The 72,089-nt window shown below is 41.4% G+C and overlaps 2 protein-coding genes across 2 annotated transcripts in view; one reads left to right on the forward strand and one right to left on the reverse strand.

Annotated features, from left to right (window-relative positions):
- The first annotated feature begins 19,343 nt into the window (after positions 1-19,343).
- Positions 19,344-54,463, forward strand: kifc3 (kinesin family member C3). Its single transcript, XM_034133860.1, is given in 23 exon segments — positions 19,344-19,763; positions 30,705-30,822; positions 34,207-34,343; positions 36,623-36,785; positions 37,660-37,748; positions 39,549-39,614; positions 39,893-39,997; positions 40,693-40,974; positions 41,826-41,999; positions 43,709-43,856; positions 44,162-44,292; positions 44,578-44,689; positions 45,042-45,223; positions 45,775-45,879; positions 45,968-46,095; positions 47,986-48,109; positions 48,505-48,634; positions 49,019-49,248; positions 49,712-49,864; positions 50,005-50,013; positions 50,015-50,138; positions 50,842-50,888; positions 53,555-54,463. Coding segments are annotated over 23 exon segments (2,949 nt in total). The 5' UTR covers positions 19,344-19,580; the 3' UTR covers positions 53,564-54,463.
- A 14,551-nt stretch (positions 54,464-69,014) lies between these two features.
- katnb1 (katanin p80 (WD repeat containing) subunit B 1) overlaps positions 69,015-72,089 on the reverse strand; it is a gene marked incomplete in the record, with an annotated part of 16,117 nt that continues 13,042 nt past the window's right edge. The window contains 2 exon segments of the mRNA XM_034133888.1: positions 69,015-69,600; positions 71,901-72,017. Of these exon segments, the coding sequence (XP_033989779.1) occupies positions 69,459-69,600; positions 71,901-72,017 (259 nt within the window).

Below are 72,089 nucleotides of genomic sequence, written 5' to 3' on the forward strand. Positions count from 1 at the left end.
TAGTGGATACCAAAAGCTTTTACTTTTATGTAATTTATTGCTGACCCTAAAACTAATTTGCGCTTTGTGTTTGTAAGCCCCGCTAAAACAATCAAGGCATTTATTAATCAAATGTTCAATTGTTAATAAACTCAAAATAATACCACGAGATGTCTGTATGAATAATAACAGGAGTGGATAAGAAACAAGACTTCGTTCACATTATTTTCTAAAGATCTTCTGTAAATTCAGTTAAAATCTACACTTATTCTTTGGAAAGTTGACTTGTTACAGATTGGGAAAAACAGTAAGTGTATAAAAAAACAAAAAAACTGAATGTCTACGACAACAAAACATTAAAATATGAATAGAATATCTCTCACCTTAGCCATAGAGACGTGCCTCTAGATGTCATGTTTGTTTTGTTTACATATGTATGTTTGTATGTCTTTGGGTTCATCAAAAATGAATTATTATTTGTATAAACCTGCAGGTATGTTGCAGTGCCTGCCGCTAGGGGGCGCTGTCTCTCTGAGCTGCAGGTCTGCAGACACAGGGCCTCACGTGTTTAGAAATGCAGGAAAAGCTTCAGGAAACTCTCATTGTGGAGTCTGAGCCGAAGAGGAAGACAACATGAGAAAAGAAAATAAGAAAAGGAGGGAAAATCAAAACAATGTATAGCTTCCTCATCACCGCAGAATAGAAACAGAAGAAGAAGAAAGACACGAGGTGCTGGTAACAAAGGGAAACATTTTACAATATTCTGCTAATGAAACCAACACACAACTTTAAATGATGCTACACTGATTAACAGGCATACATTAATATATTAATAATACTATAATTCAACAGCACTAACCTGCACTGGCGGATGGATACGCTGTTAATCCTCATAAAAATAGATCCAGCAGATAACTGCCTCGTTAACAACAAACTGCTGCTTTTACACTTTTATTAAAAGTTAAACAAACAAGATATTATGTGTATTGTAAAAGAACAACATGTACACATTATGGAAATATTGATAATGTTAGAAAAATATGTAGAACAAGATGTACCCAATTCATTCTTAAATATGAGAAGGTTATTAGTTAATAAAATCAAGCTGTATACATAATATGGTTTATTAATTCTGACAACATTTGTGCAAAATAGAGCTTTACACAGATGATTGTAAGTTGATGAATAAGCTGTAAACATTTTCATAACAATCACACAGTGTTGGGAAAATATGTTCCTAGGCCCATAACTGTGAGCCAGTGTATCAGTTTGTACTGACCTCACTGAGCACAGGCACCTGTAGCTTGGCTGCTGTGCTCTCAGTGTGTTGTCTCCCTGTTCCTGCCTGTTGGCGTCAGCTGATAGAGGTGTTATGGTTTTATCTTGTTATGCACAATGTTGATTATTCTCTCAGAACCAGCTAAACACATGGGTCTGGGGTAGAGATCATCAGAATTGGTTGTGGCATCTCAACCGTGTGGTCAGATCGTGGCTCAGAACATGCCGGGTGAATTCTCCGGCCGAAGCTCCAAATAAACCGTCAGTGTTTGCCATCAAAGCTCCAGCTCTCCTCGTGTCTCTCTGAGTCCTGTTTCCAATTGCTTCAGAAGTTTCCATCACACTACTGATATGTCGGAGTAATATTTGTACCAAAAAAAAGACACTTATGCACATGACACATGACAATTATGAAATACTAGAATAATACTAGCGCAAAATAATATGTCCTTTAATACTATAGATAGTATAACAGCCTAATATTTCAAACATAAGTATAATTTTTGATATCATAAATGAGACTTTGATATGATAAATGAGAATACAATTATTGCAAAAATAAGCTGTACACATTTGAATAATAATATAATAATAATAATACATGGTATTTATATAGCGCTTTTCCTGGTGCTCAAAGCACTTAATATTAATTTGATTATGGACATTCCAATAAAGCATCTTTTAATCTGAATTTAATAATGACAATATGACAATATGTTTCCAAAAAATAACATGTAAACATGATCATTGAGCATGATATAAGTGTAATAAAGGACACACACAGTTTACATCTAGTCAATATAGCTTAATATGTGTGTACAGAATGTGTAGTTTAATGACATACAGGTGTTTGCAGGAACACATATCACTCTCATGTGTTGGTCACATGTTTCCCTTCCTTTGAATCCCGGAACATTTTGCTCATGTGGTCCGAGACCGCAGATCCAACCCGGTCTATAAATGTTCTGATCCTCCCCGCCCATGCGCAGATGAATCCCCAAACGTCCGACAGTCCGTGAAGGCAGCATCAGCTCAGACAGGCAGAAGTGACTCCGCGGCGGAGACTCAGAAACATCCGGAGAAAACCCCAGAAACCGGCTGATAACGGGCAGGATTTAACTCTAAACTCACTCTGGAACATCTGAAGTCTTCCCCCGAGTGACACTAGAAGGATTTGGTGCCAGGAATAAGCGTGTAGAGGCGGGGGAAGAGGAGGGAGAGGAGTCGCTGCTTCGGACCGGAGGTGAGGAACACTTTGGCGTCTTGAAACTTTGTATCTCTTTTAAACACACATTAATGAGTTTATGTGGTTTACAGGGACACTTTCACCCGACTTTAGAGGGACTGTCCCCGTGTTGTGACAGTGTGTGTGAGTTATGTGTGTGTTTGTCCTCTAATGAACCAGCTGGGGAAAGTGTCACACAGTGCAGATCTGATTCACCTCTCGCTCTTTTCATGCGGCCGTCCAGCAGCTTCCATCGCTGCAAAGCCTTTCTGTGTGTGACAAAAGAGCCTCACCTGGTCCACACACACGCACACACACACACACACACGCACACACACTCACACGCACACACACACTCACAGTGCCAGTGCTGGCTGAACATATTCAATATGTATTGTTAATTGACGATGACTTCCAGTTGTCCTTGTAGGACTTGGCAATATTTTGATAACGTGATAAGACTATAAATCGTGTAGGATTTGTGATATTGTGATATCGTATGTGTATTTTCCTGGTTTTTAAGTCGTATTGCAATGTTTGTGGACAATATGTCCTTTTTGTAATGTCAAGTTTTATAAGGCGTTGTCTTTTTCTGGTTTTAAAGGCTGCAAACGGTACATTTATATAATTTAATTAATTTAACAGACTGTTTTATTATTTTTACCTACTTGGTAAATCCACATTGCTGATTATTATTTATCAGAAATTCTTATGTATATATTTTGTGAAATCATAATTGGTCAACCTAACATGCTCTTTGAATACTTTTGTAGTTTTCCTGTTATCACGTCTACTTTCTAACCATACTTCACATACTATTGAGCATTTTTTACACATTTATGTCTGTTTTTATGTATCATTTTCAGAAATTTTTCACATACTTTTCGAACAATCTTTACGAATATTTCGGACTGTTATCACGACTACTTACGATAATTTTCACATATTTTTTTAGCATTTTTTACGTAAATGTTTGTCTGTTTTCATGTAGAATTTTCGCAGCTGAGTCCACACACACTTTGTAGAAATGTTTTACCTATATATTGCAATGTTTTCACGTTTGCTTTTTGGACATTTTTCACGTAATATCTGGACATTTACGTGAATTTCCGCCTGTATCATTTTCGCACATAATATTCACAAACAACTTTTATTATTTCTCCTTACCTACTTGGTCAATAAATCCAATTCACTGATAATATTGATCTAAACCTCTTATTGTAGAAATGTTTAGTGAAAGCATCAATGGTCAACCCTAAAATATCGTCTTAATCTCGAAGTATGTAATCAAAAATAATGTAGCCATGTGTCCATAATAATACAAATAACGTCACATAAGTTTGTGAAAGTCCTCAATCTACCAACAGCTTAAAGCCAAATAAATCACATTTACAAAACGTGAAAAAGCAATAAAACCTCACATATTGTCATCTATCTATTAATCAAATAATCACTGAGAAATCAAAGAACTATTGCTGCAAAATATTCAAATATGTGAATCTGTTGCCACAATATTTGACCTTTATTGCTTCATTAAGAACTAAATAATTAAACAAGTATGATGATTGTTGATACATTGGCTAATTATCTCATCATTAAAGCAGAGCCACGAACTGTTTAACATGCATTAAAGCTGCATGAACACATCTGCATTATTATAGGAGATTCTGTGTAAATGCGTTGCTTGCCGAGTCAAACCCACAAAGCGTATTTACAGCTCTGTATTGTCTTTTAGCTGCTAGTTTTGGTTTTGAATGAATGCTGCCCAAATATAAAAATGTTACCGAAATTGCAAAATGGACTAGTGCGATATCTAATTCGCAGTAAGAGCACAATTTGTGAACATATCTGAATGAAGTATGTTTCCTCGTTTGTTTTGATATATTTTTCAGTGAATTATGTTTTAAAAACGATCATTTCCTCTTATAATGGAAACCCTATCACAATCACAGACTCAATAATCACATTTTGTTGTTTTGTTCCAAATCCCAAAGCCCCGTTTGTCTCCGCTGCTCACTTCCTGTCTGTTTCCAGCCGCAGCTGTTTTTCTGTAGAAACGGAGTTGTCCCAAAGTGAAACGCTGTTAGCTGAGAGCCTGCTGAGTTACAAACACGTCTGTAAAAAGCAGATGTTGAGAGGACTCTCCAGCAGCTGATTAAAAACACAGACCCTGAACCCAACATTAGACTGAAGACTGTCCTCTCTAGAGGATGTATTTATTTTTGGAGAGTGAGTTTATAAAGTCTCAGAAAACTATGAGTAATGTCCTCAGAGTTTCCAAGAAGCTTACGTGACGTCTTTAAATAACTTCCAACCGAAGATCCAAAACACAACGTTTATTCCATCTTGGATTAGTTTACCCTGCATCCCTTTCATTCCTGATTTTAAACTCGAGATTAAACTGACAGCAAGTTACAGAACGTCCTCTCTCTGCAGGATTGATCTCTTTTTCCTTGTGAGGACATTTGGGACACAGACTCTCTCTCTGTTTCCTCTTCATGCTGAGTGGGTCCCTTCTAGTTCATTCTAATAACATCTCAGAGAACTATCAAATATCCATCATAGTCTCCAAAAAACTAAAGTAACGTCTTTAAATGTCTTTGTTTTTCCGTCCAAAACACAAATTATATTCAACCTATGAAGGAGAAGCAGCATGTTGTCACTTTTAAGAAGCTAAAATCATCTGATAGTTAGCTTTTCTTGCTTTAAAAGAAACCTGAACGACTAGGAAAAGTGTTGAGATGGATATCCTGTTGAGTGAAAGCATGTTTATACCTTAGGTAATTATTTTGTCATTCCAAGCTTTAACTGAAGACAGCCCGTTACAGAAGCTGTCCTCTCTCTGCAGGATTTCTTTCTTTATCCTTGTGAGGAGGACTTTTGGGACACTGTGTGTGTGTGTGTGTGTGTGTGTGTGTGTGTGTGTGTGTGTGTGTGTGTGTGTGTGTGTGTGTGTGTGTGTGTGTGTGTGTGTGTGTGTGTGTGTGTGTGTGTGTGTGTGTGTGTGTGTGTGTGTGTGTGTGTGTGTGTGTGTGTGTGTGTGTGTGTGTGTGTGTGTGTGTGTGTGTGTGTGTGTGTGTGTGTGTGTGTGTGTGTGTGTGTGTGTGTGTGTGTGTGTGTGTGTGTGTGTGTGTGTGTGTGTGTGTGTGTGTGTGTGTGTGTGTGTGTGTGTGCAGTGTGAGTGCAGGGTGTGTGTGTGAGTGCAGGGTGTGTCTGCAGAGGGACTTCTCTATAAATAATCCTGGTTTTCTGGTTTTGTCCTTAGTTTCTTGCAGCAGTGGCCACATCACCCGTCAGATGTTAGTGACGTGGAGCTCAGGGTGTCTCCCTGAACCAAAGCTTCATATTAACTTTATAAAACTAGATCAACAACTTGACAGAAATGTTCTCGTTTTTCTCAAACGCAGCCTGAATCTGCTTCTGATGGACAGTTATCCTACACAAGAAGTCAACGTTTTGTCATAACAATCTATTTTTGTCGGACTTGTTTTTGTCATTAACAATTGAGAAATACAAAACACATTTCAGTAAAACATTTTATTTGTGCCGGTTTAGCGTGAATAAATGATGTCTGAAATGTTCCTTTTTTTTATCAAATTGTGATATACACAGTCTTAGATATACGGTACTGTATATGTTCAATTCTATTGTGAAGAGCCTAATTCCTATTTGATAGATTTTAAAAGCTTAATTTCATTCTTTCGGACATTTTACACAAATGATTTCAAAAATGTTCACGTAGATTTCCGTCTATTTTCAAGTTTGCTTATTTGACATCTTTCACATACTTTCCGGACAATTTCTACAAATACTTCCCACTTTTAGAAACCATTTTCAAATACTTAAAATGTTTTCAATTTTTTACATATATTTCCGTGTGTCTTCATGTTACGTTGTTTTTTTACGTTGATCACAACCATTGTCCTCTACCTACTCCCTTTTTATGGACTGATACGAGGAGTCGACTAAGTAGTAAATCAATGAACAGAAACATAATCTCTAGCTGTAAACAAAAACGTTGTTAAGATAAGGCATTCTTTATTGATCCCAAATTGTGAAATGTTTTCGTTGCGGCGGCATGTAAATCAAAGTATTGCACATAATTAGAAATTAAATAGAAAAGAACAATTATAGAATTAGAAATTAGCTTCAATTTGAAAAGATAGGTGTTTTTACAGAAACTGCAGGCATGTGATGAGTTCACTGGTAATTGATAAAAGTGCGTGCCTTTCTGTGTTTGTGTCCTTATGAAGGATCAAATGGAAAATAATTATATTGTTACATAATATTTTATGTCCAATGAATGTTAGACCAATTTTTTGTAGGATTCATGTTAATTAATTACTTAAAGTTAGTTAGATAGATAAATACTTTATTTATCCCAATTTGGGAAATGATTTAGTTACAGAAGAAGCTTCAGTGTGTTCAGACATCAAATACAAATACTTAAAAAGTGGAACAGAGAATTAACAACTAAAAATGAAAAGTACAAATAAAATAAAAATATGATATCAAATATAAACAGTATAAAAAGATGGATATAAAGTGAATGTAATTACTCGCTGAATTTGATCAAAAAGAGTTAAAATAACTAAATGAGATGATTGTTGTATGGATGCACTTTGTTAGAGTTGCAGCTCCATATATCTATGAATGAAACCCGCCCTCAGTTCAACAGACTTCCTCCAATGAGGTTTTCTCACCGCTTTACAAACACATTCCTGCAGCGGTTTATTAAAGATTAACCCTGCGTGCTGCGTTCAGGGTCACCGCTGCTGAGAGCTAATATTTGTGCTGATATCTCTGCAGAAAACAGGCCGGAGTTTATCACTAACTCTCTTTGAGTGTGATCAGAGCAGGAATGCAGCAGCACGAGGTTTCCCTCCGCTGTGAAATGTGATTACCCGCTTCATGATCCACTCAGTTTGGAGTTTCTGAGGAAGAGGCTGTGACGTCTGACTGCAGAGCGGAGAGAGAATTACAAAGGGTAGAGCTGCAAATATGAGCTATCGTTGAAGTACATGTCTGTGTGAGGGACTGGATTGGATATATTTCTTATTGTTTTCAGTAACAGCGATTGGTCTAATCAATAGTGGCATGAGAGGAAAATAACCTCAAACACATTTTCTGATCGCGTTATCATTAAAGTCATAATTAATGTCAAAATGCTCTCTTTAGCATCTCAAATGTACCGTTTTATTTCATATTAAAGTGAATATCGTTGGGTTGGACTGAAGAAACAGGACATTTAAACACATCAGCTTGGACTCAGACTGTGATCGACTTTCTTTGGACATTTTTCAAATACTCTTCAGATTTTATTTTCAACATTTTGTTGAACTGGTGCAATGACTAGACTCATCAATGTTCTCACGACAGAAAAGTTATCGCCAACTTTTTGTCATAAAATGCTTTTTTTTTATTCTAAATTATTCTCTATTTTGTATTAAATTGAAAAATGTTCTCACATTATATTGCTCAAATAGTTAATCGAGAAAACATTAAATAATCTGATGAAAATAAGTGTTCGTTGCAGCCCTAGAAAATGAACAAAATTGTAGTTTTTTTTATTCAAATTTATTTTTATTTTCTAATATTAGAAACAAAACATTATCTAACCCAGTGGTTCTCAAACTCTTTCTGTCAGGCGGGGATACTTTGGAGAAGAAAAAAAAAGTCGGGGCCCCCCAACACAAATAGTCACGTAATGTGCCAAGTTAACATTTATTAAAATACATCAATATGAACGTGAGCATTCCTTTGCTAACAGTGATAATAAAACAATGCTCCATAAGTCTGTGTGCTCAAACAAATAAATACATAATACAATTGTGCAATCCCTTTGCTAGAACAATAAGTTATAATACTTTGCCACTTTGCAATCTGTGCAAAAAAATTGAAAAGAAAGAAAATGCTGATATTGGGCAGAAAAGTGTGTGTTATCATTAGTGGCTGCAATGAGCCTGTTTGGCACATTTCTTCAGAACGGGGTTGCAGGCTCAGTGGCGGCGCCAGAGATTTATTTTGGGGGTGCTGTGGGGTAGCTTGACCTTTCATAGAGGGTGCTCAAACATTTAGGGTTTCCCATTAATGTACCGGGCGCTACAGTGGAATGTTCTACTGCAACAATCCCCACGCATATACACAATGTACCCACGACTGTTACAATGAAGGCTCGATAATCAGCTCACGGCATATAGGTGTAAGCAGGGGTAAAGTGCTATTTAAGTGGGGGGTGGACCTCACATCCTCTAGGAGGGTCCTCACATCCTCTAGGAGGGTCCTCATCTCCTCTAGGGGGGTCCGGGGGCAAGCTCCCCTGGGAAGACCTTTTTTTAAATATTGAAGTTAAAAGCATCAATCTGGTGCACTTTGAGAGCAACATGGAGAGATCTATGGATACCTCTCTCAACACCCATATGAAACTGAACTGTAAACAGATTTACTTTTTATTTATGGATATTTTACAAATCACTCTTTTAAACTGTATTCTTGTTTTACTGTCATATAGTATCTCATACCTGTTTTTCATTTATGCTCTTATTTTTTTATAACTATAATGATCATATAAACGTGTGCCTCGGAAATACTTGTTTACATTAATGGTGACCAAAACCTTTGAGACCCACTGAGATAACTTAGACTAAAGTGAACTATCTAAACACTCAGAGAGTCCTTTAGCTCACTGAGTCTCTCAGTCTGAGAGGAGAGGACTCTCAGTCTGTCAGGAGAGGACTCTCAGTCTGTCAGGAGAGGACTCTCAGTCTGTCAGGAGAGGACTCTCAGTCTGACAGGAGAGGACTCTCAGTCTGTCAGGAGAGGACTCTCAGTCTGAGAGGAGAGGACTCTCAGTCTGTCAGGAGAGGACTCTCAGTCTGAGAGGAGAGGACTCTCAGTCTGTCAGGAGAGGACTCTCAGTCTGACAGGAGAGGACTCTCAGTCTGAGAGGAGAGGACTCTCAGTCTGAGAGGAGAGGACTCTCAGTCTGTCAGGAGAGGACTCTCAGTCTGACAGGAGAGGACTCTCAGTCTGACAGGAGAGGACTCTCAGTCTGAGAGGAGAGGACTCTCAGTCTGAGAGGAGAGGACTCTCAGTCTGAGAGGAGAGGACTCTCCTCCAGCTTGTTGTGGAAAAAGCTCCTTATACCCGTTAGCGTAGCTCGCTAGCACCAGAAGCTAACAACAACGATCTCCGGTACCGGTGCGCTCTCTCTCTCTCTCTCTCTCTCTCTCGCTCGTGCACGCACACAAAACGGCTCGTTCCACACACACACAGAGCCAAGGTGCGGGACATCTCTAAGCGGTTGACCAATCACAACAGAGCCGGCCAGCTAACCAATCAGAGCAGACTGGGCTCTGGTTTCAGACAGAGGGTGAAAAGAGGTGCTACAGCACAGTATGAGAGACATAAAGAGCTTTTTGAACATTAGAGCATGGAGACGTGTCCCAGGAGAGACGTGTCCCAGGAGAGACGTGTCCCAGGGGAGACGTGTCCCAGTGGAGACGTGTCCCAGTGGAGACGTGTCCCAGGGGAGACGTGTCCCAGGGGAGACGTGTCCCAGTGGAGACGAGTCCCAGGGGAGACGTGTCCCAGGGGAGACGTGTCCCAGTGGAGACGAGTCCCAGGGGAGACGTGTCCCAGGGGAGACGTGTCCCAGTGGAGACGAGTCCCAGGGGAGACGTGTCCCAGGGGAGACGTGTCCCAGTGGAGACGAGTCCCAGGGGAGACGAGTCCCAGGGGAGACGAGTCCCAGGGGAGACGTGTCCCAGTGGAGACGTGTCCCAGGGGAGACGTGTCCCAGGGGAGACGTGTCCCAGGGGAGACGAGTCCCAGGGGAGACGAGTCCCAGTGGAGACGTGTCCCAGGGGAGACGTGTCCCAGGGGAGACGTGTCCCAGGGGAGACGTGTCCCAGGGGAGACGTGTCCCAGTGGAGACGAGTCCCAGGGGAGACGTGTCCCAGTGGAGACGAGTCCCAGGAGAGACGCGTCCCAGGGGAGACGTGTCCCAGTGGAGACGTGTCCCAGGAGAGACCACCAGCTGGAGAGGACCCTTTAACACAGGAAGTTGTTTCATATACACTTTTTAATGAAATCACCACAACGTTCAAACTCTTCTGATAAAAGCCGACAGAGTCCTCCCTCTGAAGTGCGTTTGATTACATCTGTCACTGAGTCCCTGGTTTATAGGGAGGTGGACGTGTGTGTATGTTGTGTGTGTATGTTGTGGTGTGTGTTTAGGTGTGGTTCTTTAAACTTAACGTCTTTTTAATCTCCATCATCCTGACGTCAGATCGTCTTCATTCAGAGGAAAATCCCTGTAACTGTCGGAAACCAGTTCCACCAGAACACACTGAGCAGTGTGTGTGAGTCACTGTGGTGCAGGGTGTGTGTGTGTTATAGCCTGTGTGTGTGTGTGTGTGTTATAGCCTGTGTGGGTGTGTGTGTGTTATGTAGCCTGGGTGTGTGTGATTAAAACCAGACGCTGCACACTGATCAGGTCTCCAGCAGGGGGAGCTGTTGCTATAAAAGAACCTGTGTGTGTGTGTGTGTGTGTGTGTGTGTGTGTGTGTGTGTGTGTGTGTGTGTGTGTGTGTGTGTGTGTGTGTGTGTGTGTGTGTGTGTGTGTGTGTGTGTGTGTGTGTGTGTGTGTGTGTGTGTGTGTGTGTGTGTGTGTGTGTGTGTGTGTGTGTGTGTGTGTGTGTGTGTGTGTGTGTGTGTGTGTGTGTGTGTGTGTGTGTGTGTGTGTGTGTGTGTGTGTGTGTGTGTGTGTGTGTGTGTGTGTGTGTGTGTGTGTGTGTTAACAGACCCCATATTTAATCAGAGCTGTAATAATGATCATTTTTAGTAGCATGAATCTGTAAAGTAGACCATAAATCATCATTAATGGTGTTCCTTTCAGAGCTTCACTTGAAGAAGATTTTGTTACGAGGATAATGAAAATACCAGAATAAGGTCTGGACAATATTTAGACAATAGAATATGACGGTATCTGTGATTTAAGTACCTCAATATCGATATTGCAATGTTTCAAGGTTAACAATCAATGCTTTGAGTGGATCTAATGACTCCTCACCAGAACACTCACATTTATTATAATGATTGACAAAGTTCCTGTTTTCACACAGATCACTTGTGTCACATGGCAGCTCAGACCGGTTCATACGACTACGATCACATTCAATATAAAGCATAGATCTGACTGTTTGAAGAACCATTCATATAAAAGCATTAATAAGGTTCTCAGTGTTTCCAAATGCTCCCGTCAGGAGAAACCTGCGAGCTGTGGAAACATGCGAGCTGTGGAAACATGCGGCGTCTTTAAGTCTTCAAGTGAGTTTTAATGAGAGGAAGTTAAAACGCAGTCGGGATGATTTTGATCTTCTAGAAGTTTCCGCTCTCAGGTTGAGCTTTATATCAGTTTTATATCTTTTAAACACAAGCTTTCATGCGTTTGCTGCTAATTCAAAATACTTTATATCCCATTTAAAGGCTGGAGTGTTTATTTAGTGGATTTCAGACCGAACATTAAACAGGAAGAGGCGAAGGGTTCTCTTTCCTCCTCCGTCAGCTTTCCTCTCTGCACCTCCTCCATCCTCCCTTTATAGAGTGTGTGTGTGTGTGTGTGTGTGTGTGTGTGTGTGTGTGTGTGTGTGTGTGTGTGTGTGTGTGTGTGTGTGTGTGTGTGTGTGTGTGTGTGTGTGTGTGTGTGTGTGTGTGTGTGTGTGTGTGTGTGTGTGTGTGTGTGTGTGTGTGTGTGTGTGTGTGTGTGTGTGTGTGTGTGTGTGTGTGTGTGTGTGTGTGTGTGTGTGTGTGTGTGTGTGTGTGTGTGTGTGTGTGTGTGTGTGTGTGTGTGTGTGTGTGTGTGTGTGTGTGTGTGTGTGTGTGTGTGTGTGTGTGTGTGTGTGTGTGTCCTAACACTGTAATTTCCTCCTAAAATAGCTCTGCTGTTGACCTGTAATGAGTGTGTGTGATGCATTGTGGGACCTTTTTAAAACCACTGAATCCAAACATCTTTTTCCACACAGCTGCAGAGAGTTCAGGTGGAGGGTCTTAAAACATAAATACAGACCTTAGTAAATACTTTGTGTGCGTCACTCTTTAGTGTCCCCTGGTCTCCCAGCTGTGTGCGTCACTCTTTAGCGTCCCCTGGTCTCCCGGCTGTGTGCGTCACTCTTTAGCGTCCCCTGGTCTCCCGGCTGTGTGCGTCACTCTTTAGCGTCCCATGGTCTCCCAGCTGTGTGCGTCACTCTTTAGCGTCCCCTGGTCCCCCAGCTGTGTGCGTCACTCTTTAGCGTCCCCTGGTCTCCCGGCTGTGTGCGTCACTCTTTAGCGTCCCCTGGTCTCCCGGCTGTGTGCGTCACTCTTTAGCGTCCCATGGTCTCCCGGCTGTGTGCGTCACTCTTTAGCGTCCCTTGGTCTCCCGGCTGTCTGCGTCACTCTTTAGCGTCCCATGGGCTGAGTTTCACTTCTCTTATTTTTCATTTCCTCGCTCCTCGGTCTCGGTCTCACCGGAAGTTGATTTGTCTGCGCCATTTTGAGTAACGTCCCAATGGCCTTATTTTTGCCGGAGGACCGAGGATCGAGGAGCGAGGAGCGACAATGGAGGAGCTATAATCGAGGAACCACCAGACCATCCTTCGATGAAATCCTCAGAGACTCGCCCCGCCCCCTTACTGTGTATCGCTCACTGATTGGACGGTGCAGCGCATGCACTGATCTGATGCTTCTTGACATGAGAGCAGTTTCCCAGCAGAGTGAAGAAAACACATGAAACTCACGGGACTCACTCCTCAGTTTATACTGTGTTTTGTTTCAATGAATGCATCATTCAGTTACAAACATGTGATATATCTGAACAACAAAGTGGTCAAAAATTATTTTATTCATTTATTGGAAACATTTTCGTGATCGCTTTTTTCGTTTTACATTTTCATTTATTGTCATTTCCATTCAGTCAGTCATTAAGTGCTATTCAACATGTTAATTTGCTACATATCCACAAAGTGTGCAATCCAGTTAATGTTAATCTAACTGGGTTTTGATAGATAACATATCTCTTTTTCTTCTCACAATTATTTTATTTATATTGTGCACTCTAATCAATATTAACCAAACTAATAGTTCGTTTATACATTTTAAGAATGGCGTTTATGTTTTTTGTGAATTAGTTCTTATTTTATTTTATTTATTTGGGTCTACAACAGATGATACACATGTTTGTGTCAGTAAATGTGTACTAACAGAGGCGGGGGTGTGTGTGAAAATAACGGGGACAGAGCTGGCTGCTGTCAGACGATCAGCTGTGCAGCGTCATCACAAACGGACGTCGCTTCACGTGACGCTCCGGAGGAAAGGACGTCCCATTGCTCTTAAAACTCATTTCCCTGCTTCTCGTGGTTTCCTTGCGTCTCTCCATGCTTCCCTGGTGGGAGGGACTAGTCGCAGGGAAACGACGCAAGTGAGGGACGCAAGGAATCCATTTAACCGAAGTGAAACGCAGCCATGGTCTCCCGGCTGTGTGCGTCACTCTTTAGTGTCCCCTGGTCTCCCGGCTGTGTGCGTCACTCTTTAGTGTCCCCTGGTCTCCCGGCTGTGTGCGTCACTCTTTAGTGTCCCCTGGTCTCCGTTGTGTTTTGTGCTTCTTCAGCTTTTTGTATTTTAATTGAATTGATTTATTTAAAACAAGGGACAGTGTACATTAATCAACATATTCAAAATATGTAAATGTACTCAAATTAGCCAGTCATGATAATAAAGAAATACGCACACACACACACACACACACACACACACACATCAGTGCTGACACTGTTGGTTATCAGTGAGCCACTTCTTCACACTGTGCTTGAATGAGTAATAGGATGAGGACTCTCTTATCAATGGGATGCGCTGAATGAAGAGACAGCCCGGCTGGATGCACTGTTCCTGAATGGGATGCAGCGTCTGGTTTCTGCAGCTTTTAGTAAACGCTGCCATGTCTCCTCAAGTTGCTGAATGTTCTCTAAAAGCTGCACGTGTTGTTGCTGAAGATGTTTCTTCATGTGGAACCTTTGTGTTCTTGTAGCTGCATCCTTTCTGAAGCTGCAGTGAGTTTCTCCTGATGGAAGAGGTTTGGGACGTTGTTGCGTGTTTGCACCTGTGGGCCACCGTAGATTAGCTCCTTTTATAAATAGACCTTTTACACATCATGCTAACTATGCAAACAAACATTCAACATTTTTTTGCTAAAGCCCGCACATTTAGAGTTGTTTACTTTCACAACAACAGCTTTAACATGTTATAAAACACAATCATTCTGTCAAGTTGATAACCATTAACCTGTTAAGCCCAGAGCCTGTTTTTCAGGTTTCAGGCTCGAAAATGACATGCCAAAAACAAATGACGACAACTTCACTTCTAAAAGGGTTATATGAATAATTTATTTTATCAAAGCAAGGTTACATCTGTGAGTTGGATGTAGAAGTGTCAGAATCAATATAGATGTTTCTCAGTCAGAGTAAATTCAGATGGAACATAGTAAAAAAAGGTAAATTCTTACCTCCGCCTACAAAAAACCCATTACTTATAGTGAAAACCACCCTTGAATGATGGGATGGTAGACTAAAAGCTTTAGGAATCCAAACTATAACATATAATAAGTACCCTGTATCAAGATTGATGCAAAACAAGTTAAATTTGACCTTTTTAGAGAGGTTTAGCAAAAAAAGTTCCAGGCGGAATAAGCTTTCGGCACATTTGGGTACATCTGGTTCCATCAGTGCCATTTGACCTTTTTCAGGTACCAGACTATAAAAATGATGTATTACATTGAATTATCACCATAGGTATTCATTCCATCCAAAGAAAAAAAATAAAAATTAAAAAAATTAATTAAAAAAATAAATACATTTAAAAAAAGACCCGCCGACGGGGGCTTTGGGGCTTAACAGGTTAAAAGGTGCAGAAATGTAGAACGTTTAAAGACTGTCATTTTAAAATAACACCATAAAAACGATCCATCAGTCAAATCAAATATGGTGTGATAGTTTTATCCATTTATTTTTGCAAACACAAGAAACCCCATTGTGTTCAAGCACTAAATCCCAGCAGGTGTGGAGATTAGGGTTAATCTCAGGGGAATAGAAATAATTGTAATAACCTTTTGTCAGATTTGAGTTCCTAAAAGCTCCATAAATAATAAAAAGAGGGACATGTTTCCACTAATCCGGAGTCTTCTGAGCTTTTTATAATAACCAACACCTGATGCCTCATATCTAACACACACCTGAAGGACCTTTACCTTTGAAATGTGACTGGTTTAATAAGTGAGATGAAATCAGTCTGATCTGATAACACCTCGGTGTTGGACATTAGCCTCAGACCATGTTTACTTTCTCTGGAACCTTATCAGGTACCGGCTGTAGACGCTGAGTCAGGCTGGACATGTAACCCTAACCCTATAAACATCCACTTCAGGTCAAAATAAAACATATTTGAAGGTCCTTTTTCAAAACGACTTCAAATGAAATCAACTGGAAAATCTATATATTATTAGATCTTAAAAACAGCCTTTAAAATCCTGTATCAGTCACATAGCGTAGATCAGGGATGTCAGGAGACCAGAAATATAGTAGTTGACACCAAAACCAGTGAACTAACAAAATAAATCCTATGTACTTCAACAGTAGCATGAAGTTAAACCGATCATAATTCCTCTAATATCTAGTTTGTTTTACTCTGGAAACATCTGGATTTATTCAAGTATATCTCCAAAAACTACATTTTTAGAAGATTACGTTTTGAACGCATCACAAAATTGTGTAAATAACCTTTAACCAGTAGTCATTTGTACGTTATAGAGCATGAACGCATTGTGTAGCGCTAACGTTGGCTAACTATCCTAAACATATGTTTTTTGCATGTAGCATTATCTGGAAGAAAATATTGGGGATCCCATATTCTCTTTGTTGGTGAGTTTATACTACGTCGCAAACTCATATGATTGTTATTCTACGGACAATTGGAAACTGAAGAAAGGGGCGGCTGTGCCTCATAAATCTACCTGCACACAATATTCAATTTCACTTGATAGACCTTGAACACATCACAGTGTAACGCTGACAGCTAACGTTAGCTACCTAGCCTGCAGATTTTACACAGATTTATTTTTCACAGGTAGCATTATCTAGAAGAAGTATTGTGCGTCTCCTGAACTCGATCACAGCGTCCCAAACACATTTGAATGACGATGGGATGCTGAAGAATCATTTATAATATGAAATATATAGAAATACTTGATACCTTCCATCAAGCCTAACGATAAGTAGTATGTTATTTAAGGTGAACCACATTTCCTGAATCCGTGACTTTGGTTTAACCGGCAGCAGCCAATCAAGATCAAGAGATCTGTAGTTTCTGCACAGCACAACTTGACTCATTGAGTTTTGGGTTTCCATTTGGGAAAGTTGTGGAAGTACCCGGTACTTTTTATTGTACCACCTTATAGGTTGTAATTGCTGGACATCCTGCACAAACCCGGCTTCTTTAAATAGCAAACTACCGTCAATAGTGATCACATCTTCGTTTACTCAAAAGCACATTTCGTACAGAATTAGAAAGTTGAATCTGTATATTTTGAGGAGATTCATATCTCTTCCACTTATCCTCAGAAACTCTGTGACCTTTCACAAGGACCCTCCCTGTAAATGGGAGTTTGACATGTTTGGCGTCTCATTGGATGCTTTGAACCATGTGACCCCCGCTGTGACCCCGCCCCCTTCATTAGGACTCTGAAAGAGCTCCGTGGACCGGAAACTTCTTTTGTTTCCGCCGGACGGTTTCCAGAAATCCCGGAGCTCTGTTTCAGCGAAGTGGAGGTAGAGAGAGCGATGGGTCCTGATTCAGACTGTCCGACCCCCCACTGAGTCCCCCCCCCCCCCATTTGTTCCGTCACATATACAAGACGTTGATCAACTCGGACCGGGAGGACAAAAACTTTATTTCATGTTGCATGGTCTCCAATACTCTTCATTCAAAGATTCCTCACCTTCCTGCTGAACAAAATGTAGACCCTAAAGCGATCAAGAGTTTAGTATCAGTCAATATAAAGTAAGAATCTCTCTAAAGCAGAAGTTTAGTATTCGATGCCGCTGAAAGTTCAAGATTCTTGACGCAGTAAAACAAAAACCCTAAATCCTGAACAAGCACTCCTGTAAACTGTTTACGTACTTTGATGTGATTCATTCTCAAATATCCATTTCATACTGCTCAAAAAAGAAATTAAGAATATATATTCAGGGTCTGTCTGGTGACATAAATCAAAATATAGAAATGTATGCATGATTACACGCGTAGAAGCATATCTGATATACAACCAACAAAAGTGAGAATCTGAGCCAATGATACAACACTGCAGCTTAAAGTCAAACCTGAGCTATATTTGATTTCTGTGATTTAGATTTATTTCTACGATTTGAATGTCATTTGTGCAAATTCTCAAATGTAAATATGAACTTCCAACAAGCTAAGCGTGCTAAAAGTCGTCAGATGTTGAACTCTTCCATGAATACATGATGGAGTATCACAATGTTACATAATCAGAGAGCGTATTATCCTGGAACAACAGATGGTCCCAGGAGGGGGGGGGTCTCTCTCTCTCTCTCTCTCTCTCTCTCTCTCTCTCTCTCTCTCTCTCTCTCTCCTCTCTCTCTCTCTCTCTCTCTCTCTCTCTCTCTCTCTCTCTCTCTGATGGAGGTGAAGACCTGACCTGCCTCTGGTTTAATCTGCTGGACTGTCACAGCATAACGACGCAGAGAGAGGACAGTTCCTGCTCCAATCACAACGGAAACTTCACCAACGAGACACTGGAGAGGGACTTTAGAGAGACTAAAGAGAAACTGGAGAGAGACCAATGTGTGACCAACAACAAGTGACTAACAAGGATCTACTTGGGAAGTAACGATGGACTAACTGTGGATCTAATGTTGGACTAACGAGGATAAAACGAAGGACTAAGAATGGAAGAACCGCAGAGTGAAGAAGCCTCACTTTCCTCGTCACAGTCTCGTCTTTTTGTTGTGGGATTCTCATATTCGTGATTTAGCTCGAGGTGGTCGGGGTTTTATTTAAGATACATATTCTTCACTGATCAGAAGTTATGAACCCCCGCTCGTCCTGACTGATACTCGGCTGCAAGATATTTTATAATTTGTGGGAAATCTTTAAAGGCACTGAAGTTATTTTCTTCTTGTAGCACAGCTCTGCAACCTCGACTATAAAACGTAACCTCAGATACTTTCGCCTACTTTTTCTCTTTTTAGAGATTTTATTTGTTTAATTCCCACTCCTATATAATATTTTATGTAAAAAAAAAGTCTCCCAACGTATATCTTTTTTTATACAAACATATAAGAAAATCTAGCTTAAAAAAATAAAATCCCTCTGTTATTATTATTATTATTATTATTATTATTATTATGTTAATAAAAAACTACATTTAAAAATGTGTTTTAAAAAAAGTGTTCCTGCTCCTATCGCCAACAAAGTAAAGTTAATGGAAACAAAAATCTAAATCTCATCAAACTAAAATATTTGTATTTGTCTTTTTTTAATGTAATGCCAAATCCACTCTCCTCGTGGCTACCAATTAAATACATATCTCTGTCTTTTGTCAAATAAAATCTCAACCTAGCTTAACATTTTTAAATATTGTTCTGCTTTGCAAGAGAAAAAAAACTGTCTCTTTCCTCCGTAAAAATGTGCAGACTATTATTGAAAAGTTATCGGCGCTTTAGTAAACTTGTTTTTAAATGCGTCCAGCAGACGTGACTTCAGCCGTGACTTCAGACGTGCAGAGAGAGTCTTGAGTTACGTGCAGAAACTGAAGCTGCCGGCTCTGGTTTCAGATCAACTCTGAGGACGTGACGAGGATAAAGTCCAGCGGTTATCAGCTCTGTGGATTCAGAGCAGAGGTGAGCAGGCAGAGCGCTGCATGAAGAGAGGGTTACACTCACAGCTGGACTCGGAGAGGATGTAACTCTGAGGGGGGGTCGTGGTGGAGCTGGAGCCCCCTCCCTCAGGAAGCCTCGCACTGACCCTGTTTCTCACGCTGATCGTAGGGATGTTTGTTTTATGCACCCTGGCCGTCCTCACGCTGCACGACCTCCTCCGGCGCTGGAGCCACAGGGAGGTGGAGACGAGTGGGGGGGCGTCAGGGTCTGTGGGGAAGAAGAGCCATAAGGTCTGCAGGAGAGGAGGAAGAGGAGGAAGAGCAGGAGGGGACGACAGCAGGAGGCCAGGGCAGGTGAGCAGATGGAGATCAGGTTCAGGCAGAAAACACCGTCTATTTGCGCTTCACTCGAGTGTTTTACCAACAAATGATACGAAGAAATTCAATCATGAGCAAGTCACTTTCTCCTCTCCGTACTTTTGAGGTGTTCTAGTAACTTTGTAGTGCACCCACAAGCAGTTTGTCTGAGGTGTTTATATACAGGTAAATATGATGCAATGCAAACATGTATGGAAGTAAAACTCACTTTTCTCCACTGAGTAAAATAAATGACATTCTTTTTAACGACTCAATTCAAAAATATATTTTCTATAAACAGTATATGTTTATAGAAAATAGTAAGACCGTTGCAGGCGCCACTCTTCGCAGTGATTAGTTTTGAAGTATAACAAGAAACAATATTGACTCAAATGTATTATTGAAGGTGCCTGCGCTTCAGTTGAGTGTTCCCATTACACTCCGTATATTCTACAGCTTTAGTAAAGCCCTTTGGCCACAGAGCGTCTGACAATATCTCTATCAGTATTTATTTGTTTGATCATCCAGTTCCTATCGGACTGCTGTACACGGCGCCATCTGGTGGTCAGATTCAGTCTTTCTAAAAGTATGTCAGGCAGAAGGCATAAGTGATATGTGCGGGCTTTATTGTGACGGTTTTAGTGCTGGACCTTCTTCGCCAGGCTTTTATTGTGAAAAACGAATGCTCAACCTTTTATTATATGGCTTTTATTGTGAAGGTTTTGATGCTGGACCTTTGTCGTTGGGCTTTTATTGTGAAATATTAATGCTTGACCTTTTATTATATGGCTTTTATTGTGAAGGTTTTGATGCTGGACCTTTGTCGTTGGGCTTTTATTGTGAAATATTAATGCTTGACCTTTTATTATATGGCTTTTATTGTGAAGGTTTTGATGCTGGACCTTTGTCGTTGGGCTTTTATTGTGAAATATTAATGCTTGACCTTTGTTGCCGGGTTTTTATTGTGAAGGTTTTGATGCTGGACCTTTATCGCCAGGCTTTTATTGTGAAATTCTTAATACTAGACCTTGTGTGCAGTCTGTTTTCTACTCATCACAAACTGACAGTGAACACAGAAGTTAGCTGTGAGTTAGGGAATGTTATTCCTCTACTCTTTCCGCTCTTATATTTTTGAAGCAATGCATAAACCTGAAGGGTAATTTCCTCTCAATCTGCAGCCTCTTGTGTTCACTCTGACTCTGCATGCAGTCCTGCGTAAAGCAAGATGCGTCCAAACAAACAAACAAACAAACACATTTACAGTGAGTGTGATTCTGCTGATGTTGCACTTCAAAGTGAGCGTCCCTCAGTGGGGGGGGGTCTGATGGAGGGCAGAGAGATATTTAGCTGCTGCTGATGTGTTCAAAAACTTCATGTCTGCTGGTTAATGTCAGCGTCTTCAGTTTAAATCTGCCGTGTCCAGCAGAGGAATGTGAAGCCTGAGGTCACATGACGTCTGAAATCCTGTGTTATATAAAAACCCATTCATCGTCTGAGGATCTTAATCTGAGCGCTCCGTGTTCAAACGTCTGCTTTCATCTCATGAAGGACTTTCACTTTCATCCGTGCAACAAGATCTGGATTTCAAAAGTCGTTTTTACAAATATCATGATGACTTTTTAGATGTATTTTTATAATTGAAAACCCGTCTTTATTATGCAGAATATATATTATTTACATGATGTACTGAGTGCAGCTTCTTCAGCGTGAGGAATAGACTATAATTAACTACATACTTTCTTTATGTGCTGCCATTTAGATCGACACACTTCAAATAAGAAAACACTGGAGTTATTAAACATGGGTCAGGGTTAAAATACAAGAACAGACAATAATTATTCAGAAAATACAACTATTTTAATCAAATTGATAATTTTACTAAATGAATTTTCTGAAAACTGGAAATGTTATCACACAAAATAAAGCAATTAAGTGAAAATCAGGTTTATTATATTTGTAATGAAAAGGCAGAAGTTGAAAGACCATAATTACAATAGCTAATAAAATAAATAAATTGTAATTATTCTTATTAATCAGATTCTTGTTTTTCCTCTTTGAACACCTTTGTTTTGGGGTCTTTAGGATACTCAAAAACTCGCCTCATAAGCCCCTCCCCTCACCGCCTTCAAACAAAAGCCTCGAAATGTAACTTCCACTCAGACGTACGAAACTCTGTACGCATGTGTACCGTGGTCCGGCGTACAGAAAAGCCTCTTGGAGGTGAACTCTGAACCCAACAGGAAGTCGGCTATTTGGCTTTTCTGTTGCTATTTTAGGCGCTTTTTAGCCTTTTTACAGGGTTTGTTCCTTTTGAATATTATCAGAACTTTGGTTGCAGCTCTCGAGCAATGCATTCATGTTTTCACTATGCTCCTAATCGCATGCTCACACACACACACACACACACACACACACACACACACACACACACACACACACCCTGCTGTTGCATATTGCAGAGGGGGGAGGAGCCGCTCTTACGCTTCAGTTGATGCTGAAATATTTATCCGTCGGCAGTGAAAGGGGGGAGGAAGGGAGGATTTGTGTGGGGTGGGGTGGGGGGGGGGATGTTGTAAGGGGTGGTTCTAGAGGAGGTGTGATGCTGCTGTGCTGTTGCTAGGGGAACAGAGAGGGAGGAAGCTGTGTGTGTGTGTGTGTGTGTGTGTTGACACTGATCCTGCAGAGTGTGTGAAGCAGCAGGAGGATGCAGCGATGATGCAGACGGCGAGGTAAGGACAGGGGGACACAAAGAGGGAGGTATGGAGGTCTGGGGGGGGGGAGGAAGGGAGACATGTTGAGTGTGTAACCTGATGCAGAAAGATGACCTGAATCCTGCCGAGTGTTCGGAGCACCGGGCGTTCATTTTGTTCTTCCTGTTGGATGGTAATCTGCTCCCCTCGCTCTGGGGGTCCTCTGGGCTTTAACGTGGCCCACTGACTCAGGTCTGATTGTGATCACGCTTTTAATTTCCTTTTTGTAATGTCTATGTAATCCTGCACCAGATGATGCGTTCAGGTGCAGGACAAACGGCAGCATTAAGGCTCATTCATGCTAGGGCTGGGCAGTGCACTGATGTATGGATTCTTATCCTGCTAGATATCGTCTTTTGAGAGGATTTTAGAATATCGTCTGTTATGGTGAAAACTCATTGTATTGAATTGTTCAGTATTTCTTCTCTGGAGCTCTGCAGGGTGTCTCATGTGGCGCACAGCAGCAGATCGTCCACGTCAGAAGCCTTTTCACTTCCTGGAAATATTCTGATTAACCCCGGTCACGTAGCCGGCTCGCAGCTCGTGGTCAGGTGTCTCTCGGCGTACCTCGAATCTGTCTCAGGATTTCTTTTCTTGCTGCCATCTTCGTGCACATGACTCTTCCTCTTCACCCTTAGTTTGTCTTACCATTCTCACTCCCTGGAAACACAGCGAGTCTCTCCTTTAACACCCTCCAGTGTTTCTACAGATTTCTGTCGGCTTCTTGGTGAAAATGACCTTCCTTCTTCCTCATCTTCCTCAACCTCAGACGTTCATTTTGAACCCTAACCCGACACACTTTGTTCTGAAGATCTGCCGGTGTAAAGTCCGTCTGATGTCCAAACATGTGTCAGCTACAGCTTCTCCGAGTGTGTAGCGCTCACACTTGCTTCCCTCATGTAATGCTAATGAACTATAGCAGTATTTATGAAGCTCGATGTTTCAGGCCTCTGAGGATCCTGTAGCAGGTGGAGATGCCTTCAGGTACTTTTTACTTCATTGTGACTTTGAGACGCTTTTTTGAAATGGGTTGCAATGCTCTTCCTCACTGTGTGTTGGGCCAACCGAAGCTGCACGACTCATCGTGAAACATGGTTTGGATCGATGTCTCATTGATGGTGATTTTTGCTGAATTCGGATCAGTTTAAGAAATGTCAGATATATGTTCAGCCTGAAGGAGTCTCTGCAGCTCAGGTGACTCGGGTGTCTTTGAGCTGACCTCAGAGTTCGTTTGTAAAATGAATATAGTGGGACGTCTGTTGCACAGGAGAGCATAAAAAGGCTCTATTATTGATTTAAAGATTAGCTGATCAGTTTCCCCTTAGCTCTCTTTGTTTTTCTGTATGTCCTTAAAGCCTGGCTGTAAACACAGGAAACGGCAGCATCTTACCTCCTCTGAACAAGTCAGTGATAAATACCTAAATATGAAACCCAACATAGACCCAGATTCTACTCGTGTTAAAGCGATTAGTCCAATAAATACATGTGTTGGACATTAAAAAACCTTCTTTAAAGGGGACCTATCATGCAAAATGCACTTTTGTACGTCTTTTATAAATGAATATGTGTCCCCGGTGTTCCAGGGAACTCACCAAGTGTCAGAAAACACAACCCTCTCTATTTTCCTCCATACCCAAATCTCTAAAAAAGGGGCTGCAACGGATCTGATAAAAACTGATCCAGATTTGAACACTGTCCTGACGTCAGGACGGTGGCGCTACGGCTATTGGGCCAACTCCACCAATCAGGAGGAGACAGCCACGGCCATTGCCGTTCGAAAGCGCTGGAGACGCTGTAGTACATATGCCAGGCCAGTAGATGGTGCTGTTCTCACAGAATCAGCCCTTGCTAAAACAGAGCTAACATTTTTCAAATTGAGCGAAATGAGGCATGGCTAAAATGCATGATCTGTTTGGTATTTTGAAAAGAAAAAAGTATAAATATGCCTTATATAGGTATGGTCCTACACTAGATTATTCAAATATAGCATGATAGGTCCACTTTAAGTCATTTCTTCAGATGAAATACCACACCACGCGTTCCAGCCTCTCCAGTGTGACGTGGTTACTTCGTCTCTTTAACTCTTCGTCTGTCGGACTGGATTTGAAGCCCATTTGTTATTTACTTGCTGAGTAGTATGATGCCTTCAGGGTAGGGCTGTGCAATTAATCGTATTTTAATCGCAATTACGATTTTGGCCTGCCACAATTACGAAAACAACATAATCGGAAAAAACAATTATTTTGCTTTGCTGACAACATATTTGATCTAATTAATTTTGGTCTAATTTATTTATTATATATATATATGTTTAGTAGCTCGTGGAAGTGCGCTCCAAAATATTTGTTGATCTTTTTTTATTGGTATTTATTATTTTGATATTATTTATTTAAATGTAAATATAAATGTATCATTTATTTTAGTATTGGTTTTTCAGTTGAATTATACGTTCAGGGTAATCAACAGTTAAAAAGATACTGTTCAAATTATTATTTGTATTTGTTTTAAAGTTCAATAAATGGATTTTTTCAAAGTCAATGAATAATCGTATTTAATAATCGTGATATCAATTATTGACCCAAATAATCGTGATTATGATTTTTGCCATAATCGCACAGCCCTACTTCAGGGTCTTCAGAGGGAGCTGTGTAAAGTCTGATGTATGTCTGCGTCAGTAGGGGCTTTATTTCTTGATATGTTCCACTCAAAGAGCAAATGGTAGACTGTACTTCCTCAGCTTCTCAAAGGGATGAGCAGCAGTCGGTTATTGCTTCAAACTGGAGGCTATGTTTGCAGACTTTCATTGAAAGATATAAACAGTATATACATGTTTTCAGCCTATTTTAATTGCACCCTTATTTGTATCTGCAGACATTCTGCAGACACGGATTCTTCTGTTGCATCAGTAAATGTATTTCAGATGTGTTTTACTAATGGAAGACGAGAGGAATGGTGAAAAAACACAAACGATCTGACTCCCTCCACGTTAGTGATTTAGATATACCACCAGCCGTCATAGTAAAGCTGTGTGTAGACGTGTGTGTGTCTGGCTGTCTGTGTGAGTGTGTGTGTCTGTGTGAGTGTGAGTGTCTGGCTGTGTGAGTGTGTGTGCGAGTGTGTGTCTGTCTGTCTGTCTGAGTGTGTGTGCATGAGCTTGTGTGTGTGTCTCTGGCTGTCTGTGTGAGTGTGTGTGTGCATGAGCGTGTGTGTGCATGAGTGTGTGTGACTGTGAGCACATGGAGACTGGATAAAAACAGAAGGGGAAGATTTGACCCAGTTTCAGGAGGAGAGAGGAAGTGATCTGGATCTTATTGTCTGGATGAAATATTGAAGCTAAACTGTTGGTTTTTAAACAGCTTGTTGTCCCTTTTGTTAAAGAAGCTTCCGGTTACAGCTTAGCACAATTAGAAAGATACATCCTATCATTCAGACAAACAGGTGTGAAAACGTCATTAATCATTAAATCACCTGCTAGCTCTTACCGGTAGGTTAGCAGCCAACTCTTGTAGGTGCTATTGACTTGAAGGTGCGTTCAAGCTCCATTCAGTGTGTGTGTGTGTGTGTTGTGTGTGTGTGTGTGTGTGTGTGTGTGTGTGTGTGTGTGTGTGTGTGTGTGTGTGTGTGTGTGTGTGTAGTGTGTGTGTGTGTGTGTGTGTGTGTGTGTGTGTGTGGTGTGTGTGTGTGTGTGTGTGTGTGTGTGTGTGTGTGTGTGTGTGTGTGTGTGTGTGTGTGTGTGTGTGTGTGTGTGTGTGTGTGTGTGTGTGTGTGTGTGTGTGTGTGTGTGTTGTGTGTGTGTGTGTGTGTGTGTGTGTGTGTGTGTGTGTGTGTGTGTGTGTGTGTGTGTGTTGCAGTGTGTGTTGCAGTCTGCAGGGAAAAGTGTCAGCAGCTGTCATCATTAATAATACTTACATTTAGTGTTGGTGTGTGTGTGGCATACCAGCGTCTTACTCCAACCTTAAAGCTTTAATCCGCACTCACAATGTATCCTGTGTGTGTGTGTGTGTCTCTAGAGCAAGTGCTGCTGCTCTGCATGAATGAGGGGTGAATGACTCGTAGGATGTAAAGAGCTTTGAGGGGTCGTAAAGACCTGATAAAGAGTTTATAAGTACAGAACATTTACCAGTAGCACGTGCTACTTAGCTTCTCTGCTAGGTGTCTTTGTTGGTCAGTAGGTGTAGAGAGTTGCTCGAGTCCTCTGTGGTGTTTAAAGCCAGTCTGATAGCTGGCCAGTACTCTCTATCCAGACCTGGATCAGACCTCTTCTGAGTGGAGAGTGAATCTTAGAGTCTGCACGGAGAGAGTTAGCTTCCTCCATTAGCTTGTTAGTGAGCGGTGAGTAAATAAGCTGTGGTCAGCGGGGGGTTGAAGGCACCATCTGCTGGGGATTAGCAGCTAACACCCAGGTAATCCTGCAGGTGGAGCGGCTGCAGGTGAGGGTTCTGGTTGTGGTCTGGAGGATGTGAGGCAGCATGCTGTGCTGGGTGGGAACGCTGCTCAACAAGAGCCTGCTGGAGAGGGAGCGCTACGCCCCCCCGACCGAGAGGAAGCCTCGCTGTGGACTGAGGACGGAGAATAGAGAGGTGAGGAGACTAGAGAGAACGGAGACTAGAGAGGTGAGAACAGAGACAAGAGAGGTGAGGAGACTAGAGACTAGAGAGGTGAGGAGACTAGAGAGGTGAGGAGACTAGAGAGAACGGAGACTAGAGAGGTGAGAACAGAGACTAAGAGAGGTGAGGAGACTAGAGAGGTGAAGAGACTAGAGAGAACGGAGACTAGAGAGGTGAGAGGTCGTCTGGAGACCGCTGAGGGTCTCTGAGGTTTAGATATCCGACAGCAGTTTCAACCTTCTCCTGCAGAACATGTCCTCTTAGCTTCAGAGCTGTAGCTGCTGATCACCTGTTGGACGCCTCTTGGGACCAAAGCTGGTCGTGGTAGACGGTTTGAGGCGGTACGGGGTGAAGTGATGCTTGTTTACGGACTGGAGGCACCACATGCCCAGACAGGACTGGAGGCACCACATGCCCAGACAGGACTGGAGGCACCACAGTGCCCAGACAGACAGGACTGGAGGCACCACGTGCCCAGACAGACAGGACTAGAGGCACCACATGCCCAGACAGACAGGACTGGAGGCACCACGTGCCCAGACAGGACTGGAGGCACCACATGCCCAGACAGACAGGACTGGAGGCACCACATGCCCAGACAGACAGGACTGGAGGCACCACATGCCCAGACAGGACTAGAGGCACCACATGCCCAGACAGACAGGACTGGAGGCACCACGTGCCCAGACAGGACTGGAGGCACCACGTGCCCAGACAGGACTGGAGGCACCACGTGCCCAGACAGGACTGGACGCACCACGTGCCCAGACAGGACTGGAGGCACCACATGCCCAGACAGACAGGACTAGAGGCACCACGTGCCCAGACAGGACTAGAGGCACCACGTGCCCAGACAGACAGGACTGGAGGCACCACGTGCCCAGACAGACAGGACTAGAGGCACCACGTGCCCAGACAGGACTGGACGCACCACGTGCCCAGACAGGACTAGAGGCACCACGTGCCCAGACAGACAGGACTGGAGGCACCACGTGCCCAGACAGGACTAGAGGCACCACGTGCCCAGACAGGACTGGAGGCACCACGTGCCCAGACAGACAGGACTAGAGGCACCACGTGCCCAGACAGACAGGACTGGAGGCACCACGTGCCCAGACAGGACTAGAGGCACCACGTGCCCAGACAGGACTGGAGGCACCACGTGCCCAGACAGACAGGACTAGAGGCACCACGTGCCCAGACAGACAGGACTGGAGGCACCACGTGCCCAGACAGACAGGACTGGAGGCACCACGTGCCCAGACAGACAGGACTAGAGGCACCACGTGCCCAGACAGACAGGACTAGAGGCACCACGTGCCCAGACAGACAGGACTGGAGGCACCACGTGCCCAGACAGACAGGACTGGAGGCACCACGTGCCCAGACAGACAGGACTAGAGGCACCACGTGCCCAGACAGACAGGACTGGAGGCACCATGTGCCCAGACAGACAGGACTGGAGGCACCACGTGCCCAGACAGACAGGACTAGAGGCCCCACGTGCCCGACAGACAGGACTAGAGGCACCACGGCTCCAGACAGACAGGAACTGAGGCACCAACATGCCCAGACAGGACTGGAGGCACCACATGCCCAGACAGACAGGTTGTCCTTAGTTTCATAGGCTTTGTAACCATTTTCAATAAATACAGACTTCTGAAGCTAGCAGTTAGAACGGTTTGGCCAATGAAAACCAGGAAGCAATTACAAGGGTGTTGCTTATTGGTGGCTAAAGCAGCTGAAGGATTGGGGCTTTCTGGAGCTGGTTCTTCTTGGTTGGCTGGAGCTATTTTATATCTATTTCAGAAATATTTTGGACTGTTTATTTCTAGTGTCTTAATTTCTCTCATTTCCTTGTTTTTTATGCTGCAACGCAAACATTTCCCAAATTGGGATCAATAAAGTACTTATCTCTCTATCTATCTATTAGGGCTGTACCCGAAAATCCGAATATTCGTTAGTTGGAGTACTATTCGGGTTTCAATTTCGTTATTCGTTTTTTCGTTTATTTTGGCAGCCGCAGTGCAGCGCAAACAATTTAATTTATTCAACGTAAGAGCTTGTGCCTCTTCGGGGGGTGCTAACACTTAACCATAAACTTTATCGTTTACTTTCTCCGTCTTTATATGTAGATATGACTTTTTCCGTTAATCTCCGTCAAGTTGTTTCCATAGCAACAACAACTTCCTGTCAACAGCGCTAACTCTCCTTCAAAATAGAAGCATGTCCATACAAAATAGGAAGCCAAGCCAAATTACACTTAAGACGTATACAACTGCAACAAAAGTAACAAACACCATGCGATATCCTTTTCAATTTCAAAGAACACAAATTGGGTTACATTAACAAATAACTATAAAACAACAATACTGTAGAATAACAAAATGAATGCCAGTGAAAAAACAAAATACACGTGTTGAAGCGGTTTGCTGCTGATTACATCCCCCCCCCCCCCCCCCCCGTGTGGGCCGAATATTCGCTGCTGATTACTACCGAATATCCGGAGCCCGAAAAATGGTATTCGGGACAGCCCGTCTGTCTGTCTGTCTGTCTGGCTGTCTGTCTGTCTGTCTGTCTGTCTGGCTGTCTGTCTGTCTGTCTGTCTGTCTGGCTGTCTGGCTGTCTGTCTGTCTGTCTGTCTGTCTGTCTGGCTGTCTGGCTGTCTGGCTGTCTGGCTGTCTGTCTGTCTGTCTGGCTGTCTGTCTGGCTCCGAATATTAGCGTCAGATAAATGTAATATAATGGTACTCTCCCCAGCTGATATACTCACAGCGGGACAGTCAATGTGAATGAATGGGTGATATCTCCAGTATCTGCTCTACCTTAATGGAGTTCTGCTTCTGATCATGGGGACATTTGGTCTCGACTTTCCTCCAATTAGAACGAGTCATAGTTGTTGAATTCCTGGTCGGTCACATGTCTGATGTACCGTTGCTTTCTGCAAAACGCTCGCTGTACCATCATTGGCAGACACCTCCAACATCTTGGTCAAATTACCATTAAATACCTGTTGATTTCTAGAGAGGCGTTCAGGGTCCAGGACTCATTCCTGCACCGCTCTATACATCCGTGGTTAACCTTCCTGAGACAAATCTGTAATTTCTGATTGTGGACTTCCAGACTTATGATTGGAGTTGAACACGTTTTCAAATGGACTTTAGTTTTACGAAAATCCCAGGTGAAATGCTCTTGTGTTTGTGTGTTACATGTAATGTTGACTTCATATAGGAGTAGACTTATTATTCGAGGAGTACTAAGTAAAAAAAGTCTTCACTGGTCTCTTGTTTTTGATTTGTCTTTTATTCTGAAAAACCCAGCTACCTGTCTTCCTGTGTGTGTGCTTTATTCTGAAAATCTTGAATTTGCACATGAAGAAAATCATAAAACATCTTCACTGGACTCTGTTTTCAATTCCTCTTTTAATCTGAAAACTCTGGTGTAACTCTCCTGTCTTCCTGTGTGTTTGTTTGTGTGTGTGTGTGTTTGTGTGTTTGTGTGTGTGTGTGTGTGTGTGTGTGTGTCTGTGTGTGTGTGGTGTGTGTGTGTGTGTGTGTGTGTGTGTGGTGTGTGTGTGTGCAGCCGGTGCCGCGGTCCTGCACTCTGCTCAGCCCGGCGGCCATGTTCAGCACCAGAAAGACCTGGGACCTCGGCCACGCCCCCTGCCTGGAGCTCTGGAAGAAAGACATCTCATTGGACGGTGAGTCAGATAGTGGGCGGGGCTTCACACAAACACCAGCATGGCTGCATTTTTGGCATGACAGGTGAGTGTGTGTGTGAGTGTGTGTGTGTGTGTGTGTGTGTAATGAATGGAGCTGCACAGGGAGAGGAAACCTGAGCTCCGGCACACAGGTGAGCAGAAAATATCACGTTTTCTTTTTTATTTGTTTATTATTTATGTGTCTGTTGTTGTTCGCTGTCAGTATGTTTTCCCAGCGGATTGTCTTTCGTCCCCGGAGACGATCAGGTTTAACATCCGAGGCTTTTCATTTCCTTCTCTGCGCTGAGAGGCTCTCTCTCTCACTCTGTAGACCTGTTTTAATAACCATTTCATGTCCCTTTCTCAAAACATTTTCTGTCTCAGTAATGTCTTTAGATTCTGGAGAAAAACAAACAAGGCATTTTCTGAATGTTTCCGGACACAATGATTAAAGGATTAGACGAGAAAAAAGCTGATTATCAGTATTTAAAATCCTCATTGGTTTTCTACTTTCCTCTATTGTTTACCTCTGTGAACTTTATAAAGACATTTTATTTTCTTGACCAAAAGAACTCAAAATATTCAGTTTGAAAATCATAGAAACCAGAACATTTTAACACATTTCTGAAGCTGGAAAATGAAATGATTAAGATTGAATTGATATAGACGACTTTTTATTTATTGCGTATTTAATTTGCTGGATTTATTAAAAACTGAGACACATAACATGTAAATTGACAATGTTTAAAGTTTATTAGTTAGTTTATTTTGTTCAATCGAAACTCGAGGTCAATAATTTAATAACACGTTTGAATAATGATTTAAATTCATATTATGAGTTAGTCAACAGTCTTTTTGCACCTTTGATCAATCCACCAAATGAAGCTTTTGTCTTTAATAACTGAACATCAAATCCTGTTTATTAATCTGAATAAAATACTTTTAAAAAACACTTAAAGCTGCAGGAAAAACACAGTTTAGATATTAGTGTTTGAATAAACCCCTTATGGTAAGAAGTGTGTTCGTTCGTTCGTTTTCAGCAGCGTCACTTTACTGTCGTCCAGAAAAAGCTAACACACGTCATTTTTTTATGCAAGTGTGTGTGTTTGTAATCCTGTTTTCTGGTCTATCAGTGTGTCGCCTCAGCTCAACATTCAGTGTGTGTGTATGTGTGTGTGTGTGTACTGTAAGTGTGTGTGTGTAAGTGTGTGTGTGAGAGGTAAGTCTGTGTAATGCTCAGATTTCTCTCACAGAGTGCAGATTGTTCTCAGGTTGATGAGATTTGGTGGGGCCTTGTAGAAAGTGTGTGACCCCCCCTATACACACACACACACACACACACACACACACACACACACACACACACACACACACACACACACACACACACACACACACTCACTCAGTTGTTATCACCTGTTGTCTGGTCGGGCTGGTTCTCATGGTGGTGATGCGTTCAGGTGAACTCGGGAACAACGTGTGTGTTTTTGTGTTCTCTTTTTTTTTACGTTGACCTCGTTATTCTCTGATCTTTACAAATCTGCTTACTCAGTAAATCTGCTCTCCTTAAGAGATTTACATTTCTCCATACATCAGGAGGTCTGTGCAACTCGCTGTTAAACAACTGTTTGTGTCATTTTATATAACGTCATTATTAAGATCGGTCGTACCACGTGACGTTAAAGGATTTATCTACATGGAAAAACACAAATCTCCTGAACAAGATTTGAATATGGATTTATGTGTTCACAGCATTCTCTGTTTTAGAGAACATTTAAATACATATGTTTGACATATTCTATTGTTTCCTGAATGATTTCTCTAGACGCTTCTCCTTTTCTTCAATGCTGCCGTTAGATTGCGTCAAAGCGCTGCACCTTATTTCTATATACGTACAACATATAGGACGAAGGATCCTCTTCCGTGCCAAACTTAATCGCATTCATTTTGATCAATAATTCATTGGTTTTGGTATAATAAATGAGGGCCAGCAATACTAGAATAACCTGCAATTGCAAAAAATGTATTTTGTAGACATGTATCCAAAGAATTTAGAAATGTTTTGAGATAAAAGAACGATGCATTATCCGCAGAAGGGGATCTATTGGCGCGTTTCCACTACAGCGCGGAGCACGGTTTAAGAGGGCTGTGACGTCAGTGGCCCGTCTTTGGTTGCGTTTCCACTTGGCCTAGTACCGGCCGGCGGGTCCTAATTCACAGTTTTTCTGGCCTCATAAAATCGTGGGTCTAGGGCCAGAGACAACGAGGCTGAGTATGCTAAACTAGAGAGAGAATCGCTGGCAAGGGGGCAACAACTACAACAAGATGGACATATTTGACCGTGATTTAATTGTAATACACGTTTCAAAATGATGCCGAAGTAACAACATACTGATACCGGTTAGTAAAAACCATGAATTAATGCTTTGACAAGTCTGCAGACAGACGGCAGGCGAAAAACCTTTTAAAATGCGTGTTTTCTAAATGGAGATTGGCTAAGCTAACGCAGTATATGCTCTGACCGTCCACACTCACAACAACGGCCTATACAGACATAAATAAAGCAGCGACTGTATTCACCATGACACAGGCAGTCTGTGGTTTGTACTTGTTTAACTTTTGTCTAGTTTCTGAACAGATATGAGGAGCTGTGAGCTCTGAGTGCTAACAGCTAACGGCTGTGTTGTTTTTTCTGGGGTTCTCATTGAAGATGACGTCACGGCTCCGCCTACACTGCGTTACTATAGATACTACCCCCAGTTCCTAAACTGTAATGGAAATGCGCCATAAAGTGAGCCAGTCCTAACGAGGCCTAGCCATACCGAGCGGGGCCGAGCGAGGCCGTGTAGTGGAAATGCGCCATTAGACAAAGTCAAAGTCAACTTTATTGTCAATCTTCCAGTTTGTGTGTGTAGAGAGATCGAAATACCGTTTCCCACAATCCCGAATATAAAAACAAATGTATATAAAAATATGTGTGCAAATATGTATATACACAGTCAAAGACACATTTGTACATGTGCACACATTAGTTACAAGCCGTTACAAGTGCGCCATGAAGATGTCTGCATTGTCTCTTGGCTCATCTCCAACTTTGCCTTTTTTCGTATTTTTTCACTATTATTAGTTTCATTGTGTCGCTCTGTTGGAGGAGCCTGGGACCTAAGCTTTTCATCGTCATAACTACACTGTAGCTATGCACGCATGACCAATAAAAGCCTTGAACCTTGAGCCTTGAACCTTGAACCTTGATTAAGACCTAAATAAAAACATAAGTCACTTCAATGTTCTGAGCATTATTGAGAGATTGTCCATAGCAGCGTAGTGTCTGCAGGTTGCTCACCGTCTCTCATGATCCTGATGTGAACCTCCTCTGTGTTGCAGCGAGCTCTCTGGACTTCCTGATGAGTGATGGTGAAGACGACGCCTCCTTCCTGTCTCTGCCCAGCCTCTCTCACCGCCCCTCTCTGAGCGCAGAGCTGAGCGAAACAAGCGCCCCTAGCCAGCAGCTGCTCATACAGGTACGCTACACATCCACTACTGTCATTACACTAAACATCCACTACAGTCATTACACTAAACATCCACTACTGTCATTACACTAAACATCCACTACTGTCATTACACTAAACATCCACTACTGTCATTACACTAAACATCCACTACTGTCATTACACTAAACATCCACTACTGTCATTACACTAAACATCCACTACAGTCATTACACTAAACATCCACTACTGTCATTACACTAAACATCCACTACTGTCATTACACTAACCATCCACTACTGTCATTTATCTGAACAGTAAATAATTGCAAGTCTCTTCAGTGTGCATGTCACAAAATGAGATGCATTGTGGGACATGTAGTTTATGGACAATAAACGTATTATATTCTTTCAGAGCTCTTACGGGCCACATCAAATACGGCCTTGAGTTTGACACCCCTGCTCGGCACTGAAACCAATATTTGACCTTTTTCAGTTGTGTTTTTATGTTAATATTAGACTTACACATTTACTCTTGCAACATAATGTTTTACCTGAGCGATTATGACATCAGAATGAACCAGAATTCACTCACCGATCACTTTATCAGGTACAACTTGCCGGTACTGGGTTGGACCCCCTCTTGCGTTATGGACGTCTGCACACCTTGATGTGGTTATTAGAGTTGCCTTTCTATGATCGGACATTTTTGAGAAAAAAAGTCAGAATTTTGAGGAAATGTGTCAGAATGTTGAGAACATTTGTCAGAATTGTTGTTATTTTAAGAAGTCAACATTCTGAGGTTTTCTGAAAATGCCAGAATTGAGAGATTTTATGAAAAATTCAGCATTTTAGAAAAAGTCAGAATTTGGCGAAAAAAGTAATTATGAGATTTAAAGAGTAAGACATTTGAGAAAAAGTCTGAATCTTTAGAAAAAGTCAGAATTTTAGATTTTGGAGACAAAAGTAATTATTCTGAGAAAAACAGTCAGAATCTTGAGATTTTTCTGAAAAGTCAGGATTTTGAGAAAATGAGTCAGAATTTTTAGATTTTTGAAAAAAATCAAATATCTGAGATGAAGCAGTCTGGCCTTTCTCATCTGACCTCTGGCATCAGAAAGGCTCCCAGAGAACTGGACCAGTCTCTGTAACCCCTAGAGATGGTTGTGTGTGAAAATCCCAGTAGATCAGAAATACTCAGATCGGCCCGTCCGGCACCAACAACCACACAACCAGTCACTTAAGTCCCCTTTCTTCCCCGTTCTGATGCTCCGTTTGAACTTCACCAGGTCCTCTTCACCATGCCTAAATGTATTGAGTTGCTGCCCTGTGATTGGCTGATTAGATATGTGTGTTAACGAACAGGTGTACCAGCGAGGGTCTGCTTTAATAACTAGCTATGCAAATACTCTGATATACATTTATTATGAAACATGCAGCTTCCTGGTCTAGAAAGAGTGTAACAGGAAAATAAAGTGCACGTTTGAAATGCACGTGACAGCTTATAGTTGTCTGTTTATTGTCGACGATTAAAAGAAAGTTGAAAACTGATGACTCACTGCTGACTCGGCACAAACTCTGTTTACACCTGGCCTCGGGTCCTCCCGTCGACCCGCTCGTCAACTCAGAGACTTCACTGTTGATCCACCCTGATGTTTTAGTTACTCTGCAAGTTATACACACACACACACACACACACACACACACACACACACACACACACACACACACACACACACACACACAGAGCTCTGTAACTCTAATTTCTCTAGACTTGAATGCACAAACCTGACGTCCTTGGTGACGGTCATAATGACATCAAAAGTGAAATACAAATCAGAAGTAAAAGGCAGACTAAGAGAAGGGCACATTGAGAGCATGTTGTAGTATCCTGAGGTCTAACCACTGCTTCTCTGTAACGAGCTGTGATCATGAATCGCTCCAGACTTCGTGGGTCTTGTTGCTGAAATGAATCTGAATCGTCTGCAAAGTCTGTTTCCTTTCTCCTCATGTCTGTCATTAAGTCTCTGTTGCTTCCTCTCTCATGGCTTCGTCCTCCATCTTTGTCCCGTCTCTCCTCGTCTGCAGAGGGTCACCTGGTGCTGGACTGCTGCCAACGTAAAGACATGAATCTGCCTTCCTCCTCTTCCTCTATCTGTACTCCTTTTCCATTATGTGTAGTCCTCCTCTTCTCGTCACTCACCCACAGATGTAGACGTGATTCATGCAGCTTCTTCCCATAGAAACAGCTCCTTAGTGCCACATGACATCACCACTAAATGATGTGTGTGTGTGTGTGTGTGTGTTCAGACTCTACAGGACAAAGTGTGTGAGTTTCAGGCTCGTCTTCGCTCTGAGGAAGTGTCTCGTCACCTCCTGCTCCAGCAGCTGCAGCAGCAGAGCGCTCAGGAGAAGACGAGCGTCCGAGAGCCGCCGGAGGAGCGACCGCAACCGCTGCAACCCCCGCCCAACGGTGAGACAGATGTTAGAGCTGTTACGGACACTCAGGATTTACAGATGTTGCGGACGGAAGAGAGTTTACAGACTAGACACGGCAGGGGAGCGACGTTGCAAACGTTGGAGATGCTGAAGACGTTGGGGCCTGATGAGAGACATCAGAGAGAGAGAGAGAGGTTGCAAGCATATTAGACATATTAGATGTTGCAGATCTTAGATATATGTTGCAGGGGTTGCATGCATTGTAGAAGTTGTAGGGGTTGCAGTCACGTTGAAGGCGTTGGATATCAGAGAGGTTGCACACATTAGACGTAGCTGTACAGATGAGAGATGTTGGAGATGTTAGATATGTTGCATACTTCCAAGATGTTAGATATGTTGCAGTCATTAGAAAGGAGACGTTGCAAGGTTTGGATTCGTTAGAGAGGTTGCAAATGTTGAAGGCGTTGGATGTGTTGCAGTTGTAACAGATGAGAGCTGTTGAAGACATTAGGTTAGGTTCATAAGAGACATTAGAGAAATAAGAGAGGGTGCAGACATTAGACGTAGCTGTACAGATGAGAGATGTTGGAGATGTTAGATATATTGCATACTTCAGAGATGTTAGATATATTGCATACTTCAGAGATGTTAGATATGTTGCATACTTCAGAGATGTAAGATGTGTTGCAGGGGTTGCAGTCATTATAAAGGAGACGTTGCAGGGGTGAGAGACGTTGGAGATGTATGAGATGTGCAGACCTTCTAATAAAACGAGAGGTTGCAGATAGATGGTCATGTCCGAGTCGTCAGATAAGTTCCAGACATTGTTGACGTTGGAGATCTTGCAGACAATAAAAAAATCTGTTAATCGTGTGTGTGTGTGTGTGTGTGTGTGTGTGTGTGTGTAGGTGTGAGGGTGTTGTCGTCTGGCGGAAAACCGTCAGATTGTTCCAGAAGTCCAGAAGAAGAGCAGCTCGTTACGCGGCTGCAAAGAAAGGTTCGTCTGCCGGTCGGAGCGAACAGGAACTCAGACTCTGACAACTCAGTGTCACTGAAGAGCATATTGTACTATAGCCACACAGAGGAACTAAGGCCTCTTCAAGTGGAGGTACCCCTACCCGAGGTAGAACCAAGCACAACCATCATTACTTTAATACGTCTAGTTTATGAAACAGATTGTTGTATACAAATATTTTACTGCAAAATCTTTTTTTTTGGTTAATGTTTGGAACTTTCCCATAACCGAAAATAGTGAAAATGTAGGCTCCTCTGAAGGGGGCCGTGTTGGCCTTATCCCGTGTATCTCTGGGAATAATTATCAGAATGTCACTAAAGTTGGACTGGATGTTCACAGAGAGGTAGACATACAGTAAAGCAAATATTATATCAATACCTTTTACCATCTTTGTGATATTAACACTTAAGCACACATGAATCATAGGCGGAAATGGAAAAGTAAATAAGAAATGCAAAAGGTATGTTTATTCCTTTCTGTCATTTTTAAACTAAAGAGTCCCACAAATGTAATTGATGTGTACCAGAGACCCTTATCTTCTCATAGAAGTAGTGTTTTGACTATCCACTTCACCCTATGCTAGTTTAATATACACACAACTTGACACTGAAATCAGACGAACAAATCGGGAGGATATTAACCGTGTGTCTGATCAGGCAACACGCGTGTGAGATCTGGAAACACAGAGCGCTAAACCGTCAACATGTTTCAAGCTAACGTTTAACAAATACCCCAGATAAAAAAATATTCATAACCTTAAATGAGTTTGTAAGTATTAAATGTGAGCTTAATTGAAACTAAGTCAATTAGACCATGCCTTCTTAGGAGATAGGAAGTTCATACCAGATCCTTCGCTCTGGTCAAATCAGCAACTCCTGCATGTCCTTAACATTTAAACTCTGAATATTCTCCTCTCATCCGTCCGTCTGCAGTTTGAAGCCCCAACATGTAGACTAAAGGTCAGACTGTCTTTGTCTTCTGTCTGGATTCTGTCTCTGTGCATTTCTGTCTCTGACGTGTTTCAGACTGATGGCGTGAAAGCACTCTGACAGATTCATCATATCGCTGATCGGCCTGTCAGCGCTCAGCTTTAATCAGTTCTGAGAAGTGACTGTGACCACACCGAGCCGCGCTGGAGAGGGGAGAGGAAAACAAACCGTCGATGTTGCATACCTCATTTTTGTTAAAAATAAAAATGATAATACATTTAATTTATGTAGCGCTTTTTGAGAGTCACTTTACAGAAATATGTTTTGCCCCAAACAAAGATGAAATGAGGAAAATATAATATAATAAAATCATTTTTAGAACAGAAAGCATTATGAACTGAGTTATGACGTGTTTAGGTTCACAATTTCAATACATGCTTAAAGTCAAATGTGTTTCTGCATGGACTAAAAAGCTGTTAGATTTGTGTAACTTTGCACATTTTTCTTATAAAAAGGGACTTTCTCGCCCCTTTTGAAAGATTTAAGAGAGAGAAGAGAGAGAAGAGCATCAACGCTGGAGTCAATCCTGTGACGGCGTGGTTGCGCTGCAACGCTCCTAACGAGTTATGTTAGCGTTGCTTTTATAGTTAAGAGTTATTTTTTGAACGTGTTGAAGTGTGTGTGTGTGGTGTGTGGTGTAGTGTGTGTAGTGTGTGTGTGTGGTAGTGTGTGTGGTGTGTGTGTGTGGGTGTGTGTGTGTGTGTGTGTGTGTGTGTGTGTGTGTGTGTGTGTGTGTGTGTGTGGTGTGTGTGTGTTGTGTGTGTGGGTGTGTGTGTCGGTGTGTGTGGTGCAGGTGGAGGAGCTGGAGGAGAAGCTGGTGGATCAGACGCAGGAGGTGGAGAGACTTCGCTCTGAGCTGGTGAGAGCCTGCTGCACCACATTCCTGAGGAACACACACACACACACACACACACACACACACACACACACACACACACACACACACACACACACACACACACACACAGAGAGACTGAGAGGTGCGTTCAGGTGTCACACCGCGGTGTAAGTAAGAAACTCTAACAGATGGAGAAGTCAACACATTGTTGTGTGCTGATTTGGAAACGTATAAAAAATGGATTGAGTTTGCAAAATAAACATTATTTAATTATATTATTTTCTCTGTGTTTCCTGTAGGGGGCGACGGACCTGGAGAAGCAGCTGGAGCTGCTGGTGGTCGAGAACCAGCGTCTGAAGCAGGAGCTCAACTCCTGCAGGAGCCCCCACTGCACCCACAGCCAGGTACTAATACACACTCTGTGTACTGCATATACATATACACAGAGAGTAGCCCCCACAGCCAGGTACTAATACACACTCTGTGTACTGCATATACATATACACAGAGAGCAGCCCCCACAGCCAGGTACTAATACACACTCTGTGTACTGCATATACATATACACAGAGAGCAGCCCCCACAGCCAGGTACTAATACACACTCTGTGTACTGCATATACATATACACAGAGAGCAGCCCCTACTGCACCCACAGCCAGGTACTAATACACACTCTGTGTACTGCATATACATATACATAGAGAGCAGCCCCCACAGCCAGGTACTAATACACACTCTGTGTACTGCATATACATATACACAGAGAGCAGCCCCCACAGCCAGGTACATTGTATACTTTATACATAAATAGAAACTTCATATATGTATACTTTATTTATGTAGACTTCATATACATGTACACGTATATCTGCATGCCCTCACAACCTGCTGCTAAAAAACAATCATTTCCAATATGGAATCCATAAGGTAAAGTGAAGTGTCCTCAGTGAAGTGTCCTCAGTGCAGTGTCCTCAGTGCAGTGTCCTCAGTGCAGTGTCCTCAGTGCAGTGTCCTCAGTGCATTGTCCTCAGTGCATTGTCCTCAGTGAAGTGTCCTCAGTGAAGTGTCCTCAGTGAAGCCCCCCCTCTGTGCTGCAGGATGCGGAGTCTCTGCGCAGGGAGGTGTCCCGCTGGGAGAGCCAGGCCCGGCAGAGGGAGCGCCGGCTGGCCGAGCTGGAGAGGGAGCTGCTGGAGAAAAGCTCCAGAGTGGAGAGCCTCCACCGGCAGCTGGAGGAATCGACCCGGCAGCTGGAGGAATCGACCCGGCTGCAGGAGGAGGCCAGGACGAGGCAGCAGGACGCCGAGCAGAAGCTCTGCGTCCGGCTGCAGGAGTGTGAGGAGGAGCTCTCCAGACAGGCAGCCTCGCCCCCCAGGGTCCAGGTGAGGAGAGCAGCACGTATCCAGCCGGACGATCTGCTCCACCAAACAAGCTTTAGGTCGTTGTTGTGATCCACTAGCTTTGTATCCATCTCTACCGGGAGGTCACCGGCACTTTCTCTGATCATTTGAAATGCTTTCATCTCGGAGCGCTCTGACGGCGGCATGCGCTCGGTTCTCATTGGAATCAATTGAAAAAATATGGTGTTTTAGAAAAAGGCTTAACCAGGATAAAACCTGACTGTGACTTAGTTTAAACTATATTCAAAGCATTGATAAACTAGAGACTAAACATAAATAAAACCTGGTATAATATGGCGTTAACACGGGGTTAAAAGTTAGACAGAGATAAACCAGAGAAAAACCAGGAGAACCAGGAAGTGGTGACGAGAGGCAAACTGTAGTTACACCAGCAGTAAACCAGTGTAAACCAGTGTAAACCAGTGTAAACCAGTGTAAACCAGTATAAACCAGTATAAACCAGTGCAAACCAGTATAAACCAGTGTAAACCAGTGTAAACCAGTGTAAACCAGTGTAAACCAGTGTAAACCAGTGTACACCAGTGTACACCAGTATAAACCAGTGTAAACCAGTGTACACTAGTGTAAACCAGTGTAAACCAGTGTAAACCAGTGTAAACCAGTATAAACCAGTGTAAACCAGTGTAAACCAGTGTACACCAGTGTACACCAGTATAAACCAGTGTAAACCAGTGTAAACCAGTATAAACCAGTGTAAACCAGTGTACACCAGTGTAAACCAGTGTAAACCAGTATAAACCAGTGTAAACCAGTGTACACCAGTGTAAACCAGTGTAAACCAGTATAAACCAGTATAATGCGCCCCCCGTCAGGTGGTGACGCAGACGGTGGAGGTTGAGTCTCCAGAGTCTCAGCGGGCGCTGCTGGAGCTGCAGAAGAAGAGCTTCGGGCTGCAGGAGCAGCTCGGCCTGCAGAGAGCGCTGCTGAGGGAGCTGGAGACACAGCTGCACCAATCACAGAGGACCTGCGCCCAGCTGCGCACACAGGTAACACACACACACACACAACCTGCACACAGGTAACACACAAACACACACAACCTGCACACAGGTAACACACAAACACACACAACCTGCACACAGGTAACACACCTGCACACACACACACCTGCACACAGGTAACACACCTGCACACAGGTAACACACCTGCACACACACACAACCTGCACACAGGTAACACACCTGCACACAGGTAACACACCTGCACACAGGTAACACACCTGCACACAGGTAACACACCCTGCACACACACACAACCTGCACACACACACAACCTGTACACACACACAACCTGCACACACACACAACCTGCACACACACACAACCTGCACACACACACAACCTGACACACACCAACCCTGTCAACACACACACAATCTGCACACACACACAACCTGCACAAGGTAACAACAACAAACTGCACACACACAAACCTGCAACACAACCGCACACACACAACCTGCACACAGGTAACACAACACAACCTGCAGGGTGTAGTTCTGACGGAGAGCACCAGAACACCGCTCCAGCACTTCACAAATGTCAGTACCCATAAGGAGCCGTACACATGCCACAGTTTCTGCGTGGCTGTGTCTTTAGTTGAAGGCCCAGTGGCATCTGTTCGTCTGTCACACTGATCAGTCAGTAACGCCATTGAAAAGAATAGGATACAGAACAGTACAAGTGCTTCTGGGTCTTTGTGTGTCATTCAAGCTCGCTAAGCTAACGGATACAAGGAGCTGTTTCTACGGGAAGGAATCCATTTAAATACATTATGTTATTTAGATACATTAAAGGGGACCTGTCATGCAAAATGCACTTTTGTACGTCTTTTCTACATGAATATGTGTCCCCGGTGTTCCAGGGAACTCACCAAGTGTCAGAAAACACAACCCTCTCTATTTTCCTCCATACCCAAATCTCTAAAAAAGGGGCTGCAACGGATCTGATAAAAACTGATCCAGATTTGAACACTGTCCTGACGTCAGGACGGTGGCGCTACGGCTAGTGGGCCAACTCCACCAATCAGGAGGAGACAGCCACGGCCATTGCCGTTCGAAAGCGCTGGAGACGCTGTAGTACATATGCCAGGCCTCTAGATGGTGCTGTTCTCACTGAATCAGCCCTTGCTAAAACAGGGGTAAAATAGTGCACATAGAGCGAAATGAGGCATGGCTAAAATGCATGATCCGTTTGGTATTTTGAAAACAGAAACGTATAAATATACCTTATATAGGTATGGTCCTACAATATATCATTTAAATATAGCATGATAGGTCCACTTTAAATGAACTATAAAATGAGCTATAAATAAAGTCAAACTAAAATAAAACATTTACATCTTTATAAATCTTGAATATAATGAAGTATTGATTAAATACATTTAAAACAGACTAACCCTCCTCTCTGACGCTGCAGATGATCTCTGATCACAAACGTCTCAGCGACTTCTTCTCCTGCGACGAGACGGTTTGCACACCGCCCAAGGTTGGCCCCGCCCCCTCCCTGTGACATCACCAGTGTTAGAGAGCTCTGTCAGATTATCTGAGATGTAAACCCAGTAAAGACTCCCAGAGTTCCCAGTAGTTCCACTAAACTCTAGATTAGCAGCTGATTAGAGATCAGATTTAGGCTTTTTCTGTGTTCCCTGCCCTCCTCCTAACCGAGGTGTGTGTGTGTGTGTGTGTGTGTGTCAGATCATGGTGTACGAGGGGGAGATGGAGCGAGCTCAGGGTCAGCTGGAGGTGGAGATGCAGAATCTGGAGGAGGAGAAGAACCGGGTCATCGAGGAGGCGTTCGTCCGGGCGGAGAGCGAGATGAAGGCGGTGCACGAGAACCTGGCCGGTCAGTGTGTGTGTCCGTGTTCTTCTCCGTTGTTTTGTTTTCACTCTTTCTGGGGTTGATGACAAATTATGTTTAAAGGGCTGCAACTAAACATTATATTTACTGTCCATTGATCAGTTTCTCAGTTAATCGTGTTGTTTTGTCAAATGTTTCCTTAAAGCCAAAAGACTTCCTCAAGTGTCTGCTTTTGTTTAAAAGTCAATTGTATTTGGTTTAGGGTTCAAGAAACCAGCTTGTGTCGTGTGTTAGTGTGTTAGTATGTGTGTCCTCACGGTGTGTGTGTCCTCACGGTGTGTGTGTTGCAGGGGTCCGGATGAACCTGCTGAGTCTGCATCCGGCCCTGAGGACCCTCACCTCGGACTACAACTGTCTGAAGAGGCAGGTGCAGGAGTTCCCCTTCATGCTGGAGAAGGCCATCAGCGAGGCCAAGCAGGAGGTGAGAGAGCGGGGAGACAACCGTCAAATCACATTTCAGGAAGAAGAACAAGACGTGTTTGCAGTCATGAACTGTTGCAGCATTTCTTTTTACATTTCTCGATTGTTTTCTGATATTTTTAATATATTTTGGAATTGTTCCTAACATTTTCAAACGGAGCAACTCTATCACAACACATACATTACATACATGATACATACATTTTAAATGACGGATGAAATGTTTTGAGGATGAGCAAGTCCTTTGAGTTGGAGCTTTGATCCTGAAGGCGCCCTGTGCTCTCAGATCTGTCAGGTGATCAGCGATGTGAGCGGCACCAACGAGGAGCTGCTGCGGAAATACAAGCGAGAAATGAACCTGAGGAAGAAGTGCCACAACGAGCTGGTGCGCCTCAAAGGTCGGACGCTTTGAAACTACTCATTACTTTCTGATTATTATTTGAATGCAAGTCAATTTGTTTCCATGTTCAGTTTGCACCTCTGTCTCTTTGCCTTTGTTTACGGTTTCCTATATATGTACATTTTACTTTTTATAAATTAGTTTTATATATACTACATCCGTTTTTCTTTTTCAAAATACGAAAACATGCTATTCTGGTCAATTGTCTAATTTCTCGTGAGAATTAATATATCTTATGAACAAGATCAGCGCCACAGTACTATATCTCTCTAGAAAAAACCCTGATGATGATTTTAAAAATTGCTGTTGCTGAGTTTTGTGTTAACGTTGCCCCGCTCTCCGTCTGCCAGGCAACATCCGGGTGTTCTGCCGCGTGCGTCCGGTCAGCCAGGACGAGCAGGACTCGGCCGACTCCAAGACCATGCTGAGCTTCGACTCCGAGGACGACGCCGTGCTCTACCTCTGCAACAAGGGCAAGACCATGACCTTCGACCTGGACAAGGTGTTCGCCCCGCACGCCACGCAGGAGGAGGTGAGAGAGGGGGTCATCATGATTTTATGTAAAGCGTCTTTGAGCATTAGGAAAAGCGTTATAAAAATCCCATGTAGTATTATTATTATTATTAATTTGATTATTTTTATCATGAGCTAACAGGTTAAACGTGGTTTTTCAGCCTCTTAATTATGGATTGGCTGATTTTTTGGACTGATTTTTCACATACTTTCCAGATATACTAAATATTATTATTTTTCACACTTTATTTTCATATATTTTTTATGGGTTTTTTACCTTTTTTTTGCAAAATTTTTGATATCTTTCAAACTTGCAAACGCTCCTTTTCATAACACTTTTGGACATTTTAATGGAGCTGGTCCGATTAATCAACTAACCACAAGACTATCAAGATATTTTGTATATTTTGTATTACTTTATGGAGATTTTTCATATTCTTTTCTGACATTTTCAATAAACTTTTTTCAAAATGTTTAGACGTTGGTACAGAGCTGTAATGATCAATCGACTAAACAATAATCCAACAATTATTAAACAGAATATATATCTCTTCTCTGATTGGTCCTCAGGTGTTCCAGGAGGTCCAATCTCTGGTCACTTCCTGCATCGACGGCTTCAACGTCTGCATCTTCGCCTACGGGCAGACGGGCTCGGGGAAGACGTTCACCATGGAGGTACCATCAGACGTTTCCACGGTAACATGTGGAGCCCCTCTTCTTCTTCTTCTGTGGTATGAAACATGTATCTGTGTGGTGTGTTCAGGGAGCGTTGGATAACCCGGGCATCAACCAGCGCGCTCTCCGCCTGCTGTTCTCCGAGGTGACGGACAAACTGGACTGGGACTACAAGATCTCCGTCAGCATGGTGGAGATCTACAACGAGATGCTGCGGTGAGGAAACCTCATGTTAATGTAGTCCAGATCTCAACGTTCACAAAGATCCTGAACCTGTCTGAAGGACTGGTTCCCCTCATCAATACTGGTTTCAAATCAATGGAACGAGCTCTAGAAATAAATACGGTTTAGCGGATTTATTTCTAGAGCTCGTCAAAAGTAAAAAGGCTTCAGTCTAACTTTTTTTAATATTTTCCAAAAAAATTTAATATATTTTTCTTGTAGTTTTTAGACATGTTTTCATTTACTTTTTGGAAACTTTACAGACATTTTTCGTCTCTTTTCTAAAAATGTGCTATGCTTAATTGACTTGATAGCACGAGTCGATCAACTGAGTTTTGGATAAATGTGTAAAGCGACGCAGCTAACATGCAGAATATTTCCACGTGACGATGCAAACACACAGAAACATGGAGTCTGTTGCTTGAAGCTGCAACGACATGAAGCACAATATATATGATTAAAAATAATAAAATCCTTAATAAATCCACAGCAGCACAAAGACTGAGATAAACCCAGATACACAGGAAAGCCTTGCCACTCACAGACCTCCACCAAGGACAAAACGAACATTTGAAACGTTAACAGAGTGAAATATAATCAGAGTATCCGCTTCAAAATATAACCTGATTGGTGAAGTTGTACAAACAGGTTAAAGAGGGAGCTGTGTGTTGTTTGTTTCTCTACAGATCAGAGCCGTTATGTAAAGCGGATCATATTAAAGTCATGTGTTGATCTCCAGATGTTGTGTAACAGAACATCTGGACGTAAACGGAGAACTCTGTGTCAGATTAACGAGGTCTGAGATTATCAGGCGGACCCTTAAACTCATCACTTCATACACAGTGTTCTCGTTTATAGTTCAAGCTACTTTGATTACCTAGAAGAGCACTGTATATATATTACATGTATTATTATTGTTATTAATACATGCAGTAAACTCACTATAGACTCATAAAGGTGACATTCGTCCTGATAATGTTACACTGTGAGCATCAAACTGTGGAAGTCTGCAGGAAGCTAGCTAACGTTAGCAGTTAGCAGCTAGCTGGTGAACAGAGGTCGATGCTTTCTGAAAGTTGCATTTACACAAAGACGTGACGCAATTTGCTGTACCATGTTCCAGGGTGTTGGCGGGGTGGGACCTCAGAAGTGTGGGGCTAACAGGGCAGTGGCTCAGTCAGCAGGGGCTTGGACTGTGAGCTGTACGGTCGCCGGTTCAAGTCCCCGACCAGACCTAAGTATGGAGTGTGGACTGCTACTTGGAGAGGTCCCAGTTCACCTCCTGCCCCTTCCCCCCTCGCTCCCATTGCTCCCCGGGCGCTGTACAATAGCTGCCCACTGCTCCTAGTACTAGACTCCTAGTACTAGACTCCTGGTTCTAGACTCCTGGTTCTAGACTCCTGGTACTAAGATGGGTTAAATGCAGAGAACACATTTCACTATGTGTACTGTGTACTCTGCATGTGTGACCATTAAAGAGGTAAACAAACTTGAGGGTACACCGATCATTTTTCAGTGATAATGCTCAATCGTGAACGACCAATCTGTGCTGAAATCTGCAGGAGAGCTCAGGCTCAGGTTATTTATTTGTACCCGTATTAGATTTAGTTTGCAGATAAAAGAAAAGGGATCCATTATGATATGATACACATTCTAAAACAACCAGCTAGCTCACGTTAGATGCAAGAGATTGACTGTTAGCAGTTAGCAGCCTGTAAACTAAGGTGCTATTGGTATACATTGTTGTGAATTCAGGCTCTGTTCAGTACACATTTGATAAGGTGTAAGGTGAATTATAACATTATTATGATATGTTCAAATGTAGTCTTATAAAATGTAAATGTCTGCCATCCTAACGCCTCCCCTCTGTTTGTCGTTGCTCAGGAACCTTCTGGGGGAAAACCCCTCTGATAAGTTGGACATTAAGTTGAACCCTGACGGCAGCGGACAGCTTTACGTCCCCGGACTCACCGAGTTCACCGTTCAGAGCCCGGAGGACATCAACCGGGTGAGCACTTCCTGTCCCTTTCAGAGTAAAACATTGACTTCCTGTCCCTTTCAGAGTAAAACACTTCCTGTCCCTTTCAGAGTAAAACACTTCCTGTCCCTTTCAGAGAAAAACACCTCCTGTCCCTTTCAGAGTAAAACACCTCTGGCCAGCTGCTGGTATCTGTGTGTGTGAGAGAGAAACTCCCTCTGGAGGGAACACAGGGATTTTAGCCTTTGCAGCCCATTTACATGCACTAACAACTATATAACACAATACAGGAGAAGAATAGAGCTTCTTAAAGTTTTTTGTTGTTGTTTTAAACAAATAAAATAGACTTTTAGATGACTTTGTGTCCTTTTAAGTTCAATTTGTGTGTGTGTGTGTGTGTGTGTGTGTGTGTGTGTGTGTGTTAGGTGTTTGAGCTGGGTCACATGAACAGAGCGACGGCCTGCACTAACCTGAACGAGCACAGCTCTCGTTCCCACGCTCTGCTCATCATCACCGTGACGGGATTCAACGTCGCTACTGGGAACCGCACTCAAGGTACACACACACACACTCACTCACTCACTCACTCACTCACTCACTCACTCACTCACTCACTCACTCACTCACTCACTCACTCACTCATACTTATGTATGTTTACGTTATTTACTACTTCTTTATACATTTAGATCACATTTTTGTTATATTTACTAACTTATTTATTTTATTAAATGAACTTTAATTTGGGACCCTTCAAAATAAAGCACATTTTGTGTCTGAGGTTCTGCCGAGTATTGTATATCGGATACATATAAAAAGTAAAGGTCCCAGTACAGAGCCTTGTGGTACCTCATACGTCACATGCTAACAGCGCTAATGGTCTCTAAACGACCGTTCTTTAACATCTGGGGGTGTGTGTGTGTGTGTGTGTCTCTCTTTAGGGAAGCTGAACCTGGTGGACCTGGCGGGCTCGGAGCGGATCGGGAAGTCAGGCGCTGAAGGCAGCCGCCTGCGAGAGGCACAGTGCATCAACAAGTCACTGTCGGCGCTCGGAGACGTCATCAACGCTCTGCGGGGGAAACACTCCCACGTCCCCTTCAGGAACTCCCGCCTCACCTACCTGCTGCAGGACTCTCTGAACGGGGACAGCAAGACCCTGATGATGGTGCAGGTGAGACCATCACTCAATTCAAGGCTTTATGTGCTCAGCAGCTACAGTGGAGATATGGCAATGAAACACTGAAGTCCTCCTCCAACATAGAACAGATAGAACAGATAAAATAGTGCAAGAGAATGTTTTGAGATGTGCAAGTAAATACAATTAAATAGAAATAGTGCAAGAAGAGTCTATATACAAGTAAGTGGAATATGATATATAGATACCTTATTTTCTAAATGCAAACAGATGAATGTTATGGATGTTGTTCACAGAGTTCAGGTGGTATGAAAGTGTCTCTGAGTCTGGTGGTTTTAGTCCTGATGCTGCAGACAGAACAGTTTGTTTCTGGGGTGACGGGGGTCTTTTGTAATCAATTAAATGAAAGGACCAGACCATGGTGTGTAGGCTGGAGAATAAGACCCTGAGTTAGTTTCTCTGTTATGTTTCCCTGACTATCTCCCTGTGGTGCGTTCAGGTGTCTCCGCTGCCCGGGAACGCGAGCGAGTCGGTCTGCTCGCTGAAGTTCGCTCAGCGCGTTCGCAGCGTGGAGTTCAGCGCCTCGTCTTCGTCCTCCAGGAAACACGAGAACTCGTCCACCTCTTCCTCGCCAACGCACGACAGCGTCGAGGTAACGGGGATTCACAGAGTTTACAGCGGACATCATTGTTATTTTTGTATTTTATTCTTATTTGAAGTTATTTTTGTATTTTGTATTTTATTATATAATTCTCTGTATTGTGCCCCCCCCCCCCCCCCCCCCCCCCCCAGCTGGACTCCCCCCCCGGTGACCCCCGTCCCTCTCCCCATCTCTCGGGCGAGCAGCGCTGGGTCCTCCCTCTCTTTCTCCTCCAGCTCCAGAACGCCCAGCTCCAGGAGGAGGTCCCAGTCCCAGCTGTCTGCAGGTACTAATACACACTATATATACTGTAAATACTGTACAAATACACACAGTAATACAGCTGTCCGCAGGTACTATTACACACAGTACACACTGTATATACTGTACAAATACAAACTATACACACAGCTGTCTGTAGGTACCATTACACACTGTATATACTGTACACATACACACTATACACACAGCTGTCTGCAGGTACTATTACACACTGTATATACTGTACAAATACACACTATACACACAGCTGTCTGCAGGTACTACATATACAGTGGAGGAAATAAGTATTTGATCCCTTGCAGATTTAGTAAGTTTGCCCACTTACAAAGAAATTAACAGTCTATAAAATACTTAATTTATATCTTATATAATTTACATTTCTGCATATTCTTTTTGATATTCTGTCTCTCATTAGTCAAATAAACCTACCATTAAAATGATAGACTGTTCATTTGTGGGTAAACTTACAGAATCAGCAAAGGATCAAATACTTATTTCCTCCACTGTATAAATGTATAAAAACACACTGCTGTCCACAGGTAGTACATATACATAAGCAGTACATTTAAAGTATAAATACACACTGGTATTCAGCGCTCTTCTCACCAGTTTTCTGGAGTTTTACCAAAGGCATTGTGGAAAATGTAGGAACCCTCCTTCCACTTCCTGTGTGTCCTCACGCTGTGTTGTGATTGGTTGGTTTGCAGACAGGCAGGTAGACAGAGCCAGCCCATTGGTTGGGGACGGTGGGCAGGTAGGTGGGGGTGAATGCTGATTGGTTGACAGCTTGGCATGGAAGCGCTCAGCATGGCATGGTGCCCCCCCCCCCCCCCCCTCAATAACCCTAAATAACCCCCCACACCGGTCACCTCAGAGCTGCTTCTGCCTGCAGGCTGCGTTCAGGGCCCACTGAGCCCACGCACTGATGTTTGCGTCGCCTGTTCCCCATCGTCTCCGAGGTCAAGTCACAAGGAAATTAAACTGGTGGTGCAGGAATGAGTCCTAAGACCAGGAAGTGAGTCAGCATTTCACCACTTCCTGTTCCCTCGTCTCAGAGCCAATGGTTTTTTTAACATGTTTTTGGAAAATATCTGAAATAAGGTCTGTGGTTGAGACACATTGAAGAGACGGATCACGTTTTGTTTTACGACATTAAATCCATCAGCAGTGACCCCACTGGTGATTTCTGAAGAGTTGACGTGTCTGAAAAACGATGGTTGTTACCAAGTGGCTGAATAGGACTACAGAAGTTGTGGAGGACGTTGTACGTCATTACGCCGAACACGTAAACACTCCTCTAAGTTTGTTTGCCCTGTTCTGCTTGAAAGCAAGTACCTGCCTCCTGCTAACTGTTCAAACTAACACTTCAACTCGTACCATTTAGAATCTGTGTGTTTGAATATGGATCTGAAGTTGGCGTGACGTTGACGTCGTGCTGCTGTACTCGGCTGTAGTTCCTTTATAGCATAACGTTAGCATTTAGCTTCTGGAGATTAGATTTATGATTTATAAAATTATAAAAGTAGGCTAGACATGTGGAGATTATCCGGCTGAACAAAACGTGCATTTATCAAACAGCTTTGTTTTCCACAGACCTTATTTCCAGCTCTTTTCCAAAATCCTATGGAGAAATCCCGTTGCTTTTTTGTCGAGGGAACCAGCAGCTTCCTTCAGGGTCGAACTACAAAAATACGTCATCCCTGCACCGCTCTATTAATCCTCACCTTGTTTAACGGAGCGGTCCAAGGCTAGGCTAATCACTTCCTGGACCTTTTTTAATAATAGTATTTAACCCTTGTACCTCACTTAAATTTTATTTTTTAAATAGTCCATATAGTTATATATTATATTATAACTTACCACCTTCAGAGTCTTATCATTACTAGAACATATTATTTTATTTTAACAATTTTAACCCCTTAAATGCCACTTTGTGTACATTAAACCACTTTTATTGTTTAATGTTTTTATTTAATTAATTTATTTATATTTTCTGAAACAAAATGCATCAAAAATCCATATGGTAAAGAATTGTAAAAAATTCAAATTTGAAGCCGGGACTCAAAATGCAGGGTTTTTATAAATTGGGATTTCAATGTTTACATTTGTGTCTGTATTCTGGATACACACTTTATTATAGGAGCTGACGTACACTAACAATACTCCTAACCCAACCCATGCCAAATGTTATGCTATATAACAAAGCTTAATTCAAAACATATAAATAATAATAAAAAGTCCTTAAAGTAAGGCAGAAGGCTTAAACCCTGGGCTTCTCCTTGTGACTTCAGAGCGATGGGGCGTTGTGGTTGAGTTGGTGTCCTTAAGTTGCTGAATATTTGTTATAAGTTAAAGGTTTCTGTAGCTTTAAGTGAAGGTGAATAATGAGCTGAATACATATCTGGATAAATGTTGGTTTATTTTGTTACATTAACACTGTGATGGGGCTGCTGTCTGATGGTCTGGTTTTCTTTCTGTAAATATTTGCTGGGTGACTAAGGAAAACAGTTTGTATCATATTTAGTCAACTTTATTTCAAGAATACACATTTTAAAAAGTAGATGAGAAGCTTCTTGACAGGTCTGATGGACTGGTTTTCTATCACTAAGATAAGAATTATAATTCATAAAAATGTTAAATTATATTGTGTTTTTCACTCTGAAAGGGACCAATAAATGTTCATCTTATTTGATAAATATCCAGACATTTAGCAACGTTTTGGTTGACTTAATATGATTTGAAAAAACAAGAATGAAAAGTCAAAATAAAAAGTTACTGAGGAAATTAACCCTGTAAGTTATTATTTGATGAGGTTGACGAAATATGATACAAACTATTGTGAACTAAGACTTCAGGTGGAAACGTAACTTGATGTGATCGGGCTGCTGTCTGATGTTCTGGTTTTCTTTCACTTTTAGGCAAGTTTTGGCTAGCTAATAAAATCAGTTGTCTTCAGTTGGTTTTTATCAAAATTAGTCAACCTTATCCAACATTCTGGACAGATTCTTTTTTAAATATCCCAGACTTTTAGGAAAGTTTTAGGTGAAAAACGGTTGTTAGTTTTTATTAACTTTAACTTTTAAAAACGAATGAAAACTACGACTTAAAAGGTAAAAGTAACACTCTCATTCATTAATTGATTAAGAAACAGGATTAGACTAAATACGATTACAAACTAATGAAAACCAAAAGTAACTGAAAAAATCCTGTGTTTCAATAAAGGTTTATCTTAACTTTAACTAACACAAGTGGTCATTTTTGTGTAACAATTATGAAAACAGTGAGTTAAATAAAATGTCAGTTATAAGTTGATTAAGAAGGTTGACTAATTATGATTAAAAACTAAGACTTGAGGTGGAAGAGTAACTCAGAAAACGATACGTGTGGGGCTGCTGTCTGATGGTCTGGTTTCCTCCGCAGGACGACTGAAGATGACGGCGTGAGGAACCCGGCGGCGGTGCTTTTTGACGCTCGGTGATTTCCCCCCTTCAGCCACGGGAGGAAGGAGCAAAGACTGCTGGGAACTTTACGGATTCATCTCAACATGGCCGACAGTCTGCGTGTCTTCTTGCTGTGTTGATGAACTTCTCAAAGCTCCCGCGCTCCTCCCCTCTGGACTGATTCTCTGATATTCCCCGACAGTATACGCTTTCCAATCACAGTATTTCTTTTATCGTTTCTTTGTAAAGTTGCACTTTAAACTTTGAGATTATTTTCTAGCCCACAGTTCCAGATGTGGTTCATAATATATGCATAAAATGGTTATATTTATGTTTTGACTCGCTTTAATCTTATTTTATTTAGGGATTTTTTTAACCCTTCTTTGATTGCAGATGCGGACCCCGTGAAAAGGGTTCATTTAAACATTTTGAGATGAAAACTCTGACTTGTATCTGAGATTTCTTTTATCTCAGGATATATAAATGAACCTTGTTTCAACACGTATTAATCGCCTTCCGTTTTCTAACGAAGGCTGTCTTTGGGTCCTTTATCCAATCAGGGTGCTCCACTCGTTTTTTACTTTTCATGCTAACGAGGCTTCCTAAAGCTTGCCGAACAAAAAGTAAAATCTTGACTTTGTTTCCCGTTACGCTCCTGCTGCCGTCACCTCTGTTAGAAACCAACTGTAGGGAACCCCAGGTGACCTTTGACCTTTGGACAGGTGTGCAGCTGGTAGTTAGCCGTAGTCGTAGTGAACAGGAAATGCTTGAAGGCGCTGAACTGCTTCTGTGTCGTTGTTCTGATGGACATGTCTGCTTGCTTTGTCTCTACATCTCTACACTGTTGTTTTTGTATTCCCTTTTTAAATAAACGAACATCCAAAACAAACGTCTCAGTCGACCCTTTTCCTAAAGAGAGAGTTCTGGAAACAAGTCAAAGGTTTTTTTAGACGCTGTCATAAAAAGTCCTGGTCGAGCATTCATTGATTAAGAAACAGGACTTAAAGGAAAAGGTAACTGAGAAAATGATATATTAATAATAATAATATTCCTATCCTCTTTCACACCTGACTCAATAAAGGTTTATCTTAACTTCAATCAACTAACACTTGACTCAAAGTCTGGTCATTTTTGTGCAACAATTATGAAAACAGTGAGTTACTGCGAAAATCAACCATGTCAGTTATAATTGATATTGAGCTATTCCCTTTTTAAATAAACGAACACCCAAAACAAACGTCTCAGTCGACCCATTTCCTAAAGAGAGAGTTCTGGAAACAAGTCAAAGGTTTTTTTAGACGCCGTCGTAAAAAGTCCTGGTAAGGTATGTCCTAAAAAAGTAAGGTGATAAAAGTTATTGTATAGTATTTTGTGCAATACAATTATATGTCAATGTAAATACTGCTATGTTTTCTTAAAATAGTTTTCTATCTGTGTTTTACTTTTATGTATGCACCATGACATCAAGTCAAATTCCTCGTACGTGGTAATCTACCTGGTGATAAAGAATCTGATTCTGAAACTGTTAATGACAGTAAAATGAAGATGCTGCCCCCTGCTGGTCCAATAGAGACTCCTCTTTGATCGCATCGTGTACAACTTTAGTAAAGTAAGTTATAAAAGTAATTCTAAAATCCTAAGAAGTGAACCAGAAATGTAAATCAAATAAAAACAACCAGTTAGCGGATCTTACGCAGAGTTCAAGGATCCAGGCCAGAGTCCTTTCTGTGCATTGTATTACTCTAACAATATGCAACAAATTAAGGTCTATCACTCTTTCCTGTGGCCTCCTCGTGTTCTCCTGGTAATACACCATATGCCATACTCGTGCTCTATTCCCACCACCACCTGTCTCCAATATATACAATTACACCAGGTGCCCAAATACACCTTCATACTATATTAAGTGAATGTAGTATTATAAATATAATACAGTCACTATATACGAAAACAGCGAGAAATTAAATGTTTAACTATTCAATAATATAAATCAAAATATAGCTCCAACGGTCATTGTATAGTATTTTGTCAAAAGTCCAAAAAGAGTACGTGATAAAACGTCATGGCACAGTTTGATATTGTGATGGAAACTTCTGAAGCAATGGAGACGAAACTCAGAGAGACATGGCGAGGAACTTTGATGGCAAACACTGACGGTTTATTTGGAGCTTCGGCCGGAGAATTCACAAGACGTGTCACCAAGGTTGCCAAACCAATTCTGAAGACCCCTCCTGTAGCTCCAGGTTCTAACTAGTTCAGAGTGTAATAATCAACATTCTTCAATAGACTAAACAGCTGAGGACACTGAATCACATTTGTTGTCGCTTATGGCTCGGGGTCATCTACACCCCGAGAAGGATGTGTTCCAGGTGTCCCACAACAATAACTATCTCTGACCGAGAGCTGCCCGGTCACAAACTGGTAACAACAACTTTCTAGGGCAGCCCCTCCTTAAGGGAGATAACGGCTGCTCAAGGCTGGGCATCTGCGTCAGAGGGCGAAAGAGGACACTAGGGCAAATTATTCCCTCACAGATATGACAGCGAGTATTTGAAAATAAGTCCTGAAAAGGTCTACGTACACGATGTCTTCAAAAGTTAAAAAAATGTTGTGGTAGGCCTATAGTTTGTCGTTGTTACGTGCCGTAGTGGGTGCTTGTGTGTCTCTCTCCCTCTCCCTCTGATTGTCTCCCTCAGGTGCAGCCTCTCCCTCAGGTGCTCCCAATCAGGGCCTCCATAAAGGACCTGAGGAAGGCTGCAGTCGCTCTCTCTTTCTCCTCTGGCTGCGTGTGTGCAGCATGGTGTCTGTGTCTCTGTGTCTCTGTGTGAGGCCTAGTTTAACGTGTGTGTTGTTCATTGTTAGGAGATGTTTAATTGAGTCACTTTCTGTTAGAAGAAAGTTGTTCTAGTTTATCTTAGTTTACTTTGAAAGTGGCTGGTGAGCCCTTTTTCTTTGATGAATTAAAAAACCATCTTGTGGCTTCACAAACCGGTTTCCTCTCCTTTTTACTCTTGCCCGGTTGTTTTGTATTTTGTTACTTCCCTTTGGTTCCCTTAGTCCAGTAGGGAACGTAACAGTCATAACAAAATGGTTGTGTTATTAAAAGTCATAGTTTACGTCATAAAAGGTCCTAAAAAGTCAAACTATAGTATGAAACAGAAACTGATAGCTTATGATGTTATGAGAAGTCCGAGTATATGACATAAAGAAGTCAGCGTTTAGTATTTCGTAAAAAGTCATAGATTTTTGTCAAAAGTCCTTGAAGAGTCGTAAGCTACGTCACAAGAAGTCATGGTACCGTATGATATGAGAATTCTTTGTCTAGTATTTTAAAATAAGTCTTGAGAAGGTCTATGTACACGATGTATATGATTACAAAGTTATTGTATAGTATGGTATAAAATGATAAAGTATTGGGTTTCGTAAAGAGTCTAAAAAAAGGTCATAGCTTGTTGTGAAAAGTCATATTATTGCATGTTATTAAAGGTCCTAAAGTCATACTATTGCATGTTATTAAAGGTCCTAAAGTCATACTATTGTATGTTATTAAAGGTCCTAAAGTCATATTATTGCATGTTATTAAAGGTCCTAAAGTCATACTATTGCATGTTATTAAAGGTCCTAAAGTCATATTATTGCATGTTATTAAAGGTCCTAAAGTCATATTATTGCATGTTATTAAAGGTCCTAAAGTCATACTATTGTATGTTATTAAAGGTCCTAAAGTCATATTATTGCATGTTATTAAAGGTCCTAAAGTCATACTATTGCATGTTATTAAAGGTCCTAAAGTCATACTATTGCATGTTATTAAAGGTCCTAAAGTCATATTATTGCATGTTATTAAAGGTCCTAAAGTCATATTATTGCATGTTATTAAAGGTCCTAAAGTCATACTATTGCATGTTATTAAAGGTCCTAAAGTCATACTATTGCATGTTTATTAAGGTCCTAAAGTCATACTATTGCATGTTATTAAAGGTCCTAAAGTCATACTATTGCATGTTATTAAAGGTCCTAAAGTCATACTATTGCATGTTATTAAAGGTCCTAAAGTCATACTATTGCATGTTATTAAAGGTCCTAAAGTCATACTATTGCATGTTATTAAAGGTCCTAAAGTCATACTATTGCATGTTATTAAAGGTCCTAAAGTCATACTATTGCATGTTATTAAAGGTCCTAAAGTCATACTATGCATGTTATTAAAGGTCCTAAAGTCATATTATTGCATGTTATTAAAGGTCCTAAAGTCATACTATTGCATGTTATTAAAGGTCCTAAAGTCATATTATTGCATGTTATTAAAGGTCCTAAAGTCATATTATTGCATGTTATTACTTAAAGGTCCTAAAGTCATATTATTGCATGTTATTAAAGGTCCTAAAGTCATATATTGCATGTTATTAAAAGGTCCTAAAGTCATATTATTGCATGTTATTAAAGGTCCTAAAGTCATATTATTGCATGTTATTAAAGGTCCTAAATTAAAGGTCCTAAAGTCATATTATTGCATGTTATTAAAGGTCCTAAAGTCATATTATTGCATGTTATTAAAGGTCCTAAAGTCATACTATTGCATGTTATTAAAGGTCCTAAAGTCATACTATTGCATGTTATTAAAGGTCCTAAAGTCATATTATTGCATGTTATTAAAGGTCCTAAAGTCATATTATTGCATGTTATTAAAGGTCCTAAAGTCATATTATTGCATGTTATTAAAGGTCCTAAAGTCATACTATTGCATGTTATTAAAGGTCCTAAAGTCATATTATTGCATGTTATTAAAGGTCCTAAAGTCATACTATTGGTTCAAGGTTCAAGGTTCAAGGTTCTTTATTGTCAATCTGACATAGCTACAGAGTAATTATGCAGTTGAAAATCTTATGTCACAGGCTTCTCCAACAATGCAACATAATAACATAACATAATAACAATAAGAGCAAGAGCAATACAAAAATAATAATGTTATAAAAATGAAATAAAGTTATGATGTGGAATAGTGCAGTATGAGTCTATATACAAGTTATTGGAATGATATATATATATTAGGTATTAGATACATACTACTGAGTAGCAGTTGAATGTTTGATGTTGTTTCAACAGTTCAATTGTTTAACAGTCTCACTGCCCGCGGGAAGAAACTGTCTCCGAATCTTCTTGTCTTTGCCAGGATGCTGCGGTAACGTCTGCCAGACGGCAACAGAAAGAACAGTTTGTGGCTGGGGTGATGGGGGTCTTTGATAATCCGTAGTGATTTCTTCCTGAGCCGCTGGGAGTAAAGGTCCTCCATGGATGGCAGCTCCGTCCTGGTGATGTGCTGTGCAGTTTTCACCACCCTCTGTAAAGCCTTACGATCGAGGTCGGTGCAGCTGCCGTACCAGGCCGTCATGCTGCCAGTGAGGATACTCTCTATCGTGCACCTGTAGAAGTTGCAGAGTATCCTGGAATCCATTTTGAACCTCCTCAGCCTGCGGAGGAAGAAGAGCCGCTGTCGAGCTTTCTTGGTGATGGTGGTGGTGTGAAGAGACCATGTCAGGTCCTCAGTGATGTGGACCCCAAGGAACCTGAAGCTTTTGACTCTCTCCACCGTAGTCCCATTGATGGCGATGGGGGCGTGTCCCTCTCCCTGCTGCTTCCTGTAGTCCACAATCAGCTCCTTTGTTTTGCTGATGTTGAGATGGAGGTTGTTCTCCTGGCACCAAGATGTCAGGTTTTCGACCTCCTCTCTGTACGCCGTCTCGTCATCGTCTGTGATCTGGCCGATGACGGTCGTGTCATCAGCAAACTTCACGATGGTGTTGGAGCTGTGTGTGGCCACGCAGTCGTGGGTGAACAGGGAGTAGAGGAGAGGGCTGAGCACGCAGCCTTGAGGGGCACCGGTGTTAAGAATCAGGGTGGAGGATGTGATGTTTCCCACCCGCACTGCCTGGGGTCTGCCCGTCAGGAAGTTCAGGATCCAGTCGCAGAGGGCGCTGTTGAGCCCGAGGTCTCTGAGCTTGATGGCCAGCTTGGAGGGCACAATGGTGTTGAATGCTGAACTGTAGTCAATGAACAGCATTCTCACATATGTGTTCCTGTTCTTCGGGTCCAGGTGTGAGAGGGCAGTGTGGAGGGTGAGGGCTATGGCGTCGTCTGTGGACCTGTTTGCTCTGTAGGCAAACTGCAGGGGGTCCAGAGATTCAGGGAGGGAGGAGGTGATGAATAATTTGACTAACCGCTCAAAGCACTTCATTATGATGGAGGTGAGTGCTACTGGGCGGTAGTCGTTGGGGCAGGTGATGATTGTCTTTTTGGGGACAGGAATGATGGTGGAGTGTTTAAGACATGTGGGGACTACAGACTGCAGCAGGGACCTGTTGAAGATGTCTGTGAACACCTCTGCCAGCTGAACTGCACACACCCTGAGAACACGGCCAGGGATGCCATCAGGTCCAGGAGCCTTGTGTGGGTTAACCCTTTTAAAGGATTTACACACATCTGCCCTATTTAAAACAAAAGGGCAGTGTAGCTCCTGGTCCCTCTGTACCTCCACAGCCTGGCTGCTCTCAAAGCGTGCAAAAAAACTATTTAGCTCATCTGGGAGAGATGCGCACGCAGACACTCCCGCAGCACCCCCCGCTGCTCCTTTGTAGTCAGTCATTGTCCTTAGTCCCGCCCACATATTCCTAGTGTTACAGCCTTTGAAGTCAGATTCCACCTTCTCTTTGTACTGTCTCTTTGCATTTTTTATTGCTCTCCGGAGATCATACCTAGACTTCCTGTACTCCTCCAAATCTCCCGCTGTGTGCGCGAGAGTGCGCACTTTCAGTTTGCCGCGCACCTCACCGTTTACCCAGGGCTTTTGATTTGGGAATGTCCGTACAGAAACCTTCGGTACCACGGTATTGCATGTTATTAAAGGTCCTAAAGTCATACTATTGCATGTTATTAAAGGTCCTAAAGTCATATTATTGCATGTTATTAAAGGTCCTAAAGTCATATTATTCAGTTAGTCCTGCATGTTATTAAAGGTCCTAAAGTCATATTATTGCATGTTATTAAAGGTCCTAAAGTCATATTATTGCATGTTATTAAAGGTCCTAAAGTCATATTATTGCATGTTATTAAAGGTCCTAAAGTCATATTATTGCATGTTATTAAAGGTCCTAAAGTCATACTATTGCATGTTATTAAAGGTCCTAAAGTCATACTATTGCATGTTATTAAAGGTCCTAAAGTCATACTATTGCATGTTATTAAAGGTCCTAAAGTCATATTATTGCATGTTATTAAAGGTCCTAAAGTCATATTATTGCATGTTATTAAAGGTCCTAAAGTCATACTATTGCATGTTATTAAAGGTCCTAAAGTCATACTATTGCATGTTATTAAAGGTCCTAAAGTCATACTATTGCATGTTATTAAAGGTCCTAAAGTCATATTTTTGCATGTTATTAAAGGTCCTAAAGTCATATTATTGCATGTTATTAAAGGTCCTAAAGTCATATTATTGCATGTTATTAAAGGTCCTAAAGTCATACTATTGCATGTTATTAAAGGTCCTAAAGTCATATTATTGCATGTTATTAAAGGTCCTAAAGTCATACTATTGCATGTTATTAAAGGTCCTAAAGTCATACTATTGCATGTTATTAAAGGTCCTAAAGTCATACTATTGCATGTTATTAAAGGTCCTAAAGTCATATTATTGCATGTTATTAAAGGTCCTAAAGTCATATTATTGCATGTTATTAAAGGTCCTAAAGTCATATTATTGCATGTTATTAAAGGTCCTAAAGTCATACTATTGCATGTTATTAAAGGTCCTAAAGTCATATTATTGCATGTTATTAAAGGTCCTAAAGTCATACTATTGCATGTTATTAAAGGTCCTAAAGTCATATTATTGCATGTTATTAAAGGTCCTAAAGTCATATTATTGCATGTTATTAAAGGTCCTAAAGTCATACTATTGCATGTTATTAAAGGTCCTAAAGTCATACTATTGCATGTTATTAAAGGTCCTAAAGTCATATTATTGCATGTTATTAAAGGTCCTAAAGTCATATTATTGCATGTTATTAAAGGTCCTAAAGTCATATTATTGCATGTTATTAAAGGTCCTAAAGTCATACTATTGCATGTTATTAAAGGTCCTAAAGTCATATTATTGCATGTTATTAAAGGTCCTAAAGTCATACTATTGCATGTTATTAAAGGTCCTAAAGTCATACTATTGCATGTTATTAAAGGTCCTAAAGTCATATTATTGCATGTTATTAAAGGTCCTAAAGTCATATTATTGCATGTTATTAAAGGTCCTAAAGTCATATTATTGCATGTTATTAAAGGTCCTAAAGTCATATTATTGCATGTTATTAAAGGTCCTAAAGTCATACTATTGCATGTTATTAAAGGTCCTAAAGTCATACTATTGCATGTTATTAAAGGTCCTAAAGTCATACTATTGCATGTTATTAAAGGTCCTAAAGTCATACTATTGCATGTTATTAAAGGTCCTAAAGTCATATTATTGCATGTTATTAAAGGTCCTAAAGTCATATTATTGCATGTTATTAAAGGTCCTAAATTCATATTATTGCATGTTATTAAAGGTCCTAAAGTCATACTATTGCATGTTATTAAAGGTCCTAAAGTCATATTATTGCATGTTATTAAAGGTCCTAAAGTCATACTATTGGTTCAAGGTTCAAGGTTCAAGGTTCTTTATTGTCAATCTGACATAGCTACAGAGTAATTATGCAGTTGAAAATCTTATGTCACAGGCTTCTCCAACAATGCAACATAATAACATAACATAATAACAATAAGAGCAAGAGCAATACAAAAATAATAATGTTATAAAAATGAAATAAAGTTATGATGTGGAATAGTGCAGTATGAGTCTATATACAAGTTATTGGAATGATATATATATATTAGGTATTAGATACATACTACTGAGTAGCAGTTGAATGTTTGATGTTGTTTCAACAGTTCAATTGTTTAACAGTCTCACTGCCCGCGGGAAGAAACTGTCTCCGAATCTTCTTGTCTTTGCCAGGATGCTGCGGTAACGTCTGCCAGACGGCAACAGAAAGAACAGTTTGTGGCTGGGGTGATGGGGGTCTTTGATAATCCGTAGTGATTTCTTCCTGAGCCGCTGGGAGTAAAGGTCCTCCATGGATGGCAGCTCCGTCCTGGTGATGTGCTGTGCAGTTTTCACCACCCTCTGTAAAGCCTTACGATCGAGGTCGGTGCAGCTGCCGTACCAGGCCGTCATGCTGCCAGTGAGGATACTCTCTATCGTGCACCTGTAGAAGTTGCAGAGTATCCTGGAATCCATTTTGAACCTCCTCAGCCTGCGGAGGAAGAAGAGCCGCTGTCGAGCTTTCTTGGTGATGGTGGTGGTGTGAAGAGACCATGTCAGGTCCTCAGTGATGTGGACCCCAAGGAACCTGAAGCTTTTGACTCTCTCCACCGTAGTCCCATTGATGGCGATGGGGGCGTGTCCCTCTCCCTGCTGCTTCCTGTAGTCCACAATCAGCTCCTTTGTTTTGCTGATGTTGAGATGGAGGTTGTTCTCCTGGCACCAAGATGTCAGGTTTTCGACCTCCTCTCTGTACGCCGTCTCGTCATCGTCTGTGATCTGGCCGATGACGGTCGTGTCATCAGCAAACTTCACGATGGTGTTGGAGCTGTGTGTGGCCACGCAGTCGTGGGTGAACAGGGAGTAGAGGAGAGGGCTGAGCACGCAGCCTTGAGGGGCACCGGTGTTAAGAATCAGGGTGGAGGATGTGATGTTTCCCACCCGCACTGCCTGGGGTCTGCCCGTCAGGAAGTTCAGGATCCAGTCGCAGAGGGCGCTGTTGAGCCCGAGGTCTCTGAGCTTGATGGCCAGCTTGGAGGGCACAATGGTGTTGAATGCTGAACTGTAGTCAATGAACAGCATTCTCACATATGTGTTCCTGTTCTTCGGGTCCAGGTGTGAGAGGGCAGTGTGGAGGGTGAGGGCTATGGCGTCGTCTGTGGACCTGTTTGCTCTGTAGGCAAACTGCAGGGGGTCCAGAGATTCAGGGAGGGAGGAGGTGATGAATAATTTGACTAACCGCTCAAAGCACTTCATTATGATGGAGGTGAGTGCTACTGGGCGGTAGTCGTTGGGGCAGGTGATGATTGTCTTTTTGGGGACAGGAATGATGGTGGAGTGTTTAAGACATGTGGGGACTACAGACTGCAGCAGGGACCTGTTGAAGATGTCTGTGAACACCTCTGCCAGCTGAACTGCACACACCCTGAGAACACGGCCAGGGATGCCATCAGGTCCAGGAGCCTTGTGTGGGTTAACCCTTTTAAAGGATTTACACACATCTGCCCTATTTAAAACAAAAGGGCAGTGTAGCTCCTGGTCCCTCTGTACCTCCACAGCCTGGCTGCTCTCAAAGCGTGCAAAAAAACTATTTAGCTCATCTGGGAGAGATGCGCACGCAGACACTCCCGCAGCACCCCCCGCTGCTCCTTTGTAGTCAGTCATTGTCCTTAGTCCCGCCCACATATTCCTAGTGTTACAGCCTTTGAAGTCAGATTCCACCTTCTCTTTGTACTGTCTCTTTGCATTTTTTATTGCTCTCCGGAGATCATACCTAGACTTCCTGTACTCCTCCAAATCTCCCGCTGTGTGCGCGAGAGTGCGCACTTTCAGTTTGCCGCGCACCTCACCGTTTACCCAGGGCTTTTGATTTGGGAATGTCCGTACAGAAACCTTCGGTACCACGGTATTGCATGTTATTAAAGGTCCTAAAGTCATACTATTGCATGTTATTAAAGGTCCTAAAGTCATATTATTGCATGTTATTAAAGGTCCTAAAGTCATATTATTGCATGTTATTAAAGGTCCTAAAGTCATATTATTGCATGTTATTAAAGGTCCTAAAGTCATATTATTGCATGTTATTAAAGGTCCTAAAGTCATATTATTGCATGTTATTAAAGGTCCTAAAGTCATATTATTGCATGTTATTAAAGGTCCTAAAGTCATACTATTGCATGTTATTAAAGGTCCTAAAGTCATACTATTGCATGTTATTAAAGGTCCTAAAGTCATACTATTGCATGTTATTAAAGGTCCTAAGTCATATGATGTTATTAAAGGTCCTAAAGTCATATTATTGCATGTTATTAAAGGTCCTAAAGTCATATTATTGCATGTTATTAAAGGTCCTAAAGTCATACTATTGCATGTTATTAAAGGTCCTAAAGTCATACTATTGCATGTTATTAAAGGTCCTAAAGTCATACTATTGCATGTTATTAAAGGTCCTAAAGTCATATTTTTGCATGTTATTAAAGGTCCTAAAGTCATATTATTGCATGTTATTAAAGGTCCTAAAGTCATATTATTGCATGTTATTAAAGGTCCTAAAGTCATACTATTGCATGTTATTAAAGGTCCTAAAGTCATATTATTGCATGTTATTAAAGGTCCTAAAGTCATACTATTGCATGTTATTAAAGGTCCTAAAGTCATACTATTGCATGTTATTAAAGGTCCTAAAGTCATACTATTGCATGTTATTAAAGGTCCTAAAGTCATATTATTGCATGTTATTAAAGGTCCTAAAGTCATACTATTGCATGTTATTAAAGGTCCTAAAGTCATATTATTGCATGTTATTAAAGGTCCTAAAGTCATACTATTGTATGTTATTAAAGGTCCTAAAGTCATACTATTGCATGTTATTAAAGGTCCTAAAGTCATACTATTGCATGTTATTAAAGGTCCTAAAGTCATACTATTGCATGTTATTAAAGGTCCTAAAGTCATACTATTGCATGTTATTAAAGGTCCTAAAGTCATACTATTGCATGTTATTAAAGGTCCTAAAGTCATACTATTGCATGTTATTAAAGGTCCTAAAGTCATACTATTGCATGTTATTAAAGGTCCTAAAGTCATATTATTGCATGTTATTAAAGGTCCTAAAGTCATACTATTGCATGTTATTAAAGGTCCTAAAGTCATATTATTGCATGTTATTAAAGGTCCTAAAGTCATATTATTGCATGTTATTAAAGGTCCTAAAGTCATATTATTGCATGTTATTAAAGGTCCTAAAGTCATATTATTGCATGTTATTAAAGGTCCTAAAGTCATATTATTGCATGTTATTAAAGGTCCTAAAGTCATATTATTGCATGTTATTAAAGGTCCTAAAGTCATATTATTGCATGTTATTAAAGGTCCTAAAGTCATATTATTGCATGTTATTAAAGGTCCTAAAGTCATATTATTGCATGTTATTAAAGGTCCTAAAGTCATACTATTGCATGTTATTAAAGGTCCTAAAGTCATACTATTGCATGTTATTAAGGTCCTAAAGTCATACTATTGCATGTTATTAAAGGTCCTAAAGTCATACTATTGCATGTTATTAAAGGTCCTAAAGTCATATTATTGCATGTTATTAAAGGTCCTAAAGTCATATATTGCATGTTATTAAAGGTCCTAAAGTCATATTATTGCATGTTATTAAAGGTCCTAAAGTCATACTATTGCATGTTATTAAAGGTCCTAAAGTCATACTATTGCATGTTATTAAAGGTCCTAAAGTCATACTATTGCATGTTATTAAAGGTCCTAAAGTCATACTATTGCATGTTATTAAAGGTCCTAAAGTCATACTATTGCATGTTATTAAAGGTCCTAAAGTCATACTATTGCATGTTATTAAAGGTCCTAAAGTCATACTATTGCATGTTATTAAAGGTCCTAAAGTCATACTATTGCATGTTATTAAAGGTCCTAAAGTCATATTATTGCATGTTATTAAAGGTCCTAAAGTCATACTATTGCATGTTATTAAAGGTCCTAAAGTCATACTATTGCATGTTATTAAAGGTCCTAAAGTCATACTATTGCATGTTATTAAAGGTCCTAAAGTCATACTATTGCATGTTATTAAAGGTCCTAAAGTCATACTATTGCATGTTATTAAAGGTCCTAAAGTCATACTATTGCATGTTATTAAAGGTCCTAAAGTCATACTATTGCATGTTATTAAAGGTCCTAAAGTCATACTATTGCATGTTATTAAAGGTCCTAAAGTCATACTATTGCATGTTATTAAAGGTCCTAAAGTCATACTATTGCATGTTATTAAAGGTCCTAAAGTCATATTATTGCATGTTATTAAAGGTCCTAAAGTCATATTATTGCATGTTATTAAAGGTCCTAAAGTCATACTATTGCATGTTATTAAAGGTCCTAAAGTCATATTATTGCATGTTATTAAAGGTCCTAAAGTCATACTATTGTATGTTATTAAAGGTCCTAAAGTCATATTATTGCATGTTATTAAAGGTCCTAAAGTCATATTATTGCATGTTATTAAAGGTCCTAAGTCATACTATTGCATGTTATTAAAGGTCCTAAAGTCATACTATTGCATGTTATTAAAGGTCCTAAAGTCATACTATTGCATGTTATTAAAGGTCCTAAAGTCATATTATTGCATGTTATTAAAGGTCCTAAAGTCATATTATTGCATGTTATTAAAGGTCCTAAAGTCATACTATTGCATGTTATTAAAGGTCCTAAAGTCATATTATTGCATGTTATTAAAGGTCCTAAAGTCATATTATTGCATGTTATTAAAGGTCCTAAAGTCATACTATTGCAATGTTATTAAAGGTCCTAAAGTCATACTATTGCATGTTATTAAAGGTCCTAAAGTCATACTATTGCATGTTATTAAAGGTCCTAAAGTCATACTATTGCATGTTATTAAAGGTCCTAAAGTCATACTATTGCATGTTATTAAAGGTCCTAAAGTCATACTATTGCATGTTATTAAAGGTCCTAAAGTCATACTATTGCATGTTATTAAAGGTCCTAAAGTCATACTATTGCATGTTATTAAAGGTCCTAAAGTCATACTATTGCATGTTATTAAAGGTCCTAAAGTCATACTATTGCATGTTATTAAAGGTCCTAAAGTCATACTATTGCATGTTATTAAAGGTCCTAAAGTCATACTATTGCATGTTATTAAAGGTCCTAAAGTCATACTATTGCATGTTATTAAAGGTCCTAAAGTCATACTATTGCATGTTATTAAAGGTCCTAAAGTCATATTATGCATGTTATTAAAGGTCCTAAAGTCATACTATTGCATGTTATTAAAGGTCCTAAAGTCATATTATTGCATGTTATTAAAGGTCCTAAAGTCATATTATTGCATGTTATTAAAGGTCCTAAAGTCATACTATTGCATGTTATTAAAGGTCCTAAAGTCATACTATTGCATGTTATTAAAGGTCCTAAAGTCATAGTATTGCATGATGTAAAAACTGATAGTACTGTAGGTCATAACAAAGTCAAAGTATAGTATGTTGTAAAAAGTCATACAACGATAAAGTATAGTAAGTCATAGTATTTTGTAAAAGTCCTACAAAAATTCTACTATGTCGTAAAAATTAATTAACAGACATAAATGATTCCTACAAAGTCAAAGGATATTATTTCATGAGTTACGCACGAAGTATTTAAAAAGTGTCATTTATTACCATTTACCATTTATTTGTATTCTCAGGACAGGGTGCCATGAAGTCATGAAGTCATAGTTAGTCATTGGAATAAAAAAAGGAACCGCTCAATAGTTAAATAAGTCTCTGTGACCTTTTGACCTGTGCTGGACTATGGTGATCTGATTTATATGAATGCACCTGCCCATTGCCTGGTCAAGTTAGATGCTGCGTATCACAGTGAGATTTGTGACAAACTGTAAAGCATTAACTCATCACTGTACCCTGTATGCAAGGGCTGGTCTGCCTTCACTAACTGTACGGAGGCTCAGTCACTGGTACATTTTTATATATAAAGCCATGTTAGGGAAACTTCCATCCTACATCTGCTCCCTGATCTCACGGCGAATTGTAAGTGGCTACTGCCTGAGATCGCATGCTGTGGTTTTATTAAATGTGCCAACTGCTAGGACTGTCTTAGGGAAGATAGCATTTAGATGCGCAGCTCCACTGTCCTGGAATAGTCTGCAATTAAAATGGAAACTGAGCAATCTGGTGCCACTAAATGTTTTTAAAGCTCAGTTGGATGCTACTGAATCGGAAGCTGTTGGTACCTGTGCATGTGGATAGTTATGTAAATTGTAATCCCTGTAATGATACTGTATGATGTCCTTTTGTTGTTCTGTTTATGTTTTTAATGTTTCATGTGGAACCTACTTGAGCAGGTCTCCCTTGAAAAAGAGATCAATGATCTCAATGGGATACAACCTGGATAAATAAAGGTGTGAAATGAAGTCATTAAAGTTGGTGCAGGTGTTGATGGCAGTCAGTGCAGGTGCTGCCCCCTGCTGGTGCTGCCCCCTGCAGGTGCTGCCCCCTGCAGGTGCTGCCCCCTGCAGGTGCTGCCCCCTGCTGGCACAAAACAGACTCTTTGATCGCATCATGTACAACTTTATTTACATAAACAGAAGAACAGAACATTGAATTAGAGAAAGTAGAAAAGTGAAACAAAGTGTTCTGAACTTTAGAAGAGCTGATTGGTGGATTTTGGAATGCTAGCAGTTTCCCCCTGTTTCCAGTCTTTATGCTAAGCTAAGCTAACCAGCTGTGGCTTTGTGTTGGTTGCACAACATTAGTGTTAGTGACAGAAAAATGTCTAATGACTACTCCTTCAAATCAGCTTGTTCTGCAGGTGGGATGCAGCTGACACACACACCTGCTGTGTGTGTGTGTGTGTGTGTGTGTGTGTGTGTGTGTGTGTGTGTGTGTGTGTGTGTGTGTGTGGTGGTTTTCCAGCATTAAAGGTGCACTACGCTGCTCTGAAGACACGTTTTACTGTCAGTCGTCTCGTTGCAGTTGTTCTTCTCTCCTCCTCCTCCTCAGATGTCGTCGTCCAGCGGCGCCATCAGCAGCGTGAGCTCCCTGAAGGCGCTGCCGTGCCGCCCCACCCCCCCCGCCCGGGTCTTCACCATGTTGCTGAGGTTCTGCAGCTGCCGGCAGCACAGCCTGCACTTATGGCGTCTATACACACACACACACACACACACACACACACACACACACACACACACACACACACACACACACACACACACACACACACACACACACACACACACACACACACACACACACACACACACACACACACACACACACACACACACACACACACACACCACACACACACACACACACACACACACACACACACACACACACACACACACACACACACACACACACACACACACACACCACACACACACACACACACACACACACACACACACACACCACACACACACACACACACACACACACACACACACACACACACACACACACACACACACACACACACACACACACACACACGGTGAGACTGAAGTGATCATAAGGTTTTATTTATTAAACTATAAGCTATGAATAAATAATACATAAATAAAGTGAGACTGAAATCAGACTACAGTCACTCTTACACACTTATAAATAGTGTAAAGTAAATAAATAAAGTGTGACTGAAGTACTACTGATCAAACAGAAAACAGTGTGTTCTGGTCAACGGTGCCAAATCCCCCTTCCTTGAGGAACCCCAACAGGGTTCCTCAAGGTTCCATTCTTGGACCATTACTGTTTTCTCTGCACATTAATGACTTGCCTAATGTATGTCCTGAGTTGAATGTACAAATGTATGCCGATGATGCGGTCATCTTTGTACACGGGAACAATACTGACATAATCACACCCTGTCTCTCAAATGGACAAGGTTCAACACTGGATGAACAACATGTGCTTACAGTGAAATGCAAAAAAAACAGTATCCATGATGTTCAGTAAACGACCAGTCAAAATCGAAGCAGCAGAATTAGAACTAGTCTCCCACTTCAAGTATCTTGGAGTCATACTGGACTCGAACTTGACTTTTAAGAAACATATCAAGAAAGTATCCAATACCGTTAAATTCAACTTGCAACATTTTAAACAAATGAGACCTTTCTTAACTGTCAGTGCTGCAAAGTCATACCTCCACTGTATGATTCTATCCCACATTGAATACTGTTTGACAAACTGGTCGTTTGCTTGTGCCTCAAACCTGAAACCCATAGAACAGCTGCACAAGAGAGCTATCAAGGTGTTTGACAGAAAGCCACATTCATACCACCACTGCACCATCCTGGAGAAACACCATGTATTGAGTTTTGACCATTTTAAGTCTTTTAGACTTAAAATTCCTTAGGGCAGGGGTTCCCAAAGTGGGGGTCGCGAGATGATTAAAAAAAAAAAATGGAAAATGTTGGATTATTAATAATAATAATAACGTGTGCATAGACATGTTTCACGGGCGGACTGGCCATCTGTATAATTTCCCCGCAGCGAGGCCCCCCCCGTTGACAATCCACTGTTTCTCAAACCTTTTCATACCAAGGACACTTAACCAATAAAACACACTCACGGACCACCTGACTCCACACATATCCAGAAACAAAAGGCCTGCTCTCCAACAGCACATAGCAGCCTAATAATGACAGCTTAACCTTCTCTGTATCGCCTCGTTCACACAATAAATCAACAACACAAAATACAACTACAGATTATATCAGCATTTAGTGCAAATGCGATTTAAAATGCTCTCAGGTTTTACACCTCTTATGAAATGTAGACTACATTTATCACAGAGTTTATGTCCAACAGACTCACAGATCGTTGGCTACTGAGAGAAATGCAAAATACACCGCATAGTAGGCTACGACGCAAACCTCCGCTGTGGATTTTCAAAACTAAATACAGTAAACTATGGTCGCAGACCAAGTCTAACTCTCTGAGGCCTGCAGCCCAACAACAGCCTCTGATCATCAACAGACTCCATGCAATGCTTCATCAGATGCATATATTAGATAATAATCTCTATCTCACTCCTAAAACATCTGAATATACTTTCATGGATAAATGTTCATAAAATACATCCATTGTTTGTTCTATATGCTTCTTGAAATCTAAAAAACACATCGTTTTTCTAGAACAGATTACAAATCGCCTGAAAATGGTACAAACAAGAGGCAACATGTGTGACGAAGGTGTGGCGCTGGGCTATATCACGCAATCAAAGGTGAAACTTAAGCTCGCTCCATTGCGGAGATATTCCTGCGAGAGTGCGGAAAACTCAAATGAATTCACGAGCACTTTAGGTAGCTCTGATGACATCATGAAATACTAAATACTAAATAAAGTGAGACTGAAATGAAAACAAATGTCAGAATAAATAAATAGAAATACAGAATAAACAGGAGTTTGAGGACAGATGAAGAACTCCTCCTCACCTCTCCTCTCGGGTGATGTCCACTCCCACAGACGGCGTCGCTCTCAACGTTTCAGAAATCAGCTTCCAGAAATGTTTCATGATCATTTTCAGAGAGGAGCAGCCAGTCTGGATGTAGCTACACACACACACACACACACACACACACACACCACACACACACACACAGCACACACACACACACACACAC

This window comes from Trematomus bernacchii, unplaced genomic scaffold (genome assembly GCF_902827165.1).
Source record: "Trematomus bernacchii unplaced genomic scaffold, fTreBer1.1, whole genome shotgun sequence".
Lineage (NCBI taxonomy): Eukaryota > Metazoa > Chordata > Actinopteri > Perciformes > Nototheniidae > Trematomus > Trematomus bernacchii.